This window comes from Podarcis melisellensis (genome assembly GCF_964234715.1).
Source record: "Podarcis melisellensis genome assembly, chromosome: 13".
Taxonomy (NCBI): domain Eukaryota; kingdom Metazoa; phylum Chordata; class Lepidosauria; order Squamata; family Lacertidae; genus Podarcis; species Podarcis melisellensis.
Genome location: NC_138545.1, coordinates 46,891,168 through 46,963,065, shown reverse-complemented (window position 1 = coordinate 46,963,065; position 71,898 = coordinate 46,891,168). Strand labels below are relative to the sequence as shown.

Below are 71,898 nucleotides of genomic sequence, written 5' to 3'. Positions count from 1 at the left end.
ACTTTTACCATAAAAAATCTTCACAATTTATCCCTTACAAATAATACAGTTTTAAAATACACTATCTTCTACTTCTAACCCTACAGCCTATATCCACTTCCAAAGCTATTCTAAGATTTAAATATTAACGTATTTTTTCAAGTATTCTTTAAACTTCTTCCAATCTTCTTCCACCTCTTCTCACTGGTCTCAGAGTCTCCCAGTCAATTCGGAAAGTTCCATATAGTCCATCATCTTCATTTGCCATTCTTAAAAATACTGTGCAACTCTTATTTGGACTAATCTCAAAATGGTATGTATGTAGTGATGTATAGAAGTGAGAGCTGGACCATAAAGAAGGCTGATCGCCGAAGAATTAATGCTTTTGAATTATGGTGCTGGAGGAGACTCTTGAGAGTCTCATGGACTGATAGAAGATCAAACCTATCCATTCTGAAGGAAATCAGCCCTGAGTGCTCACTGGAAGGACAGATCCTGAAGCTGAGGCTCCAATACTTTGGCCATCTCATGAGAAGAGAAGACTCCCTGGAAAAGACCCTGATGTTGGGAAAGAAGGAGAAGGGGTTGACAGAGGACGAGATGGTTGGGCAGTGTTCTCAAAGCTACCGACATGAGTTTGACCAAACTGCGGGAGGCAGTGGAAGACAGGAGTGCCTGGCGTGCTCTTGTCCATGGGGTCACGAAGAGTCGAACGCAACTAAACGACTCAACAACAACAAAATGGCAGCTGGCCTGTGTTTCTGGAATCTACTGCTAGTGTTCCATGGAACTGTTTTCCTCCATACATGCTTGGGTGCAGATGATGCCTGTATATGGTATATAGATAAATGAAAAGAACAAATGGATGAATACTTTCCATCATTTCCCCTTTGAGTAACACCAAGCAGGAAGTCGTTGCTGAAACAGAGGCTTTTATTCTTTTTTTGCTGTGACTAAATTGTGCTTCAGTCCTGATGGCTTAGTAGTATGCCATTTCTTAATTCCCCAGGTGCCCTGACTGAGAAACTGAAGAAACACTGGCCAGCAATGACTCACATGCCGTCTAGTAGTTAAAAGCTCAAACCTATGAATGATACATGATGAGCGTTATTTTCCACCACAGTGCTGGTACCTAATGCATTAAAGGATGGTTGCAGAGATCTAGTATGATGGTTGCTAGAAATTTAGGGACAGGACAGGAAATATTGCCAGTTCCCCCTTTTTAAAATCGGTCTAGACACACAAAATATAAAAAACAGGAACAGTAAACAAAGAATCACAAAGGGTGAGGTAAAAAACTGGAGCCTGTTCAGTGATTCTTAACAAGCTATGTAGTTGTTACTACTTTCCATCTTTTAAAAATGTGCATTACAGGCAGTACAAAGGGAGCAAATACCAAATAATACTGAGGAGGAGATCTTTAACCTGGGACATCTGTTTCCCCTTGGACTTCGGTTGATCCAGATTTGTGTTTGCACTCTCGTAAAGAAAGCTCACAAGCCACTATCTGACATTTTGAGCCATTTCTCCTCCTTCTGTAAACACAGAGATAGGCAAGGTGGCTCACTGTTACTCCGGCTTGGTGTGGCAACGTTCCTGCGGTGGCGAGAGGAGCAGCGCATAAAGAAAAGCGTTTGTCCGTAGTTTAAAGGTGCTGGGAATTGTAGTTCCGGGAGGGGTAAACTATAGCTCCTATGATTCAGAGTGGGGGCAGACAATGTACCGTATTTTTCGCTCTATAAGATGCACCAGACCACAAGATGCACCTAGTTTTTGGAGGAGGAAAACATGAAAAAAAATATTCTGAATCTCAGAAGCCAGAACAGCAAGAGGGATCGCTGCGCAGTGAAAGTGTAGCACCTCTGCTTGTGGTTAACGCTTAGCTGGAATGAAATATTCAACGCAGCAATAGAGAAATTAAAATAATAATTTATTTGTCAGACAAATAAATGAGAGGCACAGTGGTATATGGTTACCAAGCTCTGGCCTGCCTTCCTGCCATTCTGGCCAGCACTTATATTCCCTTAATCCAGCCCCCTTTGCTCCTCCTGTGGCTGCCTCTGTCCAATCAGCCTGGTTGAAATTCCTATTGGTTGTTTGCTAGAACCAATCACAAAAGATACACCCACTTCCTTCTGTCCTTATAAGGGAGACAAAGAGCTATATATAAATGACAAATAAGTAATAATATATCTTACATGGAATCTTAATTACCAGCTCACCTCTTGCCCTCCTTGCCCTATTGCCTTCTAAAACAAATGGTTAATCTTACATTTTTATCTTCAAGGATCTTGAGTTAATCATCATTGAAAGATCTCCTTCATTTGAGGGTCTTTTAAACAAATGCCTGACAACTATATATCAGGAGTGTTCGATGGCGTCTCCTGTCTGGCAAGGGGGGCTAGGCTCATTTGCCCCTCTGGTCTCCTATTGCAATATGACTCTAAGAATCTAGCATTTCTTAAATCCTTTGCATAATTACATTTAAGCCAATATATTTAAGCTAATATATTTCATACATTATCATAGGTAGCCTTTTAAAAGAATAAAACCTTTGTAAAGTAAAAAGGAACTCAGTAGAAAACAGCTTTTAAAGATTTCCCAAAAATGCTCTCATTCTTCCAGCCAGTTGCCTTTTTCACTGCTCTAATGAGAGGCCCATGGTATCATTTTACTATTTGCCCATTCCTAATTGTGTTTTCTCAGCCTTTTTTATCTTCTGTAACATGCAGGATCAGTGTCCTTGCTCTCAGTCTGTAATTTCCTCTTTTTTTTAACGACTTTGAGAATTGTTTTTCCTGCTATAAATCAGGGGGCCACTTATCTAGGAGGATAGCCAAGGTTTTCTGCCTGGCATGAAACATTTGAAAATCCTTTTTAAGCTCATTTTAAAATACAAGCCTTGATTGAAATATATAAGCTTTGATAAAAATGCAGGCTTATAATTAGATGCCTCATTCCCCCCTTTCAAGCTCAAGGACCTTCATCCCAAGTGTCCTTGATAGCTTGACCTTCATCATATTCCTGAGGTAAAGCTCTGTATAGGGCCATGATATGAGGTAGAGTTTCATTTGAAACCATCTTGCTAATTGTACTTCTAAAACATGAAATTATACATGGCATCATACATAAAACCATTACTACTACTGTCAAGAAAAACAAGCAAGACAATAGTATCCCTTTGAGTCCTGTGACATTAGGTAACCAATTGGTGAGCCATCCCATATCCCATCCTTCCCATGTTTGTACTGGGACATGTGCTATATTCTCCATCTTTGTGGCCAACACACGGATTGCCTCACCATTATCTGAAATGCTAAAGCAACAGGCATTCCCTGTCAAGTTCAAGACTCCACATAGGCCTCCCTGCCTGGCAAGTACATAATCCATTCCCATTTTCAGCTGCAAAATGGCGGCTCTACTTTCATCCAACTGTTGTGCAATAAGTCTCAAACTCTGGGCCGTTGCATTGGTTACAAGTTCCACTACGGCTTGCAATCGAATTATTCTATTTAGATTATAAATAGGATCCCGTGCCCCTTGTATGAGCTCACCAGGATTCCAGGAGGCAGGATCATAATAGGCTATAATGCGCTCTGGTGGCCAATCATCAGTACCGCTCCAACTTTGGGTACTTCCTCCTGCTATATGAGAAATATCAGCGTTTCTTCGTGTACGCTTGACCGAACTAGTGGGCATAATCCACATTGGTGGTAATACCCATCCCAAGAAACAAGTCCCACTCCATTTGGAAGGGAGTTTCTTGTATGCCCATTCTCCACATATCCACCACAACCATCGGGTCTGAGGTTTTTGGTACGTGGAGTGCATAAGGCGAAATATCAAAAGGGGTAGAGAGTTCACAGTGCAGTATGTTAGATTGCCTTTTTCTGTCACAGTTATGTTCCATACCACTTTCCATGCATGAATAAAAGGAGGTGCACAGGGCAAGGTATTCCGAGTTCGATACGTAGTACCGTTTGCCCAGGTTTGACTATTCTTAATATAATCCCAAGTATAGTGGCAATGAGAAGAGCCTATCATGGTAGGATCAGCTGCATCTGATGATTTATGCACACAGATTTCCCCTTGCACAGGTATAACTCGTATTAGTTTAGTTGAGTTCCAACCGGGGAAATTCTGTACTTCTGTTTGGTGTGGCATTTCGCTTACCATACCAATGGCACTTAATGGTATTGGTAATAAGGGCATACCTCCCTCTGAATCATCTGGCCCAAGAGAGCAAACAAGGCAATTAGTCCTATTTGCAACATTGGCTACCATCTCAGCTAAGCCTACCCACATATTGTGGTCATGGCGGAATCCATATTTAGCAAATTTGGTCAGATTCATGGACCCTTCCCCTTCCCAAGGGATCAGGATTAATAATGAAATCATGTTGATGTCTAGCATATGCATTCCTTCCACAAAAGATTACCTTATTGTGATAGCAAATAATTATTAGTCCCAATATAATTCCCCCAGTGACAGAAATGGGGAACCACCAAGACCAAAACATATATCCCGAGGATCCCCAATGAGTAATATCCCTGATAATTGTTCCACAAGGGGGCAGTCAATCGATTGTATAAGAGAATCTTCCCGTTCACAGTCGCTGGTTCAGACGCTCCTCAAGCTTCAGGCGTGCGCAGGTCAGCCAGCTTCCAGGTTGTGGCTGCAGCAGGCCGGTCGTCAAGTGTTGCCCGTGACCTAGCCCGTTCCCGGTAGGGCTAGATACAGGGGTTTTTGGAGAGAGTCAGTTTTAAAGGATTAGAGGGGTCACCTTTGCACGTCCAACTGCCTTCAGACTTCTTCAAACGAGAGTGATGAATCCAGGGGGTCACCTCAGCTACCTTCACCGCTGTTGGAGTAGAGAGCAAGACGGTGTAAGGTCCACGCCATTTAGGTGCAAGTGGATCGCGTTTCCACTCTTTCACCCATACGCTATCGCCAGCCTGGAACTGATGAATCGGCTCGGCAATGCTGCACGGCGTGCGTTCGAGGGCCCACCTGTTAAGAGAAACAAAAACACGGGAGAGAGATTGCACTTGTCCCTGTGTCACATAGTCTCCTATTTGTTTAAGATCAGCTGGAATATCCTGAACAAAGGAGGGCGGTCTCCCATACAGGAGCTCAAAAGGTGACAACTTAAGTCTTTTTGTGGGTGCACACCTAACACGAAACAGTGTTATGGGTAACACATCTACCCATCCCAATCCCGTTTCCTGGGTTAATTTTGCCAATTGGGTTTTCAGAGTCCGATTCATTCTTTCAGTTTTCCCTGAACTCTGAGGCCTATATGCTGCATGCAGTCTCCATTTTACTTGTAGGACTCGACATACTTCTTGTACTACTTGATCAATGAACGCTGGCCCATTATCACTTCCAATGCATCTAGGTAATCCAAACCTCGGGATCAATTCAGTGAGGAGTCTCTTAGTTACCTCTCGTGCCTTTTCAGTTCGGGTGGGAAAAGCTTCAACCCATCCGGTAAGAGTATCTACAAACACAAGGAGATACTTGAATCCCTTAGAAGGGACCAGCTCTGTGAAGTCCACAATTAGGCTTTCCATGGGGACGTATCCCACATGCTGAATTCCAGGAGGTTGTACCGGTCCCTGCCTGGGATTGTTTTTAGCACAAAGAACACATTTCTGTGAAATGCAAGTTGCTAATTGTGATAGATTAATAATATACAACTTCCGACTGAGACTCTCTCTGGTTGCAGTACCGCCAAGGTGAGTAGATTCATGATAATTTCTTACAATTGTGCCTGCTAGATGATGAGGTACATAAATCCTATTGTCCGGCAGGATCATCCAACCGTCCTTCACAACCGCTCCTTCCTGTTCAGCCCACTTCCTCTCTTCTGGGGTATAGTGAGGTTTAATTTCTTCTGGAACTACCTCTGGTATGAGGGCTGCTATAAATCCTCCCACAGGCTTTTGGGCTGCCTCTCGGGCTGCTTTGTCAGCAGCATGATTTCCTCTGGTTATTGGATCCCTTCCTCGTCCATGACCTTTGCAGTGCATTACAGCAATCTGTTCTGGAGCCCATACTGCTTCTAACAGGATTTCTACTTCAGGTCCATATTTCAAGGCCTTCCCGTGGGCTCCTATTAGACCTCTTTCTTTCCATAGAGCTCCATGTGCATGCAGGGTTAAGAAGGCATATTTAGAATCAGTATAGATGTTTGCCTTACATCCAGCTGCCAATTGCAGAGCTCTAGTTAAGCCTATAAGTTCAGCTTTTTGTGCTGAGGTGCCAGCAGGCAAAGCTTCAGCTTCCACAACTTCCTCATTGGTGACCACAGCATATCCTGCTCGTCTGGCACCTTCATGCAGGTAACTGCTACCATCCGTATAATATACAACATCTGGATTTTTCAATGGCTCATCTTTCAGATCAGGTCTACTGGAATAAACTTCATCCATTATTTGGAGACAATCATGTGATTCTTCATCATCTACCTCTGGTAGGGGCAGCAAAGTCGCTGGATTGAGCATATTCACTACTCGTAGATGAATCCTGGGATTTTCACACAATAGGCCTTGGTATCTAGCCATCCTTGGGTTCGTCAGCCAATAACTACCCTTATATTCCATGAGTGTCAGAACAGCATGAGGTACATTCACATACATCGTCTGGCCGAAGGTAAATTTATCAGCTTCTTTGACAAGGCTTGCAGTGGCCGCTACTGCCCTTAGGCATGGAGGCCATCCTTTTGCTACTGAGTCCAATTGTTTAGACAAATAAGCTACTGGACGGTTCCAACTTCCTAATCTCTGGGTCAGGACTGCCGCTGCAATCCCATTCTGTTCATGTACATACAGCTGAAAGGGTTTTTCCGAATTAGGCAATCCAAGGGCTGGGGCCTCCATAAGTCGTTGTTTGATAACTAAAAAGGCTTGTTTCTGCTCAGGTCCCCATACGAATGGGTCCTTTTCTGCACCTCGAGTGCTTTCATGTAAGGGCTTGGCCAGACTGCTGAAATCAGGTATCCATAGTCTACAAAACCCTGCTGTTCCCAGGAATCCTCTAAGTTGTTTTCTTGTGGTAGGTTCCTTGATAAGGCAAATAGCTTCTTTCCTCTCTGGTCTCAATGCTCGTTGTTGGTGTGAGATGTCAAAGCCCAAATATTTGACCTTTTCTAAACATAACTGTGCCTTTTTCTGGGAAACTCGGTAGCCAGCTTCCCAGAGCAAGTGGAGCAGTTCCTCTGTCCCTTCTTTACAGGTATCAAAATCTTTTGCCGCTAATATAAGGTCATCTACATATTGCAGAACCACCTTTTCTCCCGGTATTGAGGGGTAACTTGTTAGATCCCTCGCCAAGGCAGTGCCAAATAAAGTTGGGGAATTTTTAAATCCCTGGGGCAATCTTGTCCAGGTTAGCTGGCCTTTTGTTCCTGTCAAAGGGTCTTCCCACTGGAAGGCAAATATAGGTTGGCTCTGTGGTGCCAGCCGGCAACAGAAAAATGCATCTTTCAAGTCCAATACAGTAAAAAATGTTGCTTCTGGTGGGATCAAACTCAGCAAGGTATATGGGTTTGGTACATTTGGGTGCAAGGTCTCGATAGCCTGGTTTACGAGCCTCAAGTCCTGCACTGGCCTGTATTCATCTGTCCCAGGTTTTCGAACAGGCAAAAGGGGTGTGTTCCATTCTGATTGGCAAGGCTTAAGCAGACCATATTTTAATAGGCGGTCCAAATGTTTCTGGATGCCCTCTGCTGCTCGCCGGGGTAAGGGATATTGCCTTACAGATACAGGGGTAGCCATAGGTTTTAGGGTTACTACAATTGGAGCTATATTCTTAGCCATTCCTGGTGGGCTATTTTCGGCCCATACTCCTGGTGGCACCTGTAGAGTTCGTAGGAGCTTGTTTAATTCTGTATCCAATGTGGGTTGGACTTGCAAGGCTGACATTAGGCGCCATGATTGTTCCTTAGGTACTGAGAGGGTAATTATTCCTGCTGCTTTTGATGGCAGTTTCATTTCTGGACCTCGAGGAGTGAAGGTGATTTGGGCCTGCAATTTGGACAGCATATCTCTGCCTAAGAGAGGTATTGGACACTCAGGTATATACAAAAACTGATGGGTTAAACGATGTCCCCCAATCTGGCATTCCAAAGGTTGGAGGAAAGACCTCTTAGCTGACTGTCCAGTGGCACTTTTAATGACTACACTTTTGGATGCCTTTTTCTGCAATAGTTCTGGGAGTACTGAGTATTCAGCCCCAGTATCAATCATAAAGTCTATTAAATGGCTCCCTAATTGAATCGTGACCGTGGGCTCCTGGAAGCCTAACTTTATGGAGTCCGGTCGTTCCTAGTCTTGAGTAAAATCCTCTTCTGCCAGTCCAATGAAATTGTCTCTACTCCGTCCCTGTCCTGGTCTCTGATATCTTCCATCTCGGATCATTCCCCGTCCCCGTCCCTGGTTTCTTGGGCCGGAGCCTAGGCCTGGGCCTGGGCCTGGGCGTACTTCTTCCAACCTCAAGGGTTCAGGACACTCCCGCTTCCAGTGACCCTCCTTCTTGCAATTTGCACATTGATTCCTTCCCAATGGTGGATTCTTTCCCCGCCCTCTCCCTCCATTTAAGGGGCGGTGGTCTTGCTTCACTGCTGTGGCTAGCATCACCATCTTTTCCTTCTGCCACTTCTTCTTCTCTTGTTTCTCAGCCTCATCCCTATTCCGATAAACTCGGCGTGCAATGGCCATAATTTGGCTCATCAGCATCCCTTCCCATCCTTCTGATTTCTGAATTTTCTTACGAATGTCAGAAGCGCACTGGGCCACAAATGTAGCAGTAATCATTCTGCTGTTTTCAGGGGCTTCAGGGTCAAAAGGAGTCCATATACGATAGGCTTCCTGCAGCCTCTCTAAAAAGTCTCCCGAACTCTCATTTGGTTTCTGTTCTACTTCTGAGACTTTAGACATATTAGTGGGCTTCTGACATGCCCTGCGGATACCTTGCACAAGCGTCTGGCGGTAGGTGGTAAGTCTGGTCAGGTGAATTGCATTGTTTGGATCCCAATTAGGATCTTCCAAGGGAAAGTTGTCTTGGAGATGACGGTCAATATTAAAAATATTTCCCACTCTGGCCTGCTCACGCAAATATATCTGTGCCTTTTCAATTATGTCTCTCCTTTCCTCAGTGGTGAAAAGAGTATTTAGGAGCTGGCGACAATCTGTCCAAGTAGGGCTATGAGTATTTACTATTGAAGTCACCAAGTCCATCATAGCCTGAGGTTTTTCTGCAAAAGATGGGGTGTGTGTTTTCCAATTCATCAGATCTGTAGTCGTGAATGGAATATATTGCAGGGTCGAAGTTCGAGGTGGCCGTGGTCCGGGTTGCCCATTAACCAGCACAGGCTCCTCAAGTGCATCAAATACTCTTCTAAGAGGGGCTACTACGTGACCTTTCTCTTCACTTTGCTCTAGGGGCCTCAAATCATAAGGGATGGTATCTGTTCCAAGGCGTTCTTTTAGCAGCTTTATACGCCTGGCTGTATTGCTTGCTGACCGATCAAGGTCTCCCTGTAACTTCTGTAATATTTCTCTGGGACTTGGATGTACAGGGGTTTGGGGTGGGCAATCAGTTGTTCCACTAAAGGAGACTGTAGATGGAGGTCTATTAGGAGTCACAGGTGGAATAACCACTTCTGCTTGGGCTTTATTATAGGACTCCAATGCCTCCTGAAGATATTTATCATAATCTATCAAGGAATCAAGCTCTGTGACTCCACTCCCATTATTCATTCCAGTTTCTTGCCTCGGGGTTACAACTGGTGGAGTGTTTGGATTAGGCTCCCTTCGATGTGGAGCATAGGGTGGGGGTGGAAGCACCTCTTCCTCTGGCCCCTCAAAAATGGGTTTAAGTTTATTTGGCAAGATTCCTTTCCTAGCTTCAGCTTTTACAGCCAATAATTTGCATCGTTTGACTTTGCATTCCCTTATCCATGGAGGATTTTTATTTAATGTGCTCAGCCAGGAATCTATATATGGAAATTGTTCTGGGCACCCTCCAGTTTCTTTGGCGATATCAGACCAAAGTTTGCTTACTAAATTTATATCAAAGGTTCCCTGGGATGGCCATCCAGTACTTTGTTTTGGCCATTCTAGTTCACATAACGTTCTCAAGCGCTCTGGCGTCATTTTGACTCCATATGCCCCTGAGAAGGCTTTCTTAAAATTATTTAACATACACTCAAGAGGTGTATTTTCCCCCTTTGAACCCCCAACTCCCATTGTATGGCCCTGTGAAGTATCCACTCAGTCACTCACAGACGCGCTTTGTGGGTTTCCTTGCCTAGTGAAGTCGCCTTACTAGGAACCGAAGTACTGCCCACTCCACACTCAGGTCAGCTACAGATTGCTCTGTACTTTCTCACACATACAATGCGCTGGATACTTCACCACACTCTACCTCCCAATTTTCCCTTTTCCTCCACCAGACCAACATCTGATGTACCCAACCACCTAGCGTACTCAGTTTCCCCTTACTGAGACGCAGAAGTTTGATCAAGACTTCTCTTCCTCCCAGTTAATTGGAGGGCCAAAAATCCCTTTGTGCACTTACCCTTGGTTGGTTCCCTGTTTCCCCCGGTCCGTCGCCGCCAGTGAGCAGGGTATCAGACAGACGAGACTTCTGCGTTCCCCCTGGAAAAATTTACCAGTGCGCGCTGGGTAAGCAGTTTAGAGATCCTCTCTCTTGTACCCTGCCCAGTAGGGTGAAGGGGCTGCGTTCCAGCAGACCACTTATCCGAGTCACGGCACCATAAAATGTAGCACCTCTGCTTGTGGTTAACGCTTAGCTGGAATGAAATATTCAACGCAGCAATAGAGAAATTAAAATAATAATTTATTTGTCAGACAAATAAATGAGAGGCACAGTGGTATATGGTTACCAAGCTCTGGCCTGCCTTCCTGCCATTCTGGCCAGCACTTATATTCCCTTAATCCAGCCCCCTTTGCTCCTCCTGTGGCTGCCTCTGTCCAATCAGCCTGGTTGAAATTCCTATTGGTTGTTTGCTAGAACCAATCACAAAAGATACACCCACTTCCTTCTGTCCTTATAAGGGAGACAAAGAGCTATATATAAATGACAAATAAGTAATAATATATCTTACATGGAATCTTAATTACCAGCTCACCTCTTGCCCTCCTTGCCCTATTGCCTTCTAAAACAAATGGTTAATCTTACATTTTTATCTTCAAGGATCTTGAGTTAATCATTATTGAAAGATCTCCTTCATTTGAGGGTCTTTTAAACAAATGCCTGACAACTATATATCAGGAGTGTTCGATGGCGTCTCCTGTCTGGCAAGGGGGGCTAGGCTCATTTGCCCCTCTGGTCTCCTATTGCAATATGACTCTAAGAATCTAGCATTTCTTAAATCCTTTGCATAATTACATTTAAGCCAATATATTTAAGCTAATATATTTCATACATTATCATAGGTAGCCTTTTAAAAGAATAAAACCTTTGTAAAGTAAAAAGGAACTCAGTAGAAAACAGCTTTTAAAGATTTCCCAAAAATGCTCTCATTCTTCCAGCCAGTTGCCTTTTTCACTGCTCTAATGAGAGGCCCATGGTATCATTTTACTATTTGCCCATTCCTAATTGTGTTTTCTCAGCCTTTTTTATCTTCTGTAACATGCAGGATCAGTGTCCTTGCTCTCAGTCTGTAATTTCCTCTTTTTTTTAACGACTTTGAGAATTGTTTTTCCTGCTATAAATCAGGGGGCCACTTATCTAGGAGGATAGCCAAGGTTTTCTGCCTGGCATGAAACATTTGAAAATCCTTTTTAAGCTCATTTTAAAATACAAGCCTTGATTGAAATATATAAGCTTTGATAAAAATGCAGGCTTATAATTAGATGCCTCAAAAGCAGCAATCCCTCTTGCTGTTCTGGCTTCTGGGATAGCTGCGCAGCCTGCATTCACTCCATAAGACGCACACACATTTCCCCTTACTTTTTAGGAGGGAAAAAGTGAGTCTTATAGAGCAAAAAATACGGTATGTTGTGTACACAGTCTCTGCCTGTCCCTTTCCATTCACTCTCTGGTGCCCAGAGGGCTGGGCCAAGACATTTTGCCCCTTGAGGTACATGGTCAATGGGCAGCCCTCCCCTCAAAGTCCAGGTGCATAGTGGTACCCAAGGCCAAATATGTTAATTTGGCATCTGAGGCAGACAATCCTACAAGCACTTCTCCCCTTCCCCAGGTACAACAATAATGAATTAAATAACAACCCTTTTATGAGACCCAATTTCAGCTCCCCAAGGCAGCCACCTCACCTTCCCTTGGGTTTGTGAGGCTAGACCTCTCTCTCACTCTCTTCCCTTAAACCTAATTATTATTATTATTATTATTATTATTATTATTATTATTATTATTATTATTATTTTATTTATATCCCGTCCTCCCCAGCCGAAGCCGGGCTCAGAGCGGCTAACAACAGTAAAATAATACAGCATTCTAAAATCATTTCATTCTAAAATCAGTTCTAATCAGATTAATGGCAACCATTGGGCTAGAGTTCTGTGAAGATTGCCAAAGGAGGGGGTCAGACTGTGCCCTGGCCAAAGGCCTGGGGGAACAGCTCCATCTTGCAGGCCCTGCAGAAAGATGTCAAGTCCCGCAGGGCCCTAGTCTCTTGTGACAGAGCATTCCACGAGATCGGGGCCACAGCCAAAAAGGCCCTGGCTCTGGTTGAGTGCAGCCTAACCTCCCTGTGGCCCAGGATCTCCAAGATGTTTAGGTCCTCCATTGGACATACTAGGAGAGGCGATCCCGTAGGCACGAGGATCCTAGGCCGTATAGGGCTTTAAAGGTTAAAACCAGCACCTTAAACCTGATCCTGTACCCCATCGGGAGCCAGTGCAGCTGGTATAGCACCGGGCGAATGTGATCCCGCAGCGAGGACCCCGTAAGGAGTCTCACTGCGGCATTCTGCACCCGCTGGAGTTTCTGGGTCAGTCTCAAGGGCAGCCCCATGTAGAGCGAGTTACAATAATCCAGTCTGGAGGCGACCATCGCGTGGATCACAGTGGCTAGGTCAGTGGCTATATCATCTTCTCAAGCCCCCTGTAAACTGCTAACTTTCCTGTTTGATTCCACATTAATAAGGCCATATGGACAATTTAACATTCACAAGTTGCCTGGTGCAGATGGTATCCACCTGAGAGTCCTTAAAAAACTCAAATGTGAATTGCTGATCTTCTAGCAAAAACATATACAGTGGTACCTTGGGTTAAGTACTTAATTCATTCTGGAGGTCTGTTCTTAACCTGAATCTGTTCTTAACCTGAAGCACCACTTTAGCTAATGGGACCTCCCGCTGCCGCCGCGCCGCCAGAGCACGATTTCTGTTCTCATCCAGAAGCAAAGTTCTTAACCTGAAGCACTATTTCTGGGTTAGCGGAGTCTGTAACCTGAAGCGTATGTAACCCGAGGTACCACTGTACTTTGTTCCTAACATCAGCCTCCATACCTGAAGGCTGGAAAATGAGCAATGTGACACAATTTTTTAAAAAAGGGAACCAAGGCGATTCAGGTAAGTACAAAATAGCTAGCTTAACATCTGTTTGGGGAAAGCTTTATTAAAGATAAAACTACCAAGCATATAGAAGAACAGTTCTTGCTGAAGCAGAGTCCTGTCTCACTACCGTCTAGAGTTGTTTTTGTTTTGTTTTTTTAGACTATGATCAAACAGAGAGAGATGATCCAGTCAGCATTATATATTCAGACCTGTGGTTCTCAAAGGTTGTGGTGCGCCACACTGATGTTTTCAGGAGAGAATGGCGATATGGCAGGAAGATTCAAGGATAATATATTTTGGGAATGATTCATGTTCTTATGTAGCTGCATTGTTTTATACTTTCTGGGTGTCCCATGATCATATTATAAAATAGTTGTGTTCTATGCTAGCTATAAATAAATAGATAGATGAGAGAGAGAGAGAGAGAGAGAGAGAGAGAGAGAGAGAGAGAATGAGAGAGAGAGAGAGATGATAGACAGACAGATAATAGATATACAGGTGAAACTCGGAAAATTAGAATATCATGGGAAAGGTCATTTATTTCACTAATTCAACTTAAAAGGTGAAACTAATATATGAGATAGACTCATGACATGTAAAGTGAGATATATCAAGCCTTGATTTGTAATAATTGTGATGATCATGGCGTACAGCTGATGAAAACCGCAAATTAACAATCTCATAAAATTAGAATATTAAATGAAATCAGCAAAACAAGGACTGCAAATAGAGCAATATTGGGCCTCTGAGAAGCATGCATATGTACTCAGTACTTGGTTTGGGCCCCTTTTGCATCAATTACTGCCTCAATGCGGTGTGGCATGGATGCTATCAGCCTGTGGCACTGCTGAGGTGTTATGGAAGACCAGGATGCTTCAATAGCAGCCTTCAGCTCTTCTGCATTGCTTGGTCTCATGTCTCTCATCTTTCTCTTGGCAATGCCCCATAGGTTCTCTATGGGGTTCAGGTCAGGCGAGTTTGCTGGCCAATCAGTTATAGTAATCCCATGGGCACTGAACCAGGTTTTGGTACTTTTGGCAGTGTGGGCAGGTGCCAAAGTCCTGCTGGAAAATGAAGTCAGCAGCCCCATAAAGCTCGTCTGCGGAAGGAAGCATGAAGTGCTCCAAAATCTCCCGGTAGATGGCTGCGTTGACCCTGGACTTAATGAAGCACAGTGGACCAACACCAGCTGACTACATGGCTCCCCAAATCTCTTTTCTATTGAGAGCAGCTTTTGTATCTCATTTGGAAACCAAGGACCCAAGACTGGAAGAAGAATGGGGAGGCGCACAATGCCAGATGCTTGAAGTCCAGTGTGAAGTATCCACAGTCTGTGTTGATTTGGGGAACCATGTCATCAGCTGGTGTTGGCCCACTGTGGGGTTTTCATCAGCTGTACGCCATGATCATCACAATTATAACAAATAAAGGCTTGACATATCTCGCTTTGCATGTCATGAGTCTATCTCATATATTAGTTTCACCTTTTAAGTTGAATTATTGAAATAAATTACCTTTCCCACGATATTCTGATTTTCCGAGTTTCACCTGTAAATAAAGCAAGTGAGCCCACAAGCAATTCATTTCTTTCGAAGAGTCACTTGTGAACACAAATCTCCCTTTCCTGCCTCTGGCACACAATTTGCATTGTGCTACACCTGTAGTACCTCTCCGTTATCAGTTGGGGTTGCTCAAGCCATTGTACAAGGACTACATGGTGTCCGTCTGTCCGTCTGACAAAATGCCTGCCTTCTCAGTGGAGCCGTTCCTGAGAATTAAGAAGGGGCCCAGTTCTGCCTAGTTACGTGTTTCATTGATACGTCAGCGAGTGGTGACTATTTCTGGAAAGCTCATAACCCTGTTCACATAAGCCTCAATCTTTACTGCCAGACAGCATGAGTGTACAGCGAGCATTGCAGCTTTAAGACTTTGTGCAAATCTCTGAAACTCCTGTGGTCTCCCATATGGTGTGTCAAAGCCCACCCCCTAAATAAGGCAGGGAAAATAAAGGGGGGTAATTATAAACCACCTGAGATGGAAGATTTGGAGATTAGTTTTGTCTCAGCCGTCAGCTTAGGCTGTTCAGTCCAGTCACACCTAGGCTAGTCCCACAGCTAAGCATTCAGAGGTAGCTTTGCGGTTTTATTAACTAGTGTATTGTTGCTGTTGTTTTTCACTTATTCACTGTATTTCCCCTTAAGAGTTCCCAATATGGTGTATAAACATAAAGCACAAATAAGAAACAAAAAAGAACACCAATCGTGATAAAATCGCTGAAACACAAAATATCAACTTAAGCTGAAAACTTATTCTGATAAGATATTCACACGTACCACCATTCAGCCAGTGTACACCAGGCCATAAGGAGACTTTCTAGCAATTGAATCACTTGATTTACCAGGGGGAGATGGTAAGGGGTGCCACGATAGAGAAGGCCCTGTTCCTCATTCTCACAGATTATATCTGATAGACAGAGCATGGAACACATCTTCTCTGGCAGACCCAAAGTCTGGAGAGGGACAAAGGCTGTGTGCACTCCGGCTAACTCTGCACCCAGTGTGCTCCCACTTCTCGTTTGGGAAGTAGCGTGCACATGACATTAGCCCCGATCCATAGCTATCCTGCATCCTGTGGGAAAATACTATGCATCTCCCCCGAAATTTCAATCTGAATTGAGAAAAAGAATGGCCTAGCCAACGATCTCTATCAGACAACATCTACACTTAACCAGATCCTTTGAAGGAAGCCATGCCAGTTAGTAGTTTAAAAACAGTATCTGTTCTTAATATAAATAGGATCACGGTGTCTTGGTAGGACAAATTGCCCCTAGTGGATTTTGTCCCTTTAAAGCTAAAGGGACCCCTGACCATTAGGTCCAGTCGTGGCCGACTCTGGGGTTGCAGTGCTCATCTCGCTCTATAGGCCAAGGGAGCCGGCGTACAGCTTCCGGGTCATGTGGCCAGCATGACTAAGCCGCTTCTGGCAAACCAGAGCAGCGCACGGAAACGCTGTTTACCTTCCCGCCAGAGCGGTACCTATTTATCTACTTGCACTTTGATGTGCTTTCAAACTGTTAGGTTGGCAAGAGCAGGGACCGAGCAACAAGAGCTCACCCTGTTGCAGGGATTTGAACCGCTGACCTTCTGATCAGCAAGTCCTAGGCTCTTTGGTTTAACCCACAGCCCCACCTACTCAATGAGCTGAGTAAATGCTGCAGTTTTGCAATTGTCCTGGGCTTCCATGGGCTCCACCTGCCGCAGAGACATTCTTTGTACCAGAAATGTAACTGCCTCTGGGGCAGTTAGAATCTCTTTCGGGGGCCTCCCAGTATTTTAATAGTTTGCTCTCCGGAGTTCAACGGGAGGGCTGTAACCTGACATGGAAACAGCTGAAAAGCCATGTGCGCTATGTGCTATTTTCTAATGGCAGTTGTTGAGTTGTTCTGGCCCGTCCATGTAATCCTATTCCAAGGATGCTGAAATCTCTCGCAGATCATATTAGATCCAGTTCACCTGCTGCCATAAGGAGCGTGTGTGTATATTATGAACAATTTCAAGTTTCTTCCATGTGGAAGCACAGTGTTGAAAATAGCTTGCAGCTGAGCAGTACCAGGCCTTGAGAGTGGTTTCTTCCATAGGTAAACCTCACAGAACATTTCTTATTAGAATCACAGAATTGTAGAGTTGGAAGAGACCCTGAAGATCATCTCACCTACCTCCGTGTAATGCAGAAATATGCAGCTGACCGATACAGGAGTTGAATCTGCAACCTTGGCGTTCTCCGCATCATGCTCTATCCAACTGAGCTATCCAATCTATTACTGATTAACGGAATGAGTTCCATATAGTTTATGTAAGGATGTAGACTAGCAGGGGGACGCGGGTGGCACTGTGGTCTAAACCACTGAGCCTAGGACTTGCTGATCAGAAGGTCGGCGGTTCGAATCCCCGCGACGGGGTGAGCTCCCATTGCTCGGTCCCAGCTCCTGCCAACCTAGCAGTTTGAAAGCACATCAAAGTGCAAGTAGATAAATAGGTACCGCTCTGGTGGGAAGGTAAACGGTGTTTCCGTGCGCTGCTCTGGTTCGCCAGAAGCGGCTTAGTCATGCTGGCCACATGACCTGGAAGCTGTACTCCGGCTCCCTTGTCCAATAAAGCGAGATGAGCGCCGCAACCCCAGAGTCGGCCACGACTGGACCTAATGGTCAGGGGTCCCTTTACTTTTAGACTAGCAGTAAGAAATAGTCCAGGGACGTGGGTGGCGGTGTGGGTTAAACCACAGAGCCTAGGACTTGCCGATCAGAAGGTCGGCAGTTCGAATCCCTGCGACGGGGTGAGCTCCTGTTGCTTGGTCCCTGCTCCTGCCAACCTAGCAGTTCGAAAGCACGTCAAAGTGCAAGTAGATAAATAGGTACCGCTCCTTCGGCCAATAAAGCGAGATGAGCGCCGCAACCCCAGAGTCGGTCCCGACTGGACCTAACGGTCAGGGGTCCCTTTACCTTTAGACTAGCAATAAGAAATAGTCCACATTCAGGTCGTAATTCAGTACTCACTGAAGAGAACAGTAACGTTGCCTTTTCTCAACAGCTTTATGCAAGTAAGGTGTATATAGGAGAGGGGAAGTCCCTCTGGTGGGGGACTGCTCCTCCTTCTGAGCTAGTTTGTCCACTTTTGGTCTCTATCCTGCACCCTCACCTGTGGCTCCTAGAAGCTATTAGCATGTGATGGCGGCCACACCCTGGGAACGTCTTCAACTGGCCGCCTAAACCAGGTGAGGGCAGCTGATGGGTCTCAAACCCTTGGTGAGTTCAGGCAAAGACAGGCTCCGGTGGATTGAGCGGACGAGACCAATAGCAGGCCCAAAGGTCAAGAAGGTGGTTTCTGCACATGCTGTAGAGGGAAGTGAGGGGCAGATGGGGCTCGTCAACCAAGCAGCAGGAAGATTCTATTGCCTTGTGCAGTGGTACCTTAGTTCTCAAACTTAATCCATTCTGGAAGTCCGTTCCAAAACCAAAGCGTTCCAAAATCAAGGCGTGCTTTCCCATAGAAAGTAATGCAAAACGGATTAATCCATTCCAGACTTTTAAAAACAACCCCTAAAACAGCAATTTAACATGAATTTTACTATCTAACAAGACCATTGATTCATAAAATGAAAGCAATAACCAATGTACTGTACTACAAAATAATTAAAAGAGGATTGTAGATGATAAAAATTAAAATTAACATTTTTTCTTACCTGCACTGATGATAGTCATTGTTTGGATGGGGGTCTTTTATCCATTTCCACAGTCACACAATCAATCAATCAATCAATCAACTAACCAACCAACCAACCAACCAACCAACCAACCAACCAACCAATCTGTAGCTGAACTGGGATACACACAGTCACAAAAACAAATTGTTGAAAAAGCCTCAAAATCGAAAACGCAAAATAAATAGCAAAAACAAAAGCAGCAAATATAAGCTCCAAATATCACCTTAGAACACTGCAATCGGAAAAGGAAGGCTTGAATTACAATGGGGGGACGCAAATTAGCAGCGCAACAGGAAACACAGGGGGACTCAAAATGGAGCACGTTCGGCTTCTGAAAAAAAGTTCAAAAACCAGAACACCTACTTCTAGTTTTGCAGCGTTGGGGTTCCAAGTTGTTCGTGAACTAAGCTGTTTGAAAATCGAGGTACCACTGTATTCGGGAGAAGAAAAGGCTCAGGAGCAAAGCCTACATAAATCCGGAAGGGAGGTCCTAGGACAGTTGGGTGGTTCCTTGTAGGCCTCGTTCCGTCAACTCTTGCAGCCAAGCTGATGCCAGACATATTGCTCTGCTTTCCTTTGGATCCCATCAGTAAGGCTGAGAGGGGGATCTTGTTGTTTGGGCAGCCCAGGACCTCCACACCCACTGCCCAAGCTTGCACCCTGGGGAGGTCACTTTGGTGCTGCTAACACAGCAGTTTGACTTCACCCCTGAAGGCGCACTCCATTGTATCTTGAGACAAACAGATGCTGACAACAAATACGCTAGCCTTTGTGCATCTGTGTAGTCAGTCATAGCCAATTTATTTATATACTGTGTATTCCACAAATAAATCTGTGCTCAAAGGGGATCACTTAGATTTTGCTCTGAGAAAGAGGTGCTCTTCAATTCCTCGTCCCACCTTTGGGTGAAGCTGCTTCTGTCTGATACTTAAAGGTAAAGGGACCCCTGACCATTAGGTCCAGTCGTGGCTGACTCTGGGGTTGCGGTGCTCATCTCGCTCTATAGGCCAAGGGTGCTGGCGTACAGCTTCCGGGTCATGTGGCCAGCATGACTAAGCCACTTCTGGCGAACCAGAGCAGCGCACGGAAACGGTGTTTACCTTCCCGCCAGAGCGGTACCTATTTATCTACTTGCACTTTGACGTGCTTTTGAACTGCTAGGTTGGCAGGAGCAGGGACCGAGCAACGGGAGCTCACCCTGTCGCAGGGATTCGAACCACCGACCTTCTGATTGGCAAGTCCTAGGCTCTGTGATTTAACCCACAGCGCCACCCGCGTCCCTGATACTTATCAACATATTAAAATGTAAACCACACACTTCAAAATTCTTGCCCAGCCCTTTTACAGCAAAGTTGGAGAAACCAACTGTTGTTGGACTCCCAACGCCCCTCAACCCTCATTGGTTTGGCGGTGTGTCTACTGCTCTATAACAAGTCCACTCATTCCAGGTTCCAATGGGATGGGCTGTTTTATTTTTCAGGGTATTCCAAAGCACTGTGGTAGTCTTTACATTGCAAATACGTCCGTCAAAAGATAAACCACTACCAGAATGTTGGTCATCTATATCTGGCTCCCAGTACATTTCCAAGCACAATTCAAAGTGTTGGTGCTGACCTTTAAAGCCCTAAATGGCCTTGGTCCAATATATTTGAAGGAGAGCCTCCACCCCCATCATTCTACCCGGACACTGAGGTCCAGCGCCGAGGGCCTTCTGGCGGTTCCCTCGCTGCGAGAAGCCAAGTTACAGGGAACCAGGCAGAGGGCCTTCTCGGTAGTGGCGCCCTCCCTGTGGAACATCCTCCCACCAGATGTCAAAGAGAACAACAACTACCAGACTTTTAGAAGACATCTGAAGGCAGCCCTGTTTAGGGAATCTTTTAATGTTTAATAGGTTATTGTATTTTAGTGTTTTGTTGGAAGCCGCCCAGAGTGGCTGGAGAAGCCCAGCCAGATGGACAGGGTATTAATAAATTATTATTATTATTATTATTATTATTATTATTGGCAAATATATCACCTAAAGTATGTTAAAGGCAGGCAAATGCTGCTTTTCACTGAACAGCAATAATTAAAACAAGCTTTTAAAAAGTAGGAAAAGCCCAGCCTGTTTCACCGTTGCTGTTTTCAGAGCTTGTTGTTGGAGTCGCTATCTTGACCCATTCTTGTTTTTAGATTGATGGCAGTTGAACTGTAAATTCCTGAAACGCTCTGCACAGTTTGGCGGCTGTACAAACTGAAAATATCCTTACAGGGCAACCTTATGGACGTCTACTCGGAAGTAAATCTTGTCAAGTTCAATGGGCCTTACTCACTGGAAGTGAGTGCAGAATTGCAGCCTAAAATGTGTCTGGATAACTTTAACACCACCCATGCACAAAAGCAAAGTATCCGTTGGCTTAGGGCAGTTCAAAAGATACAATAAAATACATTTTTAGAAGGGGGGTGAAATATACTCAGAGTCGCAAAGTGATTTCATGCTCTTTATTCAGCTCATAGTGGTGAGGAGGAATGAATGAAAGTCCCCTCAAGTATCTGCTTTATATATATTATTTACACAATGGGCTGCACGTGATTGGCTAATTCCGGAATTCTACTGTAAGCCAATCAGGTTGTGGATTCACTTCTATCTGGAGCATGATTGGGTGGTTCCTGCTAACCAATCATACTGCTGCATTGTTCTAGGACCAATCAGACTGCTGCATTCTGAATCCTATTGTTCTAGGACCAATCAGACTGCTGCCTTTTGGAGCCTATTGTTCTAGGACCAATCAGACTGCTGCAGTTTGGATTCTATTCAACTCAGTACATAACAGGGGGAAAAACCCTAAGTGGGCAAAACCCTAAAACAGCCCAATGAGTCATAAGTATGCTGCATGACCTGTGTGTGTGTGTTTGTGTGTTTTGGATTAAAGACTGTAGGTGGAGCTGAAATTCTGAACAGAAGGACTCCATATTGCAAGTCTCACTTGTAGGGCTCAATAACAGTCTCTATAGATTTGATGAAAAAAAGCAGGACAAAATTTTTTAAATTTCACTAAAGTATTATTGTCAGAACAGGGACACAGGTGGCGCTGTGGGTTAAAGCCTCAGCGCCTAGGACTTGCCGATCGAAAGGTCGGCGGTTCGAATCCCTGCTGCGGGGTGCGCTCCCGCTGCTCAGTCCCAGCGCCTGCCAACCTAGCAGTTCGAAAGCACCTCTGGGTGCAAGTAGATAAATAGGGACCGCTTACCAGCGGGAAGGTAAACGGCGTTTCCGTGTGCAGCTCTGGCTCGCCAGAGCAGCGATGTCACGCTGGCCATGTGACCCGGAAGTGTCTGCGGACAGCGCTGGCCCCTGGCCTCTTAAGTGAGATGGGCGCACAACCCCAGAGTCTGTCAAGACTGGCCCGTACGGGCAGGGGTACCTTTACCTTTACCATTATTGTCAGAAGAATGAAAATCATGCTGCTTTGCAAATATGGAGCACCAAGGGAAACAGCCCTTCTTCCTAAACCTGCAGCACCTGCCCCATGTTGAATCCAGACCCCGTTTTGCATTGCTGACGTAAGCAACAAATAGACATGGGTCAACTCATGTTTCCTCTAAGCAAGACAGTATAGCCCAGATGCTTCATAAGGTGAAACAGTTTTGCTGATCCCAGGTACTCTGTCCTCATCTGGATCTAGGCCTGAAAGACCAAGTAAAAATATGGGTGTATAGAGGGTAAGTAATACACAGATTGCTTTGGGCAGGTGGAGGTGGTCAACATTACTTTTTCCAATAGCAACAGTGATTAAGTGATTAAGCTTCCTTAGCAATGATACTGCCTGTCCAGTGCTGAAGCCTTAGATTTGTCTCCACAGTTTGTTTTATAACTTTCCTTAGAAATATTTGATTGAGTTACTTTTTTTTAATACAAAAAATAAAGCTTAGAGTTTGGAGATGTTCTGGTTAGGGGCCTGGTATATGTATACCTCCATTGGTGACCCCACAAAAAAGACATTTATCTAGTCCCTTTTGAAGAGCTTCTTGCCCATTTGACTAGCAACTGGCAGCTTCTCACCAATAATATTGTAGGTCATGTTTATCAGGTAGTTTGTAAACACATTTTTTTCTGGTGGAATGGGAGGGCTGACACTTTTTGCAATCAGGGGAAGTGGCCAGGTAAAGGGACTCCTGACCGTTAGGTCTAGTTGTGGCCGACTCTGGGGTTGTGGTGCTCATCTCGTTTTATTGGCCGAGGGAGCCAGTGTACAGCTTCCGGGTCATGTGGCCAGCATGACTAGCCGCTTCTGGCGAACCAGAGCAGCGCACGGAAACACCATTTACCTTCCCGCCGGAGCGGTACCTATTTATCTACTTGCACTTCGTGCTTTCGAACTGCTAGGTTGGCAGGAGCAGGGACCGAGCAATGGGAGCTCACCCTGTCATGGGGATTTGAACCGCCAACCTTCTGATCAGCAAGCCCTAGGCTCTGTGGTTTAGATCCCCAGGATTGCTTGTTTGCTGCCAGAACTTGGTGAGAAGGACTTGCCTGGTTGGCTCAGGAGAAATGGAGGACAAGAGATTAGGGTTTTTTTCACTACAGCTTGTACCCTTGCAGCATGACCCTTGTCTGAGATTGTTCCTGCTTCAAGTCAAATTCCTTTATCCCTTCACATAGAGCAGTGTTTCCCAACCTTTTTTGGGCAAAGGCACACTTGTTTCATGAAAAAAATCTCGAGGCACACCACCATTACAGCCCCGTGACGTCAGCGCGCAGCGTCACGCCGGGAGGGACATGAATTGCTAGCAAATTACATAATCACCTCCTTGAGGGCTGGCTCATCTTCTCCGAAGGCAGAACCCCATTAATTAACAGCACAGACTCACACCATAGCCAAGACGAGGGGGGAAAACCTCAGTCATGCACAGTCATGCACATGTGGGGGCTAAATGAGGACGAAGACCGGGCAGAGAGCAGGGTTTAAATCACCCCACCTGGCCAGGACAATCCCTGGGTGCTCCCTTGGGCCACTCGCCTGACCCACCTCACAGGGCTGTTGTTGTGAGGATAACACGGGGAGAACCAGGCGCGCCCCCGGGAGCTCCTTGGAGGAGAAAGCGGGCGATGAATGCAATGCACGAAATATATGAGAGGTGACCAGGTTTTGCAGGTGAGGGGCCCCCGCCAGCCTCCGCTTCCAACACCCGGCGCAACGATGCCGAGGTTTCCCCCCGGGCTCGGCTCGGGGAGCACCGGTGCTCCCCCCGCGGCTCCCCTTCGCCCTCCCGGCTCTCTCTACCGCCCACTGGGCACCCCCCTCACCTGCCAAGTCCGGAGCGCCAGTGGAAGTTGCATGCATGCATGCAGGGCGCCGCGTTGCCATTGCATTGCACTGCACTCCATGCAACGCCTGCACGCATGCATTGCCTTGCACGCCCGCCAAGGGGTCTCCCCGCGGTCCGATGCATCCCCTCCGGCGCGGATGCAGCATTGCAAAAATAAAAAACCCCCGACGCAGCCCTACCTGGGGGGCAGCCTCCGCCTCCGCCGCTCCGCCTCCGCGGGGATCCCCGGGCTCCATCCTGCCGCCCGATCTCCGGAGGGCGCAGGCAGGCTGTGCGGGGTCTGCGAGGAAGAGCCCCTGCCCGCCTGGCTGCCGCCGCTGCGCTCATTCCGTGGCCGGGAGAAGAGCGCTTCAAATAAAACGCCCGGCCCGCCAGGCCACGCTGGGAAACGTAGTTTGCGCACCCCGCGCGGGCGCGGAGCCCAAGGGCGAGGGGACTACGGATCCCGGCAGCCCCCGCGCCGGGGACAGAGGAGGAGAGGCCGGGTGCAGGGATGGAGGGACGGGTGGGCGAGCGAGTGAGTGAGTGGCAGCCGCCAAGCCTTGGCCGAGAGCCAGGAAGGGCCTCCCCGGAGGAGGAGGAGGAGGAGGAGGGAGGCGCAGAGCGGGAGGGAGGGAGGGAACCCCAGGGGTCATCTAGTGACGGCGCCCCAATCGAAAATTTGACTTTTAAAAAAAAATCTTTCAATTTTTAAATTTTTCCCGCGGCACACCAGGCAACATCTCGCGGCACACTAGTGTGCCGCGGAACAGTGGTTGGGAAACACTGACATAGAGTCAATTAGCACATTCCACATCTGGGATTGGGAAGGTAAGGCTCTTCTGAGGGGAAAAAACAAAGTAGAGAATCATCTCCACAATAAGGAAAGGTACTTGGCCATTTTACCAGGCCATCAAGGTAATCACCATGAGTTCCAGTGGTTTTCTTAACTTTTTGCTGTCCAAAACTACTACTACTACTACTACTACTACTACTACTACTGATATATTTATACCCTGCCCATCTGGCTGGGTTTCCCCAGCCACCCTGGGGGGCTCCCAACAGACTATTAAAAACACATTAAAACATCAAACATTAAAAACTTCCCTAAACGCGGCTGTCTTCAGATATCTTCTGAAAGTCAGATAGTTGTTTATTTCCTTGACATCTGGTAGGAGGGCATTCCACAGGGCGAGCACCACCACCGAGAATACCCTCTGCCTGTTTCCCTGTAACCTCACTTCTCACAGGGAGGGAACCGCCAGGAGGCCCTTGGAGCTGGACCTCAGTGTCTGGGCTGAACGATGGAGGTGGAGACGCTCCTTCAGGTATACAGGACCGAGGCCGTTTAGGGCTTTAAAGGTCAGCACTAACATTATGAATTGTGCTGGGAAGCATGCCTTTAACGATTAGTTAATGGGTTGAAGGTGATGCGAAGAGCGTCTTCCAGCTCAAGCCCACCTAACCACTGACATACAGAAAGAACTGAATATACCACCCCTCTCCTCCAACACTAGTAATTTAATTCATGAAAGTGTGTTGTGCTGCGGTTGTGCAAATCCTGAGTGCGGCAGCTAAAAACTGAACACCAGTCCGCTCCCAAGTGTCACAGGGCTCATTTCTCCTTTGGTTCAAGCTGTATCTAGAGGCACCAACTCTCTTGGCTGTGCTACACACAAGTCACAATAGTCTCTCCACTCTCATTTTTAAGAGCAAGGGACCAGCTGGACTTGCCCTTAAAAGGTACTATGTTGGTGTGATATTTTTAGATGCTGAATTAGCTTTCAGATAGGAGCTGCAGACTAGGAGAGGGAGTGACGTGACCCAGCTAAGATTCTAAATCTATTGCCTCTGTCCCCATGGTTACAGTTTCCTCTCCTTGCCTGGGATAAAGCATAACAAGACACCACAAACATAATCTTGGTGAGAATGTGGACTGCCTTGCTTAACACAGAAGGAAGATGAGCAACAAAGAGAATAAAGCGAGAAATGATGTAATGTGAGATAAATAATTGCTAGGAAGTGCGCGTGCATGCATTTGTATGTGCATTTTAAGATGGAAGCAAACTATTTGCTATGCAAAAATTAAAAAATCCAATCCACAAGGGGGTAGTTCACAGCCTGTCATAATTAACTGTACTGTAATACATATTGGTGGCGCTGTGGGTTAAACCACAGAGCCTAGGACTTGCCGATCAGAAGGTCGGCGGTTCAAATCCCCGCGACGGGGTGAGCTCCCGTTGCTTGGTCCCTGCTCCTGCCAACCTAGCAGTTCGAAAGCACGTCAAAGTGCAAGTAGATAAATAGGTACCACTCGGGCGGGAAGATAAACGGCATTTCCATGTGCTGCTCTGGTTTGCCAGAAGCGGCTTAGTCCTGCTTGCCACATGATCCGGAAGCTGTACACCGGCTCCCTCAGCCAATAAAGCGAGACGAGCGCTGCAACCCCAGAGTTGGTCACGACTGGACCTAATGGTCAGGGGTCCCTAAACCTTTAATATATATTGGTGTATATAGGAACCAATACTGGTTGCAACCACAAAGTCCTGGTCCTCATCAATTTTGGAAGTATCACCTCTTAGGAGGAATATCTTTCCCCAGTTTCCTTGCCCATTTACCCAATTTTCAAGGAATCTTTTTGCAGCTTTTCACAGTCCACTTGGGCTTTCGCCATCCTAAATCATTTGATGCCAACGTTCAAACTTGGTGTACTTTGCTGCTGATTTCTGAACTTTCTGAAAAAGTTGAATGGCTAGGAGAGCCTTTTACCAGCTCTGTCTAGTTTGCCAGCTATGGCCGTACCTAGAGGGGAATAGCCTGACCCACTGTAGTGCCTGCATTGGCAATATTGGGGCTGGATTGCTGCAACATGCTGGATGTGGGGCTGCGCTTGGTTCTAGCTTGGAAGCTCCAGCTGGTGTAGAATGCAGCGGCCAGTCTGCTGGTGGATGAGAACATGCGACTCCATTGTAAAGACATATGCCCTGAGTGCCCATTTTCTATGGAGCAAGGTCTAAGGTCCTCGTATTCATTTCCTCATATGAAATTGCCTGGGTTCTGGGATCCTTGGAGGAAGTCCTTCTCACAGTTCTACCACCCTCAGAGGCACACTTGGTGGGGACGCAGGAGAGGGCCTTCCAGCTTTGTCCTTCCAGCTTTGTCCTTCCACGTTCCGGAGGTCCGTTCTAAACCTGAAACTGTTCTTAACCTGAAGCACCACTTTAGCTAATGGGGTCTCCTGCTGCCGCCACACGATTTCTGTTCTCATCCTGAAGCAAAGTTCTTAACCTGAGGTACTATTTCTGGGTTGGCGGAGTCTGTAACCTGAAGCAACCGTAACCTGAAGCATATGTAACCCGAGGTACCACTGTAGCTTTGTCCTTCCAGTTGACACACTTGTTGTCAATGGTATAGTCCGGGGGTAGTCAACCTTTTTTTTATACCTACCGCCCACTAATGCATCTTTCTTGATGGTGAAATTTCCTTACTGCCCACCAGTGCTCGATGGAAGGATTCATCTTGTGGCGTAGAACCCCCTACCATCCACCTAGAATCCTGAAACGCCCACTAGCAGGGTGTAGGGGCCAGGTTGACAACCCCTGGTATAGTCAATCAAATATACAGTATGCATATACAGTGGTAAGGACCCCTGACCATTAGGTCCAGTCGTGACTGACTCTGGGTTTGCGGCGCTCATCTCGCTTTATTGGCCTGAGGGAGCCGGTGTACAGCTTCCAGGTCATGTGGCCAGCAGGACTAAGCCGCTTCTGGCGAACCAGAGCAGCGCACGGAAATGCTGTTTACCTTCCTGCCGGAGCAGTACCTATTTATCTACTTGCACTTTGATGTTCTTTTGAACTGCTAGGTTGGCAGGAGCAGGGACCGAACAACGGGAGCTCACCTCGTTGCGGGGATTCGAACCGCCGACCTTCTGATCAGCAAGTCCTAGGCTCTGTGGTTTAACCCACAGAGCCACCCGCGTCCCTAATATACAGTGGTACCTCGGGTTAAGTACTTAATTCATTCCAGAGGTCTGTACTTAACCTGAAACTGTTCTTAACCTGAAGCACCACTTTAGCTAATGGGGCCTCCTGCTGCTGCCGTGCCACCGGAGCACGATTTCTGTTCTCATCCTGAAGCAAAGTTCTTAACCTGAAGCACTATTTCTGGGTTAGCGGAGTCTGTAACCTGAAGCGTATGTAACCCGAGGTACCACTGTATAACATATACCCGGTAGTTTGCATATTTTTTTAGATGTGGTTGTGAATGTAGGAAAAGCTGTCTGTGGCTGCCGCAGGAGGAAAAATGCTGATTGCATCTGGTTTTAAGGTGTATGTTGCCTGGCCTAGTTGCCTTTGGAGATAAGATCATTGGACTTGGATTGTTCTCCACGACTTGGCTCTTGACGGTTTCTGACATGGAGATGCCTACGCAGTTAAGTGCCTGGCTGCCCTACTTCCTGTCAGCCTTCATGAAACAGAGCTGTCACTCAGCATCCATTTACAGACAAGTAACCAATTACTTATGTTACATCTAGACACTAACACTTCACGGCTATAATAAGAGCCTGAGGTGAGTCAATCAGATGTTGTCATCAGTGATGACACCTCAGCATACCTGTTCCCTTTCAAAGGTAAAGGTAAAGGAGCCCTGACAGTTAAGTCCAGTCGCAAACGACTCTGGGGTTGCGGCGCTCATCTCGCTTTATTGGCCGAGGGAGGCAACGTTTGTCTGCAGACAGTTTTTCCGGGTCATGTGGCCAGCATGACTAAGCCGCTTCTGGCGGAACCAGAGCAGCGTACGGAAACGCCGTTTACCTTCCCGCCAGAGCGGTTACCTATTTATCTATTTGCACTTTGACGTGCTTTCGAACTGCTAGGTTGGCAGGAGCAGGGACCGAACGAGAGCTCACTCTGTCGTGGAGATTTGAACCGCCGACCTTCTGATCAGCAAGCCCTAGGCTCAGTGGTTTACACCACAGCGCCACCCTACCTGTCCCCTTATCTGAGGGATATATGCAGGACTGCAAAGTGGCAAACTTGGAGGCAGTCTTCCATATAACGTCGTCTGATTTGACATCCTGCCCACAACAGATCCTCATTGGAACAGATGCAAGACTTGCCAGAATTCAGCGGCTTCTGTTATGACTCCAAAAGTTTAATGGATACATTACGCCTGCTTATGCTTTTCAGAACAGCCTTGCCAACTTTGCAATTAAAATGCTGGCACGGGGTCAGGGACTGGGATTCCCGCAGCAACAGGGCTATTAGCAATGAGTGTACTTCTTCCCCCTACATTTTTGTGGCCCTGTAGCTTGAATAGTCACGGGGGGCCCCTTCGCAGTAGCGTAGTGTGTGGGGTGCAGGGGGGGCCGGCCGCACCGGGCACAACATCTGGGGGTTAGGGTTAGGGGGCGCAAATCCACGGGTTAGGGGGTGCAAATCAACAGGTTGGGCGCAAATTACTTGCCTTTCCCTGGGTGCTGACAACCCACGCTACACCACTGCCCCTTCGCAGCCAGAAACGAGGTCTGTGCAACCACAGTTATCTTCTTGAATGGGATTGTTCCATGACAGATCACCACACCTTTACAACAGCTGACTCTCAAAAACTTTGGGATTGAAATATATAAATAAAATAATAAAAATTTATTATTTATACCCCACCCACCTGGCTGGGTTTCCCCAGCCAAATTAATCAATTTGAGTTGTGGAACTCAAATTGGGTCTACTAGACCCAATTCTTTTAATCTATGTCTTTTGGGCCAAAGGAATCTGTTGGGGGTGACTTTGGAGGATGTACACCAAGGTGGAAAGGGGAGTCGAGGCAGAGCTCAACCACCCGGCTTCGAAAATGGGTGCTAAGCAGCTCAAACGTGCTGAAAATGCTGCTGCGTGTCTGTGTGCATGTCTGAACTCCAACCAAACATGACCCTTGGTGTTAAAGAGGTTGCCTGACCTTGGGATGCAGGTGGCGCTGTGGGTTAAACTACAGAGCCTAGGGCTTGCCGATCAGAAGGTCGGTGGTTCGAATCCCCACAACGGGGTGAGCTCCTGTTGCTCGGTCCCAGCTCCTGCCTAATGGACCTAATGGTCCTTTACCTTTACCTCCCTGACCTAGATGATTCATCTAATTATTGGCTGGCCATGAATCTTTTTCTTGGGCATGCTGCTTGAGTTGATGATGGCAGCTCAGCTCTATGCTATTGGCCCTTAGTAAAGGTAAAGGGATCCCTGACCATTAGGTCCAGTCGTGGACGACTCTGGGGTTGCGGTGCTCATGTCACTTTATTGGCCGAGGGAGTCGGTGTACAGCTTCTGGGTCATGTGGCCAGCATGACTAAGCCGCTTCTGGCGAACCAGAGCAGGGCTTTGAAACGCCGTTTACCTTCCCGCTGGAGTGGTACCTATTTATCTACTTGCACTTTGACATGCTTTTGAACTGCTAGATTGGCAGGAGCAGGGACTGAGCAACGGGAGCTCACTCTGTCGTGGGGATTCAAACCGCTGACCTTCTGATCGGTAAGCCCTAGGCTCTGTGATTTAACTCACAGCGCCACCCGCGTCCCTATTGGCCCTTAGTAGATGATGCTAATTATCTGGGCCCATTTCAATCTAGATTCTGGCACACACATGTCATCTAGTTGTAACCCTTACAGCTATAGCATGATTATTACCCCAGATACAGGAGAGGTTTGCTCAAGGCTGCCTATTGGTTTCACGGCACAGGCACACGTTCATAACTCAAGACTCCTCACCACAATGTTCTGCCACCTCTATGCTGCTATCTGCCTAAGTGTAACCTCCTTTATAGTATAAAAACATGACACACGTTATGGCAGTTCCTACCTAGAATTAGGAAAGGGCAAGTGTACTGCAGCTACATCCGAGGAACTACTTTGGGATTACTGTTGGGTGTTAAAATATTTTTCACGCGCTTGTTTTTTTTTTATTTGTTGAAGTTAACACAGTGAATGCTGTTCATATCTGAACTGATTGGGTGAGAGGTGATTCATACTAGACTTAGATTAAAAAAAACCCCTGAGGTCATCCAAATTCACCCCAACAGATTCCTTTGGCCCAAAAGACATGGCTTAAAAGAATTGGGTCCAGTAGACCCAATTTGAGTTGTACAACTCAAATTGATTAATTTGGCTGGGGAAACCCAGCCAGATGGGTGGGGTATAATTATTATTTTACTGTATATATTTCAACAATCCCAAAGTTTTTGAGAGTCAGCAGCACAGATGTTATAAAGGTGTGGTGATCTGTCATGGAACAATCCCATTCAAGAAGATTTGTGGTTGCACAAACCTCGCTGCTGGTTGCGAAGGGGCTCCAAAAAAGTAGGGGGAAGAAGTACTGAAATATACTCGGAGTCGCAAAGTGATTTCATGCTCTTTATTCAGCTCATAGTGGTGAGGAGGAATGAATGAAAGTCCCCTCAAAGTATCTGCTTTATATACATTATTTACACAATGGGCTGCACATGAATGGCTAATTCCGGAATTCTACTGTAAGCCAATCAGGTTGTGGATTCACTTCTATCTGGAGCATGATTGGGTGGTTCCTGCTAACCAATCATACTGCTGCATTGTTCTAGGACCAATCAGACTGCTGCATTCTGAATCCTATTGTTCTAGGACCAATCAGACTGCTGCCTTTTGGAGCCTATTGTTCTAGGACCAATCAGACTGCTGCAGTTTGGATCCTATTCAATTCAGTACATAACAAGTACACTCATTGCTAATAGCCCTGTTGCTGCGGGAATCCCAGACCCTGACCCCGTGCCAACATTTTAATGCATGCTATCGATTGTGAATGGCAGAAGCACACTTAATGGCTGGGTTCTCCTCCAGCAAAAGACAGTATAGAACGCTTAATAAATGCCCAGTGCTAGTTCCCAGATTTCCCTCTTCCCGCTTTTAGCCATGTGCTCTCTAGCTCCCTCCCTCAAACCATTCCCATAGTTCCTGTGGGCAGTATTTCTTTTTGAGGTTTCCCATCACCTCCTAATTATTGTATTCAGTCTTGCTTTCTTGGATGTGCTTAAGACTGTGCCCTTCATACTCTGTGGATGACAGCAGTGTCTGAAATTGACCAGGTGAATTTTTGCACCAGGCTACTAGCCACTTAGGGATGCAGGTGGCACTGTGAGTTAAACCACAGAGCCTAGGACTTCCCGGTCAGAAGGTCGGCGGTTCGAATCCCCGCAACGGGGTGAGCTCTCGTTGCTCGGTCCCTGCTCCTGCCAATCTAGCAGTTCAAAAGCACGTCAAAGTGCAAGTAGATAAATAGGTACCACTCCGGCAGGAAGGTAAACGGCATTTCTGTGCACTGCTCTGGTTTGCCAGAAGCGGCTTAGTCATGCTGGCCACATGACCCGGAAACTGTACGCCGGCTCCCTCGGCCAGTAAAGCGAGATGAGCGCCGCAACCCCACAGTCGGCCACGACTGGACCTAACGGTCAGGGGTCCTTTTTTATTGGCCACTTGCGACCAAATGAAGATGCCATGACGTCTTCATCATCTAGGGATCACTGGATCTTGGCTCTTTTCACACACTAATAACACTTTAGAATTCTATCAGTGATATTTTATCTGTACAATCAGAATGAATTTCAGGAACCAAAAAGCCGTATTGAAAATTACGACTTTGGAGCCGTCTGGTCCTCAAATGGCAAACTAGATGTTTTGGCGACTGTAACCCTGGTTTAAGGAGTTATATATCTGAGTTTCTAACACTGGCATGGTATTACTGTGAAGGTTTTGCTACAGAAGAGAGCTAAAGTGGGGGGGAGACCTAGCCCCAAAAGGCCTTGCACTTAGATGTGACCAACAGCTTTGCAAAGCAAAAATGGGGAAGCAATTTTTAAAGGTTAGTAAGGAAGCAAGGCTGTGCACACAATCCAGTTATTCTGCATTCAATGTGCTCCCAAACTGGTTTGGGAAGTGGCACACGACATTGGCCACAATCCACCTTTATCCCGTCCTTTCTTTTTAAAGACTGTGTTTTGATGCAGTTCCCCTCAAATCCAGCTTTGAGTCAGACTGAGAAAAGCAATGGCCCAGCTGTGCTTTAAGCTGGCAATATGTATGCACCCCATACTCTGTGCTAACTTCTGTTTAACAGGTTTACTTCTATAGAAAAAAAGCGTGAAAGAGAGATCTTTATTATTGTCAAAGTTTATTTGTAGTGCAAACAAGTAGCTGTTTAGCCTCTGGGAGGGGGGGAAATCAATTCCCCCCCCCCTTACACTGTGCACTAAAGAGTTTAGCACAAGAGTCTTCCTCCATCCAGCTTTTAATGCAAAAAAGTTGCAGAGACAAGAGTGCTACGAAACAGAAAAACGAAAGAAACAGAGAAACACAGGTGTTTTGCTGGAGGTTCATACGGTGTCTCTGCCATCCAGCACAGCAGCAACTTTTTAAATGTGCGAGAATCATTCCTTCCTTCCTCACTTGCCCTAGCATCTAGCCACACACATGCTGCCCTATCTTTTTGGGGGTTGATATAAAAATAAAAGGAGGGTACCCTCCAACTCTACATAATATGTTGTTCAAACCTCATTGTGACAGCAGACTTGCTTGCAAAAATCAATTCAATGTACCAATGTGACTTTGTGCCCTTAGAAATGGAAGGGAAGGAGATAAAAAAAAACCAAAAACTGGTAGACTTTGCATACTGAGAAGGCAGAAAGCAACACTGTAGTACTGAAAATGTCTTTTCTGAAATGGAATCCTTCTTTCTGTAATGGAAAAGACATCAAAGGATTGTGTCTAGGGTTGAGCTTAACATTAGCCGCCATCGGCTGGAACTCAGTAATGCAGAATGAGGTGTTTTATTTCTATTTGGCTTGCGAAGTTTTGATCCATAATGCAAATTATCCGCTGGCCTTCGCTACCTTTGCATTACAAACCTGCCTTTTTCCTAAGCTATAGGCACAGAGAGGCTCAAAAGGCGAGGACCCCCTTATCTAACACACTTCTGAAAACATGTCTGAACTGACAAGGAACAAACTTGGGGTGTGGAAAAATAGCCCTTGAGAGTTTGCTTTTCCAAATGGTCCCCACAAAACAAACTTTATTGGAGACAATTCCATGGAGAGCCTCTGTATTTAGGAAGTAACAATAACTTTACCATGAGCTGGTGGGCTCGTGACTTAACACTGGGCTTCAATAAATTTCCAAAAACAATTGCCCAAACTGGAATAGATTTTTGTGAAAGGAGGCCCCATTGAACTGGACACTCTAGAAGGCTGGGCAGGGGAACAGGACACCAGACTGACATTTGTGGCTCTAGCCCCTATTACTGTTAGCGTTACATTCTGCCTTTCTCTAGCGAAACATTTAACAAGAACTTCAGTGCTGAATCAGGTCGCTCCAACCTGCAGCCGAATTCTAATCAGAACGCTTTCTTAAGGAGACAAACTGGAAAAGGCAATTAAAGCAAGAATCAAGATCTGCCATTTAATTCTGGGAGACCCCTGAGCAACTTCTACCACGAATTTTTGCTATCTGACAACTCTAAAAGGTCACATTCTTCATTGCAGGTCTCCTGTTACAACCGAGTTGCTGGGAGCCCAAACGGCCACAGCAGAACTGGTGGTGAAACTTTCCACGGACTTCGTTCCTTTTTTGCAGGAATCCTAATCACTTTGCAGAACGTTAGGGTTTGGAGGCAACGGCACCCGCGAGCAAGTATTCTCGTAGCTACGGATTCCAACTCTTGCCCGATTTGTTGCTGAACGCTCCACTCTGGTTGGCTCGTTTTCCGTTTGGGGCCTGCGTTGCAAAAAGGCATGGTGACAACACATCAGCAAAACAGCAGGAGGAGCAACAACACGGACATTGTATGCAGAAGGATTATCGGACCATGGCGCTTTTAGTGAAAGACGTGCTTCATAAATACATGAGCAGTTTTTGGCTTTGATGGATTCTCCTCCATTTAAGAGTCGTCATAGAGAGGGTTGTTGTAGTTTCCCCAGGATCCATAGTCGTGGTCGTCCAAGAGTCTCCCATACGAAGAATGCCTGAGGGCGAAACAGAAACAGAACCGTACTCCGGTCAGCCTATGCTTATTACAGAAATGTAAGATACTGGAGTAAAAATTATAAAAATAAAAATCCCTCTTTCACCTGCCTCCTCCCTCTGTCCTTTTGGGGACTGTACTTCCATTACTTAAAACATCCAGGCTGATCAGACATTAAAAAGTGCTTGTGAAAGGACTGCTATCTTAGAAGATCAAATTGTGATTACATTGGTACCTCAGTTTACGAACTTAATCTGTTCCAGAAGTCCGTTCTTAAACCGAAACTGTTATTAAAGAGAGGCGTGCTTTCCTTAATGAGGCCTCCCGCTGCCAGTGCCTTTCCACCGTTCGGATTCCGTTCTTAGGTAAAGGTAAAGGGACCCCTGACCATTAGGTCCGGTTGTGGACGACTCTGGCGCTCATCTCGGGAGCCAGCATACAGCTTCTGGGTCATGTGGCCAGCATGACTAAGCCACTTCTGGCGAATCAGAGCAGCGCACAGAAATGCCGTTTACCTTCCCGCCGGAGCACTACCTATTTATCTACTTGCACTTTGACGTGCTTTCGAACTGACTGAGGTAAAGTTCTCAAACCGGGACACTACTTCTGGTTTTGCGGAGTCCGTAAACCGAATAGTTCGTAAACAGGACTGTTCTTAGAAACTGAGGTACCACTGTAATTTAAAAAGTAGATCTAAGGATCTTAGCGGACCACAACCTTAACATGAGTCAACGGTGTGATGCAGCAGCTGTTCTAGGGTACATCAACAGGAGTCTAATGTCCACATCAAGGGAAGTAATAGTCCCACTCTATTCTGCTTTGGTCAGACCCCATTTGGAGCACTGTGTCCCATTCTACGCAGCAGAAGAATATTGACAAACTGGAGCGTTTGCAGAGAAAGGTGACCAAGATGATCAAGGGTCTGGAAACCAAGCCAAGGAATGGTTGAGGGAGTTAATATGTTCAGCCTGGATAAGAGGAGACCAAGTGGAGGTATGATAAAAAGGTAAAGGACCCCGACAGTTAAGTCCAGTCACGAACGACTGTGGGGTTGCAGCGCTCATCTTGCTTTACTGGCCGAGGGAGCTGATGTTTGTCCGCAGTTTTTCTGGGTCATGTGGCCAGCATGACTAAGCCACTTCTGGTGAACCAGAGCAGTGCATGGAAACACTGTTTACCTTCCCCCCACAGCAGTACCTCTTTATCTACTCGTGCTTTCGAACTGCTAGGTTGGCAGGAGCAGGGACCGAGCAACGGGAGCTCACCCCATCGCGGGGATTCGAACCGCAACCTTCTGATCAGCAAACCCAAGGCTCTGTGGTTTAACCCACAGCACCACCCGCGTCCCTTCTTAAGGTATGATAGCCATCTTCAAATATCTAAAGGCCTATAACACATAGAGGATGGAGCAAGCTTGTTTTCTCCTGCTCCAGAGGGTGGGTCTCAAACCAATGGCTTCAGGTTATAAGAAAGGAGCTATTGACTAAAGATCAGAGAAGGACTTTCTGACAGTTAGAGCTGTTCGACAGTGGAGCTGATGGACTCTCTTTCCTTGGAGCTGTTAAAGCAGAGGTTGAGTGGCCATCTCTCATGGATGCTTTAGTTGAGATTCCTGCATTGTAGGAGGTTGAAGACCCTCAAGGTCCCTTCCAATTCTAGGATTCTAAGTTTCTCACCTGTGGTGGCCTGTTGTCAGTTTGCTGTTGCGTTTGGTTATCGGTTGACACTACTATTGTTGTTGGGTTTTGGCACAACTTCTGTATGCCTCCCTGGGAATGATTTGGGATTGGGTACTCCTCATCAGTGGGACACGGGTGGCGCTGTGGGTTAAACCACAGAGCCTAGGACTTGCCGATCAGAAGGTCAGCAGTTCGAATCCCCGTGACGGGGTGAGCTCCCGTTGCTCGGTCCCAGCTCCTGCCCACCTAGCAGTTTGAAAGCACGTCAAAGTGCAAGTAGATAAATAGGTACCGCTGCGGCAGGAAGGTGAACAGTGCTTCCGTGTGCTGCTCTGGTTCGCCAGAAGTGGCTTAGTCCTGCTGGCCACATGACCCGGAAGCTGTACGTCGGCTCCCTCGGCCAATAAAGTAAGATGAGACCACAATCCCAGAGTCAGCCACGACTGGACCTAGTGGTCCCTTTACCTTACTCCTCACCAGGTGTCTATATGCTATCTAGATAAGAAGTGAATTTTATAGGGGCTCTTTCCACTTTCAGCTGTGGAGGAGTGACTGTAAGAACCATAGTTAAGAAGCCAGCCTCTCCCCAAGGAACTATTGCCTCTCCTCTAAGTAAAGGCACCAATTCTTACCTGATCTTCAGGAATGCGGCGATGCCAAACACCAACAGAACCAATGCAATCACTGTGATGGTAATAGCTGCAATGCTACCTGCACAACAAAGGAGATGTATCAGAGATCACAGTTTCACCTTCAACCATCCAGATTATTTTTCATCCTACAATTCAGTCTGCAGGCACACTGCCCTCTAATGTAGAAAACGTGGCAAACCAAGGAAGCTTTCAGCACGGAGTGCTCAAAGCATATTAAGCGTCGACTCCAAATCCTGCGATTTGAAAATCTGCACGCACGCAGACAGACAGTGTGGCGTAATTATAATAGCCACTAGGACCTAAATAGCGCCTTTCTTCTCTGAGATCAGTCCTATCATCCTCCGATTTAAGCAGCAGAGGTGAGGGGGAGAGAATGGTTGCTTGCTTAAGGCCATCAAGTGACGTTATGGCTATGAGATTTAATCTCTGGGGCTTTGAACTTCTGCGTTCAAAGCCTGTGCGCTCTTATTAAGTGGCTAACTGCTATTCCAGCTTTTTTTATACTAGCTTGTAAAAGCAAGGAGAGGGATTGGGGGAACGATATTAATCTTTGTAGTGGGGAAAAAACAGCCAATGACTGCCTGAGTACTATAGGCCCTCCATCTGCTCTCTCTCTCCTTGTCTCATTCACAAAAGACAGCCTAGCAGGTTCCATGTCTTTCAAAGTCAAGACTGAAGAACCTGTGGCTTTCCAGTTACTGGTGCTCCAGTTCCCATCAGCCCCAGTCAATGGTCAGAGAGGATGGGAGTTGCAGTCCAACAATATCTGAACCGAGGGTCCTGGCTGGTAGCCAGGTTCTGTGTCCAGATTTGTAGGCACGGATCATCCTCTAGAATCAAATAGCTTACTAGGGAAATGATGAAGTCACCCTTTGGGGTGCCTCAGGGTCAATTTTTATGGTAGCCCAAATCTCAGTTGTACAGGTATATGTATATATCTACCCCTGAGCTATTGCTGCAATCTGCTCTGATTGTATATTTTATCTTTATGAACTCTGTTTTTATTGTGTTATGCGAGCTGGTCTTTGACTGTAAGAAATTATCTATCTATCTGTGAACTGAGGGTCACAGGTCCCATTCCGGTCCAATAAACATGGAAGCCCACCATCTTAGCTGTGTATCCTGGAAGACCTGCTAGATTTTTTCCACCTGACTGAGTGACAAAAACTGAAGCTGCTGAACAGGGTATTGTTCGGGTTTCTTTTTCTTGCTCTTATTGATATTAATTTGGTGGATCTTTATTTTTCGATCTTATGGTTTATGTGGAAACTGTTCAGTTTGGTTGTGTACTTTTCTATGTGCTTTATTTATTGCTTGTGCCTATTTTGTTATACTTGTAATTATGTAAATCTTTTCACGTAATAAGTTGCCTCGAGCGTGCTTTTAATTACGGAAAGGCGGAATACAAATGAAATCATAATGATATTAAGGATTTATTTACAGCTTTCAAGAATGAGCTCTGCAACTTCCACTATTATGATTTAAACTCTACAGACGAATTTAGACATCACTCTAAACCATGGCTAAGTTTAATTTTGCTCTGGCCTGTTGTGTGAATTGACAAGACATGGTTTGCAATTGGCTGGCAAACCAGAATTGGGAACTACAGGGAGAAACCACCTCTCTCTTTAGAATCTGTTAATAATTTATATTTTATTCTTGGCTTCTTCCCCTGCCAGATAAATTTAGAGATATTTTTTTGCAGTGACTGAGAGCCAGACAGAAGCATTATAACCCTGGTTTATTCTAATTATGATCTGGCATGATGCATCCCTGGAGTGATGGGAGAAACACAATAGTTGTGGCCATCTCTCTTCAAGTTGCTGTATCACAGACAGAACGTAAGAGATAGGAATGCACCTTCAAAGTTGAGGGCTGAGAGGATGGCTAAAGAAAGCAGAAAAACAGCTCTAAACCACGGCTTGCCTATTATATATCGTAGTATGGCTTCTATGCTATGGTGAATAACAAACCATGGCCTAGTACAAGGTCTGCACTGAGTCCATTTTTCAGAAGATAAGCGAGAACATTAAAATGTACGGTGGTGCCCCGCAAGGCAAATGCCTCGCAAGACGGAAAACCCGCTAGACGAAAGGGTTTTTTGTTTTGGAGGTCCTTCGCAAAACGAATTTCCTATGGGCTTGCTTCGCAAGACGAAAATGTCTTGCGAGTTCCTGCGGCTTTTTTTCCTTTCCCCCCCTTTTCCCCAAGCCGCTAAGCCGCTTAACAGCTGATCTGCTAAGCCGCTTTACAGCTGATCCGCTAAGCCGCCTATCAGCTGATCCGCTAAGCAGCTTATCAGCTGATCCGCTAAGCCGCTTAACAACTGATCCGCTAAGCCGCTTATCAGCTGATCCGCTAAGCCCGCTAAGCAGCTTATAGCGCTAATCCGCTAATGGGCTTGCTTTGCAAGACGAAAAAACCGCAAGACGAAGAGACTCGCAGAACGGATTCTTTTCGTCTTGCGAGGCACCACTGTATCAGGATGGACAGAAATATTTTAGTAGGTGTGTACTGTTGTGTATTATTATTAATTAAATTTGCTGGTTGCTTTTGCTTGCCAAAGGCAACTCAAAGTGACTTACAAACAAAACAAGCAAAAATATATTATATATTAACACACCCAATTAAAACAATACATTAAAAACGCCTCATCCACTCTTTAGAGGGCACAGGCCTGGTTAAAGAGGAAAATGGATGCATCCTTTTCTATTTTGACATTTATTTATTTGTTTGGGGGGAAATACCGTATTTTTCGCTCTATAAGACGCACCAGACCACAAGACGCACCTAGTTTTTGGAGGAGGAAAACAAGAAAAAAAATATTCTGAATCTCAGAAGCCAGAACAGCAAGAGGGATCACTGCGCAGTGAAAGCAGCAATCCTTCTTGCTGTTCTGGCTTCAGCGATAGCTGCGCAGCCTGCTTTCGCTCCATAAGACGCACACACATTTCCCCTTACTTTTTAGGAGGGAAAAAGTGAGTCTTATAGAGCAAAAAATACGGTATTTATTTTTTAGGGGGGAAATAATCTGTCTTGAGTCTTTCCAATTATTTAATAAGGAATAATAATTTAAAATAATATTTTAGGGAGCCATTTGAACTCCCTCAAAGAGACAACCATAAGCCGCAAGGTTGACAAAACCATTGCCGTGCAAAGCGCAGAAACAGACCAACTCACCTGAACTCAAAGCCCGTTGAACTTCTTGTATGGTTACCCCCACCGAGAACGTGGTACTGCCAGTAGGGGAGGTCGCTGGAGTAGCCTTACTTGACACAGCCGCTTGTGAAGAAATAGTAACCCCTTGCGTGGAGCCTGGGGAGGTTGCTGTCACAGATGTCTCTCCAGATGTTGCCTCTCCGGTAGGGAGTTTGCTGGAGGACACAGCTGCTGGAGATGTTCCTGCACTCGGCGCTTGGGTGGTGCTTAGATAGGTGGCGTTAGTAGGGCTGGTGGACGATCCATTTAGAGTAGGCGAAGAGCTGACTGGTGTGATTTCCGAGTGAGGAGTGGCGCCTGTGACCAGGCCGGCAACTGATGTCGCAGGGGCTGATGTGTCTTCCGTGGTTTGTAATCCAGTGTTTGGCTGCAGTGATGAATGGGCTGCTGCTGAGCTATCCGGGGCCGTTGCTCTTGAAAGGGGAGTTACATCTGAAACGGGGCTTGCAGTCAAAGCTTCCACTGTGGTGTTAGGAGAAGTGGCGCTATCGTGCGTCGAAAGTCTCCCTGGGAGCGAAATTGTCATGGAGGCTCCCTTCTGGGTGCTCAAAGGAGTGCCAACACTGGTTGTAGCAGCGGAATCATTAAATTCTGTTGTTCCTGAGGGAACCGTGCTTGAGGGAGGAGGTGGACCAGGTGAAGAGGCACAGGAGACATTTAAACCTGCACAGGTGAAGCACACACACAAATATTATTACCTTCTAGATTTATAACCAGTTGGCCATATTATTAGCGTGATTGGGAAACAGAACCTAGAGGGGATGGGTGGGCGATGCAGGTGGATTGGAAGGGCTGTGAAGGAAGGAAGGGAGGAAGGAAGGAAGGAAGGAAGGAAGGAAGGAAGGAAGGAAGGAAGGAAGGAGGGAGGCTGGATTCTCAATGACCAAAGCAGGGATATTGCAGGTTGAGTTTCCCAACCCAACAGTGCCTCTGAATCACCCTTATACTTTCTCCCATCTAAATGAATGGTTTACCTGAGGCCCTTCACCAGGTGTTTCCAGCTATCAGAAGGCTGCATATCTGACTACTGGAGAGAAGACCTTTTCTGTGGTGGCACCTCAGTTGTGAAGTTGCTTCTCCAGGCAAATTCACTTGGCACTATCAATGCATTTTGAATGTCAGGCAAAATTTGCCCGGTTAATAAAAACAGAATTCTTTTATTGCTGTTTGTAGAGGATCCCAGCGCCGTATGCCAACTGTGGCAGATCCCATCTACATACACACCATGTAGTAACTACCACAGGTTATCTTTTGGATTTTGTGTGAGGAAATACTTACTCAGGCAAAAGTTGAACGAATAAGAAATATTTATTATATAGAACAAAGTGGATAAAACAAAGGATGTTATCAGGAGATAATGTCCTTTCAGGAAACAGTTAACCAAGTACTAAATTATACTACAGTGGTACCTCGGGTTAAGTACTTAATTCGTTCTGGAGGTCCATTCTTAACCTGAAACTGTTCTTAACCTGAAGCACCACTTTAGCTGATGGGGCCTCCTGCTGCTGCCACGCCGCAGGAGCACAATTTCTGTTCTCATCTTGAAGCAAAGTTCTTAACCTGAAGCACTATTTCTGGGTTAGCGGAGTCTGTAACCTGAAGCGTACGTAACCTGAAGCATATGTAACCCAAGGTACCACTGTAATTATACTAAATCTAACAGACGTTATAGGCTTCAAATCTAGCACAGCTTCTTTTAAACTTCAGTTGCTTAAGTCCCGTTACAGTGGTACCTCAGGTTACAGATGCTTCAGGTTACAAACTCCACTAATCCAGAAATAGTACCTCGGGTTAAGAGCTTTGCTTCAGGATGAGAACAGAAATTGCGCAGCGGCAGCGGGAGGCCCCATTAGCTAAAGTGGTACCTCAGGTTAAGAACAGTTTCAGGTTAAGAATGGACCTCCAGAACAAATTAAGTTCTTAACCCAAGGTACCACTGTATTATGCTTCACGTAGACCTTACAGGTTTCTAGACTAGAAGTTAAATGCTCAGCTTATTTCCAGTTATTCCACTTCAGTTCCATAACTCGGTTGTTGCAACACATCTCACTACTTTGGTTCTTAAACAAGGTGGTCCTTTCTGTCAGTGACCCAACCTTTTATCAACCACACTCCTGAGGTTCTTCCAGCAGTATAACGGACATAGAGGGTCACCATGCCCCTCTTAACTGGTTTGGGCTCTTCTCCATCTAGGACAAACACTCCCCTCGTGACTGGGATGAGACCCAAGTAGGCTGTATCCTCACAACGTCTAGTTCTCCTGGCTCAATAACTAACAGACTATGCAGAACTGGACAAATTAACTGGAAAAATTAGATTCCAAAGAGACCATAAGTTTCTAGAGGAGTGGGGAAAACTCAGAGAATATTTGAAAACTGTATGTGAGGAACATACAGCGCTAGTGTGTTTTAAAGAAGCTTTGTGAAAAAAATAAGGAATATTGCAAGAATGTAAATGAGGACAGAAAAATTTTATTTAAAGGCGATACTATAATTAAGGAACGTGAAGATAGAAATTTAACTACGGATGATTGTCAGAGGGGTTGAGGGAGGTCCAATAAGTTAAAATATGTGATGTGGAAATTTGTATGATTGGAGATTTTATGGAAAAAATTTAATAAAAATTTATTATATATAAAAAAAATAGTTCTCCTGGCTCCAACTCAGCCCCCTCTGTGGATCAAGCATTCAGTTGTCAGGGGCTAGACGGAGCCGCCATAATTCCTAGCTTCTCTCCACACTCCACCCCGACTCGCATTAGCGGAGTCAATTGTGAAAAAATAAGACACAGGCAAATCTATGCCCATCCATGCTGCAAAATCCAACTGGTGGAAAATTTAAGACTCCCGGCTTAAAGCACTCACTGAACCCTGCTTAGTATCTACTTGCCCAAACGTCGCATTTGTCCCATCGAGCTGAACCTTAGCTCATTCATTCTGGAGCGAGCAGAGTCTGCGTCGCTAAATCAAGCCCAATTAACTTCCTGTTTTCAAAGGGTGAAGACAGGCGTAACATTGCAACGGGGACCGCAGCGTGTTTTCCGCCCAAAGGCAAGAACAGAGCTCAGTATGACTTTGCAATTTGTCCCCCACGCAGCTGCACGCCAGCAAGGTGAATGCCGGCTCCTCCCTCGATCTTGGCTTCTCCCCTCAGGCCTCAAGGAAGGCTATCTTTAAATAAAGCTAAAGCGAAAGCAGCCCACCCATCCTGGCTTTATTTGCTCGCCCTTCGTTAGATGAAAAAGTGAAAACTTTCCGAACCGGCCAAACTACTCCAGCGATTGACAGGGAAGCTGTGCCAGCCAAATGGTGTCAGCCACAGCTGTGGTTTCCGCCAGTTGAGTGGAGCAGACTCTAAAAAGCCACAGGACGCTTTTATAGCTCATCTTGAAAAATTTATAACGAATGCAATTCCAGCTCCCTTTTGCCTATTGCTCTGCGAATGGGAAATCTGTTTTCACCCAGGTTTTCATTTCCCCAGCAAGCGGGGCAGCACAAGACGTTTTGGCACCTGAGGCAAACCGCAAAATGCTACTTCTCTCTCCCAACCCCCAGTGTACCCCTAGCCAGGAAAGAAAAAGTGAAGATCTACATCAGGGTGGCACTATGGGTTAAACCAGAGAGTCTGGGACTTGCCGATCAGAAGGTCGGCGGTTCGAATCCCTGCGACGGGGTGAGCTCCCGTTGCTCGGTCCCTGCTCCTGCCAACCTAGCAGTTCGAAAGCACGTCAAAGTGCAAGTAGATAAATAGGTACCGCTCCAGCGGGAAGGTAAATGGAGTTTCCATGCACTGCTGTGGTTCGCCAGAAGCGGCTTAGTCATGCTGGCCACATGACTCGGGATCTGTACGCCGGCTCCCTCAGCCTGTAAAGCGAGATGAGCACGGCAACCCCAGAGTCGGTCACAACTGGACCTAATGGTCAGGGGTCCCTTTACCTTTACATCAGGAACAAGGGGAGAAAAGGATGTACATCAGCAGTACTCAGTGTTAGAAACTCAGATATAGAGGATAGGTGCCAAACGGAACCTTAAACCAGGGTTGCAGTCTCCAAAACAGAACCTCTAGTTGCTGTTTGGGGGGGCAAGACGGCTCTAGAATCCAATTTTTCAAATGAAGGACTGATTGTATTGATTATTAGTTAAGCATACGGCTAATTTAGAAGACAACCTTGAACTAGGTTGAGAACTGTGAGAATTTAAGGAAGAAGGCACTTGATTCAGGGACATAGATTATCCCTACCTCTTTTTCTTAACGGTCCATTCATAACGTAAGAATATTATTCACAACTGTGGGGAGGGCATGGGGGGGGTTAAGTAAAAATAAGCTACAACAACTGTTCGCCACTCCTGCTCAGGCTGCACAGAGGCAGCATTTTGCTTCATGAAATTCACTCCGATTGTGTAGATAAAACACAACTGCTAGAATTTTACAGGGTGGGGTATTAGTGTGTGGAAGCAGTGCCGATCCGATGATCCATCTTCACTTGGTCGCAAGTGGCTGATGTTGTTGTTGTTGTTTAGTCGTTTAGTTGTGTCCGCCTCTTCGTGACCCCATGGACCAGAGCACGCCAGGCACTCCTGTCTTCCACTGTCTCCCGCAGTTTGGTCAAACTCATGCTGGTAACCTCGAAAACACTATCCAACCATCTCGTCCTCTGTCATCCCCTTCTCCTTGTGCCCTCCATCTTTCCCAACATCAGGGTCTTCTCCGGGGAGTCTTCTCTTCTCATGAGGTGGCCAAAGTACTGGAGCCTCAGCTTCACAATCTGTCCTTCTAGTGAGCACTCAGGGTTGATTTCCTTCAGTATGGAGAGGTTTGATCTTCTTGCAGTCCATGGGACTCTCCAGAGTCTCCTCCAGCACCATAATTCAAAAGCATCAATTCTTCGGCCAGTGTGAGAGCCAGTGTGGTGTAGTGGTTAAGAGCGGTAGTCTCGTAATCTGGGGAACCAGGTTCGCGTCTCCGCTCCTCCACATGCAGCTGCTGGGTGACCTTGGGCTAGTCACACTTCTTTGAAGTCTCTCAGCCCCACTCACCTCACAGAGTGTTTGTTGTGGGGAGGAAGGGAAAGGAGAACATGCAGCTGCTGGGTGACCTTGGGCTAGTCACACTTCTTTGAAGTCTCTCAGCCCCACTCACCTCACAGAGTGTTTGTTGTGGGGAGGAAGGGAAAGGAGAATGTTAGCCGCTTTGAGACTCCTTCGGGTAGTGATAAAGCGGGATATCAAATCCAAACTCTTCTTCTTCTTCTTCTTCTTCGGCGATCAGCCTTCTTTATGGTCCAGCTCTCACTTCCATACATCACTACTGGGAAAACCATAGCTTTAACTATACGAACCTTTGTTGGCAAGGTGATGTCTCTACTTCCCGGTCCAAAATGTGCCAGGCGCCTGGCTAATTTTGAACAATGGCAGTGCCACCTATTTGCCAAGAGATGGCTGTACAGGTGGCATTGTTGGGTCAGCTGAGAAGGTGACAGCTCCAGCAGAAAGAGGCGATGTGTTCCTCGGAGGCCGGCTGCCTCTGTGGATCCTGATGCCTGAGATAACCTCACTTTGCCTTAAGGGTGCGCCGGCTCTGCCAGAAAGCCTCTCTCCTCACCCACTGTTACACCGATTTCAATTGTGGAAAATGAAACCCAACGTAACAGTATGGTGAAAGGTAAAGGGACCCCTGACCATTAGGTCCAGTCGTGGCCGACTGTGGGGTTGCGGTGCTCATCTCGCTTTATTGGCCAAGGGAGCCGGTGTACAGCTTCCGGGTCATGCGGCTAGCATGACTAAGCCACTTCTGGCAAAGCAGAGCAGCGCACGGAAATGCCGTTTACCTTCCCGCCGGAGCGGTACCTATTTATCTACTTGCACTTTGACGTGCTTTCGAACTGCTAGGTTGCCAGGAGCAGGGACCAAGCAACGGGAGCTCACCCCATCGCGGGGATTCGAACCACCGACCTTCTGATCAGCAAGTCCTAGGCTCTGTGGTTTAACCCACAGCGCCACCTGCGTCCCAACAGTACAGTTAGGCAATAATAATAATTTATTATTTATACCCTGCCCAGGGCTTCCCCAGCCACTCTGGGCGGCTTCCAACAAAATATTAAAATACCATAATACATCAAACATTAAAAGCTTCCCTAAACAGGGCTGCCTTCAGATGTCTTCTAAAAGTCTGGTAGTTATTTTTCTCTTTGACATCTGGTGGGAGGGTGTTCCACAGGGCGGGCACCACTACCGAGAAGGCCCTCTGCCTGGTTCCCTGTAGCTTTGCTTCTTGCAGTGAGGGAACTGCCAGAAGGCCATCAGAGCTGGACCTCAGTGTCCGGGCAGAACGATAGGGGTGGAGACGCTCCTTCAGGTATACCGGACCGAGGCAGTTTAAGGCTTTAAAGGTCAACACCAACACTTTGAATTGTGCTCGGAAACGTACTGGGAGCCAATGTAGGTCTTTCAAGACCAGAGTTATGCGGTCTCGGCGGACGCTCGCAGTCACCAGTCTAGCTGCCGCATTCTGGATTAGTTGTAGTTTCCGGGTCTCCTTCAAAGGTAGCCCCACGTAGAGCACATTGCAGTAGTCCAAGCGGGAGATAACCAGAGCAACCCCACTCATAAAATCAAACAACGTAATTATTATTTATTTGGACCTGGGTGTTAGTCAAGCATGTCACATGCGTCTGTCTTTGGACAGAACTAGATCCTGAAATTATGCCAATTGTTTCTCTGTCCACTTGGTTGACAGGAATTGTACTGTCAAGAACTGTCGCTGAAAAATGCAGAACTGCCCTGTGGGGTTAATAATATATGCACGCAAGAACAATTTCTTTTGTCCCCGTGGAAGCGTATCTATTAAAAGTCATTATAGCTTTTGTGCTAGGAGGACTACATGTTCATGAATGAAATTCCTGAACCTTCTGTACTTCTCTTTGGTGGCGATGAAAAATAGCGAGTATCAAAACTTTCCAGTCCTTCTGAGACGGTTAATACGTCTGTTCCCTCACACATTCGGGGACCAGAAGATACTGATCTGAGCATTTCAGATAATCCACAAATTTCTCCCACCCCCAAGATTTCTAAGAGTTGTGTTATTTTTAAGCTTCAAGTGAATTGGTCATGGCAGGTGTTTTCCATTTAAGAGTGAATATAGATGCAATATTTAACAAGGGTGCACAGCAGGTTCATCATCCATGGTGTTAATTCTGGCTTTGCAACTTGCAGAAAGTCAAACACAGGCTCAGCTGCCAATCACGGCTTCCCCCACCAGTCATGTATTAGATAGCCAGTCCTGCTTTTCCCCCAAAGTGCCATATTTACCAATAACTGTATAAATACATCCACACCCAATCTTACTTTAAAAGATCCACAGATACGGTGGCAAAATTCCTGTGAGAATTGAGGTGGCTTCCTTTTGAGTCAGTCATACTGCAAGCGTGCAAGAGGTAAAGGTAAAAGGAACCCTGACCATTAGGTCCAGTCGTGACCGACTTTGGGGTTGCGGCACTCATCTTGCTTGATTGGCCGAGGGAGCTGGCGTACAGCTTCCATGCTGGTCATGTGGCCAGCATGACTAAGCTGCTTCTGGCTAACCAGAGAAGCACATGGAAACGCCGTTTACCTTCCTGCCGGAGTGGTACCTATTTATCTACTTGCACTTTGATGTGTTTTCGAACTGCTAGGTGGGCAGGAGCAGGGACCGAGCAACGGGAGCTCACCCTGCCGCAGGGATTCGAACCGCCGACCTTCTGATTGGCAAGTCCTAGGCTCTGTGGTTTAACCCACAGCGCCACCCGCATCCGAGGTCTGGCAGATACGAAGGGCAAAAGGGAAGAGGGAGACTTTGTAAGACAGAGGGAGGCATTCCCTTCCCATCCCTTCTGACGCGCCACCCGCATCCCTTTCAGCGTGCAAAAACCACCCCTCAAAAACATGACCCCCAAGGCAGAGAAGCATATGATTGCACCGATAGTGATGAGGGTATTTCGACAAGGGACCCACTGGTCTTAAAATGTCATGTCGGTCTCTTTCCTTAATAGGTTATTTTCTAAAAGGAGATGCAATGTATGGTGGAGAGCTCAGAATGGGGAATCTCTTTCTGGAACAGATCAGGGATACAGTCAATATTCAATGATGAATTCTTTATCGTGTGGATTTAGTAAGTTCCATTGCTTTTGTTTGAGTGAGGCGTCATTATTTTGATACCAGTAAAAAGGCAAAGGTAAAGGGACCCCTGACAGTTAAGTCCAGCCATGAATGACTCTTGCGGTGCTCATCTCGCTTTACAGGCCGAGGGAGCCGGCGTGTGTCCGCAGATAGTTTTCCCGGGTCATGTGGCCAGCATGACTAAGCCACTTCTGGCGAAACCAGAGCAGCGCACGGAAACGCCATTTACCTTCCCACCAGAGTGGTACCTATTTATCTACTTGCACTGGCATGCTTTCGAATTGCTAGGTTGGCAGGAGCAGGGACCGAACAATGGGAGCTCACCCCGTCGCGGGGATTCGAACTGCCGACCTTTTGATTGGAAGCCCTGGGCTCAGTGGTTTAGACTACAACACCCCTCGCGTCCCTTTAATACCAGTACAGTATATTAAAAATGTCTGGGGATGTGGCTGGAGTACAGTGGTAAGACATCTCCGAGTAGCGCTGAGACCAAATGCAGCGCTTGCTTGCCAGTCCAAGTAGGGAAACCTGGAATAGCAGAGTCCAACTCTGTCGAAAGTAGCTTCCTATGTTCCTACAGCATAAAACCTAGACAGCATCTTAAAAAGCAGAGACATCACCTTGCCGACAAAGGTCCGTATAGTTAAAGCTATGATTTTCCCAGTAGTGATGTATGGAAGTGAGAGCTGGACCATCAAGAAGGCTGATCGCCGAAGAATTGGTGCTTTTGAATTATGGTGCTGGAGGAGACTCTTGAGAGTCCCATGGACTGCAAGGAGATCAAACCTCTCCATTCTGAAGGAAATCAGCCCTGAGTGCTCACTGGAAGGACAGATCCTGAAGCTGAGGCTCCAATACTCTGGCCACCTCATGAGAAGAGAAGACTCCCTGGAAAAGACCCTGATGTTGGGAAAGATGGAGGGCACAAGGAGAAGGGGACGACAGAGGAGGAGATGGTTGGACAGTGTTCTCGAAGCTACCAGCATGAGTTTGACCAAACTGCGGGATGCAGTGGAAGACAGGAGTGCCTGGCGTGCTCTGGTCCATGGGGTCACGAAGAGTCGGACATGACTAAACAACAACAACAATGTTCCTACAGTCTGATTAATGCATTGCCTTGGTTTAATTATTTTCAAATGCAAACACAATAATTAAAAAAAAGGCCCTGGCTAACTCCAGCCAGTGATCAGCACCCAACAACGAAATAAGTAGCTGATGGAAAATAACCCAGCCTGACTTTTTAAAAAGCATGTGTAATGGTCTATATATAAACAGACAGCATATGCAATTAACCTGCCTTCTAGGTTGCCTCCAGCAGATAAACAGCTTGGCTTAAAAAATTCTACAACAGGATACATTTGCCCTGAGAACTGGGAAGGTTTAAAACCTTTTGGTTTTAGCATTTACTATAATCTTCAGGTCAAGTTACTGAAACTGCATTTGGGAGCTGGGTGTGGGATAACTTTTGACACACTATAGTGGCTTGTCAGCTTCCTTACTCCCAACCCGCAGAAGGCTGAATAGTTGTTTTAATTGAAACATCAGCTGCTTTTTAATGTTTGTTACTGCCGATCAAAATTTAACTAGGTTTCGGGGCTACTTGTTATTACATTTCTTATCAGTGGTTTAGGTTTTTGGGCTGCCTGGTGGACAGGAATATGGGCAAGAAGTAGAACGGAGTAATTTTCTTTTCTTTTCAAACTGCCCTTCAAGAAATAATAAGTTTCGGATCTCTCTGGCTGGTGAAAAGCCTGTTTGCTCCATCTGTCTTCCAGCATTAGCTGGTTGGCGCTTGATAAGGGTTTTGGGTTGCCAAAGATTCTCTGGAAAAGCAGCAACAGCAACAGAGGAGGAGTTATGAGGGCCACTCCAAACTGTGACAATGAACAGATAAAAGACGTTGACTTCTCCACCCTACCGGTCCTTATCCGGTCCCCTTCAGAGAAATACAGAAGCAGCCCTAGTAGCTTTAGCAATGCAAGAGTCTGGTAGCAAATTGCTTTGTATAATCATATTCATTATCTAGTCGCCAGATTCTGTGTTCAAATCTGTAGGCGCAGACCATCGCCCAACTCAAAATAGTCCGGCATGAAAATCCCCAAACTTGGTTCCATGGGTGACTCGTGAGTCAACTCCCTGGGATAGTTTATTGTTGTACATTGTTCTTAAATTTATTGTTGCACATTGTTTTAATTGCCTGTTGTAACCATATTTGCACATCAGTTTCTAATGTTGTGAGTGTCCTCTATTTCAGAGACGTTTACTCTGCAGCCTCTTATACTTGTTTTAACTGCAAGTCTTTTAGTTCTTATGCTCTTACAGTTGTTTTAACTGTGCACTTTTGTTTTTAGTTCTTATCTGTTTTAATTATCAGTTTTTATCCATCCATTATCCGTGTTTAATCTTGTATTTTATTCCGATGTTTTATCCTATGCTTGTTTCTTTGTCCTTATTTGCTCTAACAATTATTGGTTAAAAAAAAAAATCCTAACTGCTATTTTATTTATATTTGTTTGTTTGTTTGTTTGTTTTGTTTGTTTGTTTTTAATCCTGGTCTGTGACCGTAATAAAGTTCATTCATATTCATTTTATATTGGTCATTCCGTTTGCTGTAATTCCACCAGGGGTGCTAAAGATGGGAGGGTCAAAGCACATGTTTTGCACGCAAAATGTCCTCTCCCCAGTCCCCAGTAGCTGCAAGCAGGGCTGGAAAAGATCCCGGTCTGACTGGCAATTGGATGAGCCAATGGTCTCACTTGGTCCAAGGCCCTATGATGGTGGGATTATACTATTCCTCATGTCTGCAATGGAATTTTTCCTCCAGTGAAAAATCTCCCCTATCCTCGCCTTTCCCGCTTTGCAGAGCTAGCAGTTGAGTTTAGGGCAGGCCTAGGCAAACTCGGCCCTCCAGATGTTTTGGGACTACAACTCCCATCATCCCTAGCTAACAGGACCAGTGGTCAGGGATGATGGGAATTGTAGTCTCAACACATCTGGAGGGCCGAGTTTGCCTAGGCCTGGTTTAGGGGTTTGGTGGGGTGGATGACAGAAGGAAAAGGGTCAAAACCATATCCCAGAACTTCACCTCTCTACAGGGTTGTGAATGAGCAAAAAAACCCAAACAGCCAGATATCCTTATCAAGCCTATAATGTTTCTGTCTGGCCCTCAGCCTGAGTGGGATTGAATTCAGAAACAGAACGCTGGTAGAGCCATTATATTCTGAATGATTTCCTGCACCAATTAAGGTTTGATGTAGGGACAAAACGGGGGGGGGGGGAGAGAGAGAGAGGGGAGGGAGGGAAGCATATTGTTATGTTTCAAGCCACGGAAATACAGTAGCCGCTGTAATTTTCTGTGAAGTCTGTAACTTGAGACGTTGCCTTGCTGCAGCGACGAGCCGCGATAGCAGACCCACAGGGATGTCTGAACTGGTTTTCAAACCTAGGCATTGCCAAAATACAATCAAGATTTGCTTGATGACAAGCCTGTAACATTCCGTAATTGACAGAACACATGCAAAGAGCAAGGTTGTCAAAGAAAACAGAGACAAGGCAGATATGTCTGCTTTGAGGGTGGAAAGACCTTGCAAGAGGCTGCCATGAACTGGCCGTTACTAAAATGCGCTGTAACTTATTGTTATCGGGACACTTGCCGTATTTTTTGCTCTATAAGACTCACTTTTTCCCTCCCAAAAAGTAAGGGGAAATGTGTGTGCGTCTTATGGGGCGAATGCAGGCTGCGCAGCTATCGCTGAAGCCAGAACAGCAAGAGGGATTGCTGCTTTCACTGTGCAGCGATCCCTCTTGCTGTTCTGGCTTCTGAGATTCAGAATATATTTTTCTTGTTTTCCTCCTCCAAAAACTAGGTGCGTCTTGAGGTCTGGTGCGTCTTATAGAGCGAAAAATACAGTAATTTCACATCTTAATTTCTGTACAGTAAAATGTCAAGATGACTTTCCTTTCCTCTTACTTACTTTCCATACCCCCCCCCCCCCAAAATCACTTTCTTTTAACTCTCTGCTTAATAAGGTCTTTGCTGGGAAATTTAACCTGTGCTGACGTCGCAAGGTTGAGTGTTGTGTTTACTGAAGGCAGGGTGAAACGATATGTGACACAGCTATTTCCCTGATCTAAAATTTGCCCTCCCAAACCTGCTATTTGAGCCTGATATTGCACCTTCCTATTTTCACCCTGTGAAAACCCTGTAAGGGGTTTTCTGTTATGTTTTGCAAGGGGTGGGGGGATTAAATCAGGGAAATACCATGGCAGAAAAGGATCAGACCCCCCCTCTCCCCCCAGTGCCAATTCCTTAATCAAAGCTTACAGTCTCCTACAGCTGCTTTGAAGTTAACACAAATAAACAAGATGAATGCATGTGGAAAATTCGGATCTTCAATTCCAGAGATATGGCATTTAGTCGCACAATGGCGGCAGTAGATGCTATTATTTAAAAATTCTTCTGTTTCCCTTTTATTTTATCTGCTCTGTGGATCCCGTCCCCTAGCTTCGGGATATCTCAAATTGAGGGTTTTACGTAAATGTGACCTCTGGTTCAAGCACTTGAGCACATTGAGAAATGACGGAAAATGTTTCCAATGGAATGACACCTTGCGCAAATGGAAGAGGCCGCTGGAACAAATTTTAGCATACATGTATGCTTATATAAGTTACAGTGGTATCTCGGGTTACATACGCTTCAGGTTACAGACGCTTCAGTTTACAGACTCCGCTAACCCAGAAATATTACCTCAGGTTAAGAACTTTGCTTCAGGATGAGAACAGAAATCATGCTCTGGCGGCGCAGCAGCAGCGGGAGGCCCCGTTAGCTAAAGTGGTGCTTCAGGTTAAGAACAGTTTCAGGTTAAAAATGGACCTCCAGAACAAATTAATCTGAGGTACCACTGTATATAGAATCTTGGTCCTCCGGATGAAACTTGTAGTACAGCCATACCTTGGTTCTTGAACAGAATGCGTTCCAGAAGTCCATTCGACTCCCGGAACTGTTAAAAACCCAAGATGTGGTTTCCAATTGGCTGCAGGAGTGTCCTGCAGCCAATCGGAAGCCGCGCCGGATGTTCAGCTTCCTAAAATCACCCGAAAACCGGAACACTCACTTCCGGTTTTTGATTATTCAGGAGCCGAAATGTATTCGTTCCAAGGCGTTCGGCATCCAAGGTGCGACTGTATTTCCAAAGTGATTTCAATATTAATTTCCAACCTTCTACCAGCAGGTGCCACCAATCAATGGTTTGGGAAGGTGGGTCAGGGTGAAGAGTGTTGGACAAAACACCTGTGGTCAACTTACCTGCTGGCAGAGGGATCTAGCAGGTGCATGAGGGAGGTAAGAAGGAGTGGTGCTTATCCCTTTGCCTTGCCCTTTCTTTAACAGGTCTTGGTGCACGAGCCGGTCTGGCAGGTAAAGGTAAAGGGACCCTGACCATTAGGTCCAGTCGTGGCCGACTCTGGGGTTGCAGTGCTCATCTCGCTTTATTGGCCGAGGGAGCTGGTGTACAGCTTCCGGGTCATGTGGCCAGCATGACTAAGTCGCTTTTGGCGAACCAGAGAGACACACGGAAACACCGTTTACCTTCCCGCCGGAGTGGTACCTATTTATCTACTTCCACTTTGATATGCTTTCGAACTGCTAGGTTGGCAGGAGCAGGGACCAAGCAACGGGAGTTCACCCCATTGCGGGGATTCGAACCGCAGACCTTCTGATCTGCAAGTCCTAGGCTCTGTGGTTTAACCCACAGCGCCACCCGCATCCCAGGTCTGGCAGAGAAGGAAGGGCAAAAGGGAAGAGGGAGACTTTGCAAGACAGAGGGAGCAAGAAGCAAAGGGTCAGCACAGAGGGAGGGAACCCCATTCCTTCCCCACACCCCGATGACCTGTGAGCCCCAGTGCATTCTCCTATTTTAAAATCAAACTTAAGCTTTTGTTTTAACCGCTGAGCAAATTCTCTCATGCCAAGTCTTTACGAATGGACAAAGGTGGTGTGAATTGCCCTTGTGATAATCTCTGTCCATATGATGGGCATAGACTAAAATCAGACAGCTGCAGGAACTAGGTGTTTGTATTATTTTGTTGAGAGAACACACTATTGCCTTTCTGCAGCTAATAATCACTTTTGCAATGCAGTGTTAAAACATGGGTTGCTTATTATTTTACACTTGTCGTTTCCTTTGCTGGAACTGTCCATCTGCAAATAATCACCTGTTTCTAGGCCTACTGTCCAGCTCAGTGATGGCCAAACTTGGCCCTCCAGCTGTTTTTGGACTACAACTCCCATCATCCCTAGCTAACAGGACCAGTGGTCAGGGATGATGGGAATTGTAGTCCCAAAAACAGCTGGAGGGCCGATTCTATGATTTTAAGCACTTACTACATTCAGGTTTTCCCTTGCTGTGTTTGAGGCAGGCATAAATGTCATAAAGCACATTTCGTGACATAATTTATATCCAGCCAAAGTTAAGTGCTGAGTGGTAGTTGAGGGGAACGACAAAGTGAGTTTGTTTTCTGCTGCTTTTATATCGATTGAGATTAATGTGCCTAAACTCTCTGCTGCATTATATTGCAGAATTGGCACCAGCATAGATATATTAAGACTTTCCTTTGGAGAAAGGCATTATGGGAGATGGAAGACTTGAGAGGCTAGATGCTAAACTGCAATCCATCTGATGCAACAGCCCTATATCATGTGGGGGAACAACAGCCAGTCTCTAAATTCACATGTCATGGGTTAGGCCGGGGTCAGCAAACTTACCGCGCCTCGGGCCGGTGTCTCCAGCGCTGATTGCGCGGTGGGCCGGAGGGCAGGGGAGCGCGTGCCCACACGCTATTTCTGGCGCACTTCTGGGTCAGAGGAGCACCAGAAATAGCTTGTGCGCATGCACACGGGCCTCCTCTGACCCGGATGTGCACCAGAAATAACGCTTGTGCATGTGCAAATAACCCTTGTGCATGTGCACAAGCTATTTCCAGTGCTCCTCTGACCCAGAAGTGGGCAGCAGCGTAGCACAGGTAAGAGCGGGCGGCGGGGATTGCCACAGGACGGATAAACGAGTCCCTTGGGCCTTATCCGGCCCGTGGGCCTTAGTTTGGGGACCCCTGGGTTAGGCAGCAAGGCACTCAAAGCCACTTGCCACTGCAAACAACAGCAACCAGTTCTGATCTTGAACGGATGACAACCACCGGTACACAATGCCTGAGAGGATTAAATTCTCGCTGAGATGCTAAACCTATGCCTAGGTCCTAGGATGTACCAGAACAGACCGGAATTTGCATGACTAAATGCCCTGCCACACATTTCCGCCCTCCAAAACCCTGCACCTGGAAAACCAGCTGCCAGGGAGGAGAATTCCAGCAGAATATTCTCCTTGATACACCAGTTTTCTATCTGCAGAAACTGACTTTTAAACATGCCCCCACCTGTACCCTGAAGTGGTTCAATCCAGAGGCACACCAGCTCATAGGAAACAGGTCGGCATCTCAAACCCCTCTGTGCCTTTTTGGCTGCCACGCAAAGATTTCTGAAAATGCTAGGATTTGGCATGAGGATATTTTTTGCAGGGACAGCAATACTGAGCTATAATCTTTTCCCCCAGCATGCTCTGTTATACTGGGAGTTGAAGAAGGGAAGGTTTATTCTAAGTTTCCCGTAAGAAAGACTTATCTGTTTACGATTGAAAGCAGCCTGCAATCTCTCCAAGTAATTAGATTGCATATTCTTGGAGTCACGCATCCCTGTCTTGCATAAATCACTCTCTATAGTTCTACAGTTCTGGGCAGCTGCTACTTAGGAGATGACATCCTGTCACCACATTAATAAGCTTCACTGCCAGGCCTATTTTATTGAGTTTACTGGTCTCTGCTTTCTGTCACCAAAGCACTGTGCAAGCCAGCCGATAACTCCTCTGGCAGGCTTGGCCTCGACTGCGACAGCACATAGCCTGTTTTCATATGGTGTTTCCACTATGAATATGCATTTAAAAGCGGACCGTGTAGCAAAAGCTATGGGGAAAGGCATGGGAAAATGCACACTATAAGTGTGGGATAACAACTCCTTGGCGCAAGATTGGGCAAGAGATGTTGGACACAATATAATGTTTGAAGACTGGGAAAGGTTGTGGAGGAAAGGGGTTAAGTTCACTGCATGCACGGTGTTAAAGGAAAATGTTATGAAAATGATGTATAGATGGTACTTAACCCCTGTAAAATTAGCAAAGATTTACCATAAGAGTGATAACCTATGTTGGAAATGTAAAGAAAAAGAAGGTACTTTTTATCATATGTGGTGGACCTGCCCCAAGGTGAAAGACTTCTGGGAAAATTCAAAGACTATTTAGCTAAATATCTTAAGATAATATAAACAGAATTACTTGCGAGTACCAAATAGGTCTAGGATTTGAAAATGTGATGTGCAAAATATTATGTTAAAGTTAAAAATGAAAAGAAAGTAAGATGTTAATTGACCAAGTAAATTTTATGTGAAAATAGTTTTGGAAAACTATTACAATGATTTATATGGAAACTCAGCCAGGGGGATTCGAGGAAGTCACTTAACAATGCTAACAAACGTCGAATTTCTATAATCAGGATAAATGTTTGTTTGTTTTTTGATTTTCTTTTTCCTATCTGTTTGTTATAAATTTGGAAAATTAATTGAAAAAATTGAAAAAACACACACAAAAACAACTCCTTGGCGCAGAATCGTCTAACCTCCCCACATGCAAATCAGAATGAATGATCAATATATAGTTGATGCTGTCTAACCTCCTTGCAAACTTTGTGCCAACAAATCGGGGTTTATGCTCAATCGAACAGATTGCCTGAAGCACCCGTTGTCCTTGGCGGCTGCCATTTAAATTTTTTTGGGACAGTGGCTGGACTGACTGGAAATGAAGTGCAGGCCAACAAACAGCCCACCTTCTTTTCATTCTCTGCTGAAATCCCTGTTGTGTTGGGGGTGGTCTGTGTGTGGGTGTTTTTTGGGGGGAATGGTGTATATTGCTTTCCTTATTATTTATTATTACTTTGGTACCACCATATGGTGGTGGGGTATTGCCTGTTTGTTTTCCCCTGTGTTTTGGTAGTTCAGGACATTGTGTGTGTTGCCAATTTGAGCACTGCCTTTCCTTCTTAGGAGAAAAGCAATGACAAACCTAGACAGCATCTTAAAAAGCAGAGACATATCCTTGCCAACAAAGGTCCATATAGATCAAGCTATGGTTTTCCCAGTAGTGATGTATGGAAGTGAGAGCTGGACCATAAAGAAGGCTGATCACCAAAGAATTGATGCTTTTGAATTATGGTGCTGGAGGAGACTCTGGAGAGTCCCATGGACTGCAAGAAGATCAAACCTCTCCATTCTGAAGGAAATCAGCCCTGAGTGCTCACTGGAAGGACAGATCCTGAAGCTGAGGCTCCAATACGTTGGCCACCTCATGAGAAGAGAAGACTCCCTGGAAAAGACCCTGATGTTGGGAAAGATGGAGGGCGCAAGGAGAAGGGGACGACAGAGGACGAGATGGCTGAACAGTGTTCTTGAAGCTACCAGCATGAGTTTGACCAAACTGCGGGAGGCAGTGGAAGACAGGAGTACCTGGCGTGCTCTGGTCCATGGGGTCACGAAGAGTCGGACACGACTAAACGACTGAACAACAACATCCTTCTTCTGGGTACATTTTTTGGTGACCATGACGGTTCCTTATATTTCCGGAATGTTCCGCCCTTGCGCCTGAAAAGATCGTGGAGCCCTGTCTCAGTCTGAGGGAAGTACTGGCCTGAGAGACAGTACCGTCCTTCCACACAGTTCCCATTTTGTCCAAAGCGGTTTTAAAGGAATGCCAAACAAAGCGGTTTTAAAGGGATGCCAAACAAAGGAGATGGAATTGCGTCTCTACTGACCCCAAGAACTCAAGATATCAGCTCTATAGCGGGGGAACTCCAAAAAGAACTGTAAAAGCAAACATTTTGGGTTCTCAAGTGGGCTCAAAAGCTATGCTGCTAAATGTTGAACTTATTATTGAATGGTTATTCTTTTCATGTCACCACAGTGCCCTCAGGTCCCAGAAGCCAGGCTTCCGATTCTTGAAACTGTTTAGTTTGCTGTCACCCGCCTGTACATTAAAGCAGCAACAGGGCACTAGTTCAGAATTTAAACCCATAATGAGGCAACTGGCTCGTTTTGTAGCTTTTCATCTCAGCATGAGCTTTGATCTCATTAAGACAACAGTTCATAGCATCAAAGCCTTCTAAATTATTCTTCGCCACCCTGCTTTTCAAAATGGAGTGTTTGTTTCTTAAGGCACGCCGGTCCTGCGTTTAACAAGCTTTTTTCGAGTGCATGAGAAAAAGAAAATGCCTTTAACAGTTAAATCTCAGTTGCAGCCCACAGGGATTTGAAGAACCATTATTCAGAAAAGGGGCAGGACCCACAAGTAGTCATCTAAGGTTTTTAAAAGAATAGCAATGGATTTCTTACAGGGGTCAAAGCGAAGTGCCACATTTTTTTCTGGTGGGAACCAGAATAGATCCAGAATTATTAAGTACAGTGGTACTTTGGTTTACGAACTTAATCCGTTCCAGAAGTCCATTCTTAAACCGGGGCACGCTTTCCCTTATGAGGCCTCCGGTGCCCTTCCGCCATTCGGCTTCCCTTCTTAGACCAAGGTAAAGTTTGCAAACCAGGACGCTGCGGAGTTCGTAAACTGAATCGTTCGTAAACAGGACTGTTCTTAAACTGAAGTACCACTGTATTGCTGAGTGCTGAGAGTTCGTTTCTAGACACACGGCGCTGGTATCTCATTATGGACAGGGCATGTGAACACATGCGCGGTTTCTGCAGGAAACAGCTGTCCCTATGTAAAACTGGGGGGGGGGGAGGTGCTTGTCACTATGGTGGCTGAGTGGCTAAGAGTGTGCATATATAGCAGGGAATCTATTTTCTCTGCATATGGAGGAATGCGTCTCTGTGTGCAGCAGGGACAGGTGAGAAGGCCAACACCACAAATATAGTGTTTTGCTTTGGCCCATAGGAGTTAGGTTACCTGTTTAATATTTTTATGCCTCTCCCTCTAGCATCAAGATACACTCACGGAAGTCTACAGAAGCCGTGCCAAAGCCCAGCGACAACAGGAGTGTGTCAACAGATAACCAAACACAATGGTATGTTTCCGAACACAATTCAAAGTGTTGGTGCTGACCTTTAAAGCCGTAAACGGCCTCGGTCCAGTATACCTGAAGGAGCGTCTCCACATCCATCGTTCTGCCCGAATGCTGAGGTCCAGCTTCGAGGACCTTCTGACGGTTCCCTCGTTGTGAGAAGTGAGGTTACAGGGAACCAGGCAGAGGGCCTTCTTGGTGGTAGCCCCTGCCCTGTGGAACGCCCTCCCTTCAGATGTGAAGGAAATAAGCAGCTATCTTATCTTTAAAAGACATCTGAAGGCAGCCCTGTTTAGGGAAGTTTTTAATATTTAACGCTGTATTGTTTTTAACACCTGACTGGAAGCCGCCCAGAGTGGCTGGGGAAACTCAGCCAGATGGGCAGGGTATAAATAATAAATTATTATAATATTATTATTATAGCAGTGAAACTGACAACAGACTACAATCACCCATTGCAAATTCTACCACAGATGAGAAACTTAGCATCATGGGATCATAGAATTATAGAATTGGTTCGCCTAGTCCCATGGTTCCCAATATGTGGCACCCCCCCACAGGGGAGCGATCTGATTTTTAGGGGGGCAATTAAAGAATAAGTTATTAACAGTGAATGGCCTTTTAGGCTTCCTCCACGTGAATAAGAGTTCACTTTTTGAATAATCAGAATTATATGTCACGGGGGGTGGGGGGTGGCATCAAGGTTTTAGAGATGCTTAGGCGGGGCATGGGACGCAGGTGGCGCTGTGGGTTAAACCACAGAGCCTAAGATTTGCCGATCAGAAGGTCGGCGGTTCGAATCCCCGCAACGGGGTGAACTCCCTTTGCTTGGTCCCTGTTCCTGCCAAACTAGCAGTTTGAAAGCACATCAAAGTGCAAGTAGATAAATAGGTACCACTCCAGTGGGAAGGTATACGGCGTTTCCGTGCGCTCCTCTGGTTTGCCAAAAGCGACTTAGTCATGCTGGCCACATGACCCGGAAGCTATACGTTGGCTCCTTCGGCCAGTAAAGCGACGTGAGCGCCACAACCCCAGAGTCGGCCACGACTGGACCTAATGGTCAGGGGTCCCTTTACCTTTATGTGGGGCATAGCCAAAAAAATTGTTAGGAACTGCTGGCCTAGTGCCATCCCCTGCAATGCAGGAAACGTGTAACGCTGAAACACCTGTAAAATTAAAACATATTCTGCCAAGGGCTGAAAAGATGTCAAGAGGTGATGGCAGGTGTCTCTCCCCCCCCCCCAAAAAAAAAATTGCTACCCACCTCATCTCTATATAGAGGGATTTAATCTTGGGTAGATTTGGGATACCAATCACTACACACACACACACACACACACACACACGTATATATAATGTTTATATGTTTGTTTGTTTATACGTATGTTTAATGTATATATAATATACATTACAACATAGTAGTGGGAGGTGGGGTGGAACAGGCTATCATTGAGGAAATGTGGTGATTTCTTTTTTTAAACTGAACCTGGAGGTCATCGATCAGAAATGGATCCCCAGATTTGTTCCCCAGCTCTACAGGAGTCAGAAGGATCACACCTGCGCAAATGGAAAGAAGATTCTGTACCAACCAAGGAGGAGTGGCAGATTAAACTACAGTGGTACCTCGGGTTAAGTACTTAATTCGTTTCAGGGGTCCGTTCTTAACCTGAAACTGTTCTTAACCTGAGGCACCACATTAGCTAATGGGGCCTGCCGCTGCGCTGCCGGAGCACAATTTCTGTTCTCATCCTGAAGCAAAGTTCTTAACCCGAGGTACTATTTCTGGGTTAGCGGAGTCTGTAACCTGAAGCGCCTGTAACCTGAAGCATATGTAACCCGAGGTACCACTGTAATGGGAGCAATAAGGAACTAAGAGGAGAGAGACTTTGTGAGAGACACAGGAAAATCTGTAGATTATTTGAAATGCCATTGTACGCACCAAAGTTCATTAGCAGGATTAACTTAAACCAAACAGTTAAAAGGAAACTTAAAAGGAAACCAAGGAGTAGTTAATAATTGGAGAAATGAAGAAACTGCAAAAGGGGAGGGGGGAGGGAGTCAAAACATTTTTGTTTATTGTAATATTGGATTTGTATTGTTGTCAAATTTTTTTTAAGAAAAACAGAGAAATAAAATAAATATAATTTTAAAAACCACATGCACACACCCATTCCTTAGGAGCAGTCATGTGCAATGCCAGCCGAGTTATTCTGCACACCACTCCTGTCTTCTAAACTCTCCCCCCCCCCAAACCCGGGAGGCTCAGGCCCAGCCAGATACCCTATCATTCTCTTGGGCTTTTATAAAGGCTTGTGTTGTTTTCTGATTGTGCTTTTATTTATTATGTTTATCCAAAGGTTTGTAAATCTGCCCTGAAAGATGGTACCTTGGGTTACATACGCTTCAGGTTACAGACTCCGCGAACCCAGAAATAGTACCTCGGGTTAAGAACTTTGCTTCAGGATGAGAACAGAAACTGCACGGCGGCGTAGTAGCAGCGGGAGGCCCCATTAGCTAAAGTGGTGCTTCAGGTTAAGAACAGTTTCAGGTTAAGAACGGACCTCTGGAATGAAGTACTCGGGTTAAGTACTTAATTCGTTCCAGAGGTCTGTTCTTAACCTGAAACTGTTCTTAACCTGAAGCACCACTTTAGCTAATGGAGCCTCCCGCTGCTGCCACACAATTTCTGTTCTCATCCTGAAGCAAAGTTCTTAACCCGAGGTACTATTTCTGGGTTAGCGGAGTCTGTAACCTGAAGCGTATGTAACCCGAGGTGCCACTCTACATAACCCGAGGTACCACTGGATAAGAAGCGGTTTTTGTTTTGTTTTTAAAAAGAAAAAACAAAATGAAGAGGTACCATTGTTATATTTCATTTCTCCTACTTCAGATGCAGTCAGAGCCAGGCTTCCTAATTCAAGAAGGAAAGGGGTATCTATTTGCCCTCCACAAAATTGAGGTAAAATCAAAATCTTAAGATCCAAGTGTCATGGTGAAAAGAGAAAATTTGCAAAGCCTTGGGTCAGCAGGTTTCCCTGCTGATCTCATAAATGCTCACTAAAAGGTAGGACTTACAGCCAATAATCTGTTTTCACTGTCCAGGTAAGTAGGGGCAAGGAGGAAAGTTTGCATTCCTTTTCACACAAGCAAGGTTCACAAAAGGCTAAGGTGTCCTGCAATTTCCTTGGTGAATTTTGGACCTATAAAGTTACAGGATAACTAAGCAAGAATTGCATGGTGCCAAAAGTCATTCAGCATGCAGAGGATGCCATAAAGTCAGGTGGTAAGTAATAAACAGCTGCTTCTACTTACAAGTAAATGAGTTGAAGCTAAACCCCAGAATGGGATCCAGGCTACCACTTTTAAACTATTCAAAAGTCCAGGGGAGAAAGATTAAGATGCTATTTTGGATTGCAAGGAGATGGCTCTTTGCAAAATAACCTGATTATTTAGAAAACCGAAAACAATCATAGAATTGAAGTAGGGAGGGGCCCGGAAGAACATCTAGTCCAGCCCCTACGGGACCGCCTCTCCTGGTACGCCCCGTGGAGGACCTTAAGGTCCACAAAAAACAACACTTTGGAGGTCCCAGGTCGCAAGGTGGTTAGATTGGTCTCAACTAGGGCCAGGGCCTTTTCAGTACTGGCCCCGACTTGGTGGAACGCTCTGTCACAAGAGACCAGGGCCCTGCGGGATTTGACATCTTTCCGCAGGGCTTGCAAGACAGAGCTGTTCCGCCTGGCCTTTGGTTTGGACTCAGTCTGACCCTTATGTTTCCCTCCCCTTATGGTCTTGATTTATCAGCTACTTTAAAATTAGGCTGCATTTTAACCTGTATTTTAAATTGCCCCCATTTTTCCCCTATTATGTTTTTACTGTGATTTTATTGGTGTTAGCCGCCCTGAGCCCGGTTCTGGCCGGGGAGGGTGGGGTATAAATAATTTTTTTATTATTATTGTTATTATTAATCCAGGAATATGAAGGATCGAACCTGCAACCTTGGCATTATCAGCACCACGCTCTAACCAACTGAGCTATCCAGGCTGACATAGCTGAGTTCACCCTGGCCGAATCACACTGAAGGTGCAACCGTTTTACTGCACACTTTGTCAGGTGCATGCAAAGTTATCAGATGGATGGGGGGCTGCGTGTCGAGATTCCTGCTTTCTAGGCGGTTGGACTAGATGACCCTTGGGGGTCCCTTCCAACCCTACAATTCTGTCCTTCATCAGCAGGTGTCTATACATACATTATGGTAACAAGAAAAAAAGGAACTGGATCTCTGACAAAGCCTGAATGCAATACAGTGGATGCTCGGGTTGCGAACGTTCGCAATCCACAATGCTGCGTCTATGCACACGCAGGTTGCGATTTAGCGTTTCTGCGCATGCGCAAAGCACGATTTAGTGCTTCTGCGCATGCGCCAAAACCCGGAAGTAACCTGTTCCGATACTTCCTGGTTCAGTGTGTTGTGCAACCCGAAAACGTGCAACCCAAAGCGTCTGTAACCCGAATTATGACTGTATAAGGACAGAGTGATCCACTCACAGCAGCTGATTATCTGAGAGGAAGATTTGACAAAGTGCCATAAGGGCTTGTACTTTCAGGAACTGTGCTCTGAAGCAAAGCATGTGGTTCGAGTGAGCTTGCAAAATACTTTGTGACAGTGGAAGCTGCTGGATACCTTTCATCAAGCTGGGCTTGTCCCAAGACTGGCTTAAAAGTCCCGGGTCCCCAGGTTGTTTTGTACAACAATAAATACTGCAGGAACAAAGGAAAGGGCAAATTATCGCAAATTATGTCAACAAGCAGAAAAGGCTTTCTGTTTCCAGGCAACCACAAAACCATGCAACAACAAGCATCCAGAATGGGGAGACGCCGCCTGCCACCGCTGTCGAAAAGATCCAGAAAGCGGGCACTGGGAAAACGAAAAGCACAGCTTTGATGGTGCTGCCTTGGAGACAGCTTGCAGCCCCAAACAAGTTCAGCAACTTGCTTTGAGCGAGCTGCTTGCGACTAACTGTGTTTAGCTAAATTGTAGAGTGTGAGGAAGACCGTACAGTGCAAGTACGGCCCTCTTGACAGCAGGAACATGGTTAACCCAGGGGAACGTAGCAACAAAACCAATGAAGTGGAATATTGTGGGGATAAAAGGTAAAGGTAAAGGACCATTAGGTCCAGTCGTGGCCAACTCTGGCGTTGCGGCGCTCATCTCGCTTTATTGGCGGAGGGAGCCGGCGTACAGCTTCCGGGTCATGTGGCCAGCAGGACTAAGCCGCTTCTGGCAAACCAGAGCAGCGCACGGAAACGCCGTTTACCTTCCCACCGCAGTGGTACCTATTTATCTACTTGCACTTGGACGTGCTTTCGAACTGCTAGGTTGGCAGGAGCAGGGAACGAGCAACGGAAGCTCACCCCATCGCGGGGATTTGAATAGCCGACCCTCTGATCGGCAAGCCCTAGGCTCTGTGGTTTAACCCACAGCGCCACCTGCGTCCTATTGTGGTGATGGTCCAGTATAAATCCACTTGCTGGCATCACAGGAGACAATGGAGTGTGCCTCCGAGGGTGAAGCCAAACTGCTGCATTAGCAGCACTGAAATGACCTCCCCGGGGCGCTGGTCTGGTCAGTGTGTCTGGAGGTCCTGGGCTGCCGAGATGACAAGACCCACCCCCTCTCGTCCTTTCTGATGTGGTTCAAAGGAAAGCAGAGCAAGACATTTGGCACCAGCTTGGCTGCGGGAGTTGCCAAAATTCCTTCTTTTACACATCTGTTAAAGATCCCAGCCTTGCCTCTCTCTGACACTGTGGCAGTTCTGCCAACCAGTGAGCAAGGCGTCATCCCTCTCCCAAGCTCCCTTCAAGAACAAAATCTTGTACAGAGTTACTCCGTAAAGGTAATTCTCCGAATCGTATGTTGAACATTTTGACCTTCTGCTGTAACACTGGCTGCTTTCAATTATTTACTGGATGTTGTAGGTCGGCCAATACATCTATCCGCTCTTTCTTAAGGGGAAAAAACATCTCATGGTTGTGTACTTTGCACTGTGACAGTCACCTTCGGTGAGCAATGGAATTTTACTATTTTTGGACCCTGGAGGCAAATTGCTTTGGTGACGGCAACTGACCTGATAAACTGCACGAAACTTCCAATACAAAGTGAACCATTCTTTTAGTACTGCTTGGGAGAAACTCCATTTCTGGGGCTGGCTGGCCTGAACCATTCCAGTACAGTGGTACCTTGGTTGTTGAATGGCTTGGCTCATGAACAAATCAGCTCACCAATGCCACAAACCCGAAGTGAGTGTTCCAGTTTGCGAACGTTTTTCGGAAGCCAACATCCAACTTAGTGCAGGAAGCTTCTGCAGCCAATCAGAAGTCACACCTTGGTTTTCGAATGGTTCTGGGAGTTGAACGGGCTCCTGGAATGGATCAGGATTGATAACCAAGGTACCACTGTAAAGGTAAAGGGTAAAGGGTCCCCTGACCATTAGGTCCAGTCGTAACCGACTCTGGGGTTGCAGCGCTCATGGCCGAGGGAGCTTCCCGGTCATGTGGCCAGCATAACTTAGCCGCTTCTGGCGAACCAGAGCAGCGCACGGAAACGGCGTTTACCTTCCCGCCAGAGTGGTACCTATTTATCTACTTGCACTTTGACTTGCTTTTGAACTGCTAGGTTGGCAGGAGCAGGGACCGAACAACGGGAGCTCACCCTGTTGCAGGGATTCGAACCGGCGACCTTCTGATAAGCAAGTCCTAGGCCCTGTGGTTTAACTCACAGCGCCACCCGGTCAATTTTGCCCTCTCTTGAGTTTTCCTGTGACTTGAAGAACCCCAGCCTGTGGCAGCCAGGCTGCTTCCCTTTAACGTTGTATGCTTCAAAGAAGCACAGAAAAGCCCAATAATATGGTACTGAGAGCTTGAAGTCAGCTTTGTTGACTCAAAAGCTAGTTCCACTGAGTTCAGTGTAATATATCCTCAGGTAAGTGTGTATAGGACTGCAGTCTTCACCCCATCTTTTAAAGCAAATCTCTAATCCTTATGGAGCAGTGCACTTGAAAGTATGCAGGCAAAACCTGCTGAAATCTCAAAAGTCCAAGGAGTTTCTGAAAAAAAATTCCTGGTATTCGGGGGAGGCACTCCAATGTTTGGGGGTTTAGTTTTTCATCCTTCATCAAGCTTTGCATGAGCCAAAAAAATTATGAAAAAGAAGAAGAAATGGTGAGGGGAAGCAGAAACAGATTTAGGCAAATCTATCCAATAGGCATAATCTATAGGTTATGGGACACAGGTGGCAGTGGGGTGCTGGTGGTGCTGTGGTCTAAACCACTGAGCCTAGGTCTTGCCGATTGGAAGGTTGGCGGTTCAAATCCCCGCAATGGGGTGAGCGCCCGTTCCTCAGTCCCAGCTCTTGCCAACCTAGCAGTTCGAAAGCACATCAAAGTGCAAGTAGATAAATAGGTACCGCTCTGGCGGGAAGGTAAATGGTGTTTCCATGAGCTGCTCTGGTTTTGCCAGAAGCAGCTTAGTTATGCTGGCCACATGACCTGGAAAACTGTCTGCAGACAAGCGCCGGCTCCCTTGGCCAGTAAAGCGAGATGAGCGCTGCAACCCCACAGTCGTTCGCAACTGGACTTAACTGTCAGGGGTCCTTTACCTTTACTTATAGGTTACAATTCAGCTTTCCCAGCATGGAATCTCTATGAAACAAAAAAAGTGGTGGCGGAGACAGGACGCCAAAGGGAACGGTGAACCCATGTGTACACAAAAGGATTACCAGAGAAATGGGACAACTTGGGTACAAACTTATTTTTTTTAGCTCATGGAATACAGTCTACACAGCTCTGTTTGTGCTGCTGTACTATGCCTGCCCTACGTGATGAAGAATTGAATGTTATTTGCCTACTATTTCTGGGTGATGTTTTGACTACTACTGTTAACCAGTTACGGAAATCTTGCAGTGCAATGCTAATATTTTATGTTAGGATTTACTCGTGTTTTCTCAGAAGTACACTAAAAAGGGAGTTACAGACTCATAGAATGGTAGTCGTCTAGTCCAACCTTCTGCAATGATCTCCAAACTTAAAATGTTATGATTCTAAAAGGGATTTGTTTACAGTTATATGGTTTGCATAGGTATCTGGTATGTTGCTATGTTTAAGTATACCTTTTAAAATAGCCTAATGAATATTTTGAAAACTGATCTGGGTTTAAGAAGGATAGGATATTTGTAGCAACACAAGGAAAGAAGCTAACCGTGGCACTCATCCATGTGTAAATGGAATAAACAGCAGCTAAGTGAGTTTGCCACCCAATTAATACTTGACGCACAGCCAATCCTGGCTTTTCAACTAACACGCCAAAACAATAGGTGCATTTGCAAATATATGTTGGACGCAGTCACTTTAGATGTAGGCTTTTACAAAAGTTATGAAATAGCTCTCTGCTATTAATGACTGCCCCTCCAGCTGACGTTTCACAGGTATTCCGTGACAGGTCACAGAAGGGAAAATTAGGGACTTGTTTTAACCCTTTGCTTCTTAGTTGCTATCCCATGACAAGGGAGCAGCCAGCTTAGCCATACCTACCTAACAGAGACGAAATAAACCCCCGTGTCCATTGCAATTTGATGAGTAAAACTCTGGGCACGGTACAGTACCCTTTGCTTCATATTCCTGCTCTCACCAGCAAGAGAGCCACCTTTGCAACGCTTAAGTTTCGATTTTCCACACCACCTCTCCTCCTTCTCCGCCAAATATTTGACTATAAGTAAGTGCTCCACCCCCGTCCACGAGTACACGCGCGCACCCTCCTTCGAGGAACCCGGAGAGATGATGGGCCTGGCCACATTCACTCCAAACCATCCCTTCAAATGCAAACCATCGGCTTCTAACTATTGCCCTGTTCACTGGCACCCCCTGGCCCTCCTTACTCGCAAGTAAGCACCCCCTGGTTTCAGCGTCCCATACTTTCAAGCGCAAGTGCTTAGGGACTGCAGCCCGATCGAACCCAAAACGCTGCGCTTGGAAATCTGGTCCTCGCGCTCTTTGGGGGAAGGAAAGGCGCGCGTAAAGAAATCTACATTTCCCCCGGGGACCTACCAGACGGCTCCTTCCACCCAGTTTATTTCTGGTCTCTGCCGCCCCCCTCGTGCGCTTCCAAGCCGGTACCAACGCCTCCCAAGAGCGCAGCGCTCCCCCTGCCTACCCAAGAAAGCGAGTCGCGTCGCCTTCTGCGCGCCTCTCTCCCTCCTAAGGAAAAGCGGGGTTAAGGACGGCAAGCCTGGTTTTTTGAAAAAGAGAGGGAAGGCTCGGAGCGCGCTGCTGACTTTCCAGCCCCCGCCGCGCTTACCTGCCGCCGTGACAGCCAGGAGGAAGGCGGCGAGCGCCCGGCCACCCCGGTGCGCCATGACGCGCGCCCTGTTGCGCACGGGGGGACCGCGGCGCCGGGAGGGTGGGGAGCTTTGGCGCCCCGCTTGGAGACGGCCTTGGCGGGCAGAGGAGCTGCTGCGATCCGGAGCCGGCGGCACTTCCTCCGGCTGCTCCGAGGAGCGCGCGTCTTTCTCTCTCTCTCCTTTCCTTCCTCTCTGGTCCGGAGCTGCTGGTGCTGCAGTGCAACGCCTCCTCTCCTCCTGCTCCTCCTCCCTTCCCCGGGACTCGTCCGCTGACTTCTCGCCTCCCCTTTCGCCGCCTGCTGCAGCCGGCCCTCGCTCGGCTTCAGGGCGGCCCCTGCTGGGCGTTGCGCGCAGGCTTAAGCAGCGCGCTCGCCTATCGGAAGCCCCTTGGGAACCTGGAGAAGGGAAAGGAGACGCCGAGCCGAGAGGAGAGGAAGAACCATCTTCCCAAGGGGAAGGGGGCTTCTCTTTGCCCCCCACTGTCCCGGGACCTGACCACTGGATGGATGGATGGATGGATGGATTGATTCAGTTTCTATGCCGCTTTTCATTCAAATAAATGCCAAAGCGGCTTACAAACAATAGAATCCTAGAAATGTAGAGTTGGAAGGGCCCCTGAGGATCATCTAGTGCAACGCAGGAATTTGCAGCTGTTGTTTCTGCTGATAATAATTTAGTAATTATTTAGAATAATGGTTGAGGGGGATTTCTCTTTACTTATTATTTGCTGGAATTTTGAGAATTAATTTTATTGTGTATTGTTCTAAGGAATTGTTGAATATTATTTATTGTATAGAAGTTGTTTATTTTAAGTCATATTTTTTATTATTGACTTGTTTGTATTGGGACGGACTGTTATAAGATGGGTTCTATTTATTTTGTTGATTCTTCATCTTGTAAACCGCCTTGTGCATAAAGGTAAAGGACCCCTGACAGTTAAGTCCAGTCGCGAACGACTCTGGGGTTGCGGCGCTCATCTAGCTTTACAGGCCGAGGGAGCCGGTGTTTGTCCACTCTGCAGACAGTTTTTCCGGGTCATGTGGCCAGCATGACTAAGCCACTTCTGGCGAACCAGAGCAGCACACGGAAGCACTGTTCACCTTCCTGCCGGAGCAGTACCTATTTATCTACTTGCACTTTGACGTGCTTTCGAACTGCTAGGTTGGCAGGAGCAGGGACCGAGCAATGGGAGCTCACCCCATCACGAAGATTCAAACCACTGACCTTCTGATCGGCAAGCCCCAGGCTCTGTGGTTTAGACCACAGCGCCATCCACGTCTCTTCCGCCTTGTGCATAGCAATATGCAAATTATACAAATCACAAACCCTTCAACATTTCTCTGATGAAAATAGGGACATCTTAAAGGTAAGGGGACCCTGACCATTAGGTCCAGTCGTGACCGACTCTGGGGTTGCAGCGCTCATCTCGCTTTATTGGCCGAGGGAGCCGGCGTACAGCTTCCGGGTCATGTGGCCAGCATGACTAAGCCTCTTCTGGCGAACCAGAGGAGCACATGGAAACGCCGTTTAGCTTCCCGGCAGAGCTATACCTATTTATCTACTTGCACTTTGACGTGCTTTCGAACTGCTAGGTTGGCAGGAGCTGGGACAGAGCAGCGGGCGCTCACCCGTCGCAGAGATTCGAACCACCGACCTTCTGATCGGCAAGTCCTAGACTCTGTGGTTTAACCCACAGCGCTACCCGTGTCCCTTTTAGGGACATCTTATTCCATAATAATAATAGTAATTTATGCCCTGCCCATCTGATTGGGTTTCCCCATCCACTCTGTGTGGCTTCCAACATAATTAAACGTTTAGAAACTTCCCTGTACTGGGCTGCCTTCAGATGTCTTCCAAAGGTTGTATAGTTACTCATCTCCTTGGCTTGGGGGTTGTATAACTTCCTCCCAACTCTACAATTCAAGTTACAAGAAAGGAGATGCCGACCAAAAATTTTTTTTCGGGGGGGTAAAGTTTCTGACAGTAAGAGCTGTTTGACAGTGGAACAGTCTCCCTCTGGAAGTTGTGGACTCTCCTTCCTTAGAGGTTTTGAGCAGAGGTTGGATGGTCATCTGTCATGGATGCTTTAACCTGAGATTTCTGCATGGCAAGCGATTGAACTAGATGACTCTTGGGTCCCTTCCTAATGCTCTAAAATACATACATTAAATAGGTAAAGGGTAAAGGGACTCCTGACCATTAGGTCCAGTCGTGACTGACTCTGGGGTTGTGGTGCTCATCTTGCTTTATTGGCCAAGGGAGCCGGCGTAGAGTTTCCGGGTCGTGTAGCCAGCATGACTAACCGCTTCCGGCGAACCAGAGCAGCACACAGAAACACCATTTACCTTCCCGCCGGAGCGATACCTATTTATCTACTTGCACTTTGACGTGCTTTCGAACTGCTAGGTTGGCAGGAGCAGGGACCGAGCTTGATAAAGGTGCTAGAATTGTAGGTCCATGAATGATAAATTGCAGTTCACAGCAGGGGTCTGCTCTTGCTCAGAAAAAGGTCCTTTTTAAAAACACAACAGCAGG

The 71,898-nt window shown here is 46.4% G+C and overlaps 1 protein-coding gene across 1 annotated transcript; it reads right to left on the bottom strand.

Moving 5' to 3' along the window:
• Positions 1 to 33,241: 33,241 nt before the first annotated feature.
• On the bottom strand, positions 33,242 to 69,695 carry PARM1 (prostate androgen-regulated mucin-like protein 1). Its single transcript, XM_081884373.1, has 4 exons — positions 69,321 to 69,695; positions 40,616 to 41,317; positions 37,415 to 37,493; positions 33,242 to 35,104 (listed from the first exon to the last, which is right to left on the bottom strand). Exons 1-4 carry the CDS (start codon positions 69,376 to 69,378, stop codon positions 35,020 to 35,022), a joined length of 924 nt encoding a protein of 307 aa, XP_081740499.1. The 5' UTR covers positions 69,379 to 69,695; the 3' UTR covers positions 33,242 to 35,019.
• Positions 69,696 to 71,898: the final 2,203 nt, after the last annotated feature.

What these genes read in the sequence shown, in the direction of transcription:
- PARM1 (XM_081884373.1), bottom strand. Translation starts at nt 69,378, where the DNA reads ATGGCGCACCGGGGTGGCCGGGCGCTCGCCGCCTTCCTCCTGGCTGTC. An exon ending in TCAACGGGCTTTGAGTTCAG is followed by an intron (nt 37,494 to 40,615) that starts GTGAGTTGGTCT and finishes TTTGTTGTGCAG; the next exon opens with GTAGCATTGCAGCTATTACC. An exon ending in GCCGCATTCCTGAAGATCAG is followed by an intron (nt 35,105 to 37,414) that starts GTAAGAATTGGT and finishes TTTCGCCCTCAG; the next exon opens with GCATTCTTCGTATGGGAGAC.